General features: G+C 48.0%; 1 protein-coding gene across 4 annotated transcripts; it reads left to right on the forward strand.

The window, feature by feature from the left end:
- Positions 1–19,050: 19,050 nt before the first annotated feature.
- LOC119407138 (uncharacterized) lies at positions 19,051–45,399 on the forward strand. Of its 4 annotated transcripts, none has more exons than XR_005186636.2 (4): positions 19,051–19,211; positions 33,270–33,367; positions 42,916–43,036; positions 45,115–45,399. XR_005186636.2 is itself a non-coding variant. In XM_037673999.2 (4 exons), exons 1-2 carry the CDS (start codon positions 19,906–19,908, stop codon positions 33,318–33,320), a joined length of 1,122 nt encoding a protein of 373 aa, XP_037529927.1. In that variant the 5' UTR covers positions 19,731–19,905; the 3' UTR covers positions 33,321–33,367; positions 42,916–43,036; positions 45,115–45,399. The 4 variants fall into 4 exon arrangements, 1 of the variants encoding a protein (XP_037529927.1); XR_007417867.1 differs by having other exon boundaries at positions 33,229–33,367; positions 45,115–45,398; XR_005186637.2 differs by lacking the exon at positions 19,051–19,211 and adding an exon at positions 19,373–19,710 and having other exon boundaries at positions 33,229–33,367; positions 45,115–45,397.
- The last annotated feature ends 26,690 nt before the right edge of the window (positions 45,400–72,089 follow it).

Genomic DNA, 72,089 nt, shown 5'->3' on the forward strand with positions numbered 1-72,089 from the left:
GGAAAAATTTAATGCTTGCCTGCTACACCTTATTGTTATATCTTTCTTTCGCGGCAGTCTTGTGTTTCAGTCAACTACACCATCCTAAACAATCCTGATCAGGTTGGTGATCCACAAAATAGGATTGAGACAATATACTTTATGATCAAGTGGAGGAATTTACAATAGCTTGCAATCTCAAATAGAATTGAAGGACAGTTTGTAAATTGCGAAGTGTGTTCGGCGAAAGCCTGTGGCCATTCGACTCCGCCGACGGACGCCGCCGCTGGACGCCGCCGCCGCGTTGCGCATTGGAAGGAGCGACGCGCAACTGTTGCTATGCGCCGCCGTGCCATCACGTGATTGCTGAGAGAGTGTGAGGGGGAGAGGCCACAGCTGGCACCGTACCAGGGCACGGACGGACGGCGGCGGTCCGACACTCCGAGTATGAGACATTAAAGGGGTACTGACACCTTTTCTTGAAGGCGAGTTTACTCTGCCATACCAACCTCCTGCATGCAGAGACGGCTCTGAGCAAGTGTGAAGCTCAGCAAATGCTGATAAGATATTTTAATTTGATATTAAAATCAATTTTTCCATGGCGCACATACTGACATCGACACTAGCGTGACGTCAGGCTACAGTACTAATTCCGGTGACTTCATGCAGCAGTCTGGCTAGTTGTGGTGACGTCAGGTACCAAAACTTCCAAGATGGCCGCTTGTGCGTCATCAAAACTTCCAAAATGGCCGCTTGTACGTCACCAACGGAGCCACGGCGCGGAGTGGCCGTGGAAACGTCACTATATATTGTGCGAGCACGTGACGAGAAGCTCATATCGTGTTGTGACGTCAGGGTACAGTGGGAACCGAAACTAGCTTTTAAAAACATACTGTAATTACTTTTCCAGGGCGCAGTCGCGGTTAGCACTACCTTTTCTAGGCTCTTGGGGGCTTGACCTTTCATTTGACGCAAAAAAACAACTGAAAATATTCGTGTCAGTACCCCTTTAAAGGCTTTCGCCTTAAAAGTTTCATTCATTATACATCTTTGAGGCACATACAAAAACCTTTAAGCAAGAGGCTGCACGAACTGGTGCGGATTCTATGCAAACCTTCGTATCGCAAATAAAACCCTCTGCGATTACACATCTCTGAGGTGCACATTACACAGAACAAGCCTGAGACAGCAGGTTTTATGAAGCAGTGGCACCAAGCGCATTTTGCTCTATCATATATATTTCGCATTATATAACGCAACACTTAGGTACTTACATGTGATGTATTATACACTATAGAGACAAGAAAATTACTTGCACGAACTGTTATTCCAGGAATTTAAGTTATACATGGTTACATATCTCAGAGGCACATGTTAGAAATAACAGGCTACACTTCACGAAGCAAGATAACCACATAAAAGTAACTTGCACAATGAGTATTAACTTTAGCCACACAGCCTGCTCGACCTACCACGAGTGTAGACATTGCAGTTGTCGGCCAGGCGGGTGCGTAGCTTCGTGACGTTGTTAATGAACAACTCGCACCTTCCCAGTTCCATTCCTTTGGCAGCACAGAATTGAAAAGATGTCACTTCAGTGTCGTTGTTAGTCGAGGCCTTTTTCGCGCATTGCAGAAAGTCCGTGTTGTTCAGTACAAACGATGGTTTCGGCCTGTACACCTCGTGACCAGGAAGCATCGTGTACCCGGGAGGGGGATCTGTGGAGAAGACTGATAATTAAGCATACGATGATGATGATGGCTCGCTTATCAGCCTGACACGCCTCATGCGAACATGACCTTGAGCCAAATAATGTAGCTGAATGGGCTAGTTTGTTGTACACACCTAAGATAAATAGCGCAAGAAAGTGTGGCGATGGAACGAATACACACAGGACAAGCGCTGTTTACTTCCAAGTGAACTTTTTATTGACATTACAGCATCATATAAGTATTTGCGGTACCAGTAAGAAGAAAGAACAGGAAAAAAATGCAGTGGCAGGAAACCACAAAAAAAAACATTAACAATCACAGTGGCGCTTGTCACGGGTTTTCTTTCCATCGCCGTGCATTTTTTTAAAGGAGTACTGACACGATTTTGAAGTGCAGCAAAACGGACGTTTCTGGTTTCCTTGGCATGTAGTGTTAACGCTCTCCCCACACCGCATCCAGGAAACACGTATAAATATTTAAGTTTCATTTTAAAGTTTTCATCTCCCAGCATCTGCAAGGCAGCTTCGCCGCATGGAGATCCCTATGACGTTTCAAGTCAGCTCACTTGGTTTGCGAAATCTGGCTTCTGCATGCAGCCTAAATCACAGAAATCGCTGTCGGAGGCACTGGACGACAGTTCACTCATCATGAACCACGTTCAACTGACAGCAAAGGACAGCAGGTGCATATTTCGTGGGTTGCAGTCTGCCCGTGACGTCACGGGCAGACTTGACACGTCATTACGAAGCCGCCCTCTCGAAACCGAAACCGAAACTGCTGGTTGAAAGAAGCGATATTAAATATATATTCAATGCATCCCCAGTAGTGATGTAGAACTATCGGTAAATTGACTATCGATAGTATCGATAGTGTTTTTTTTAAACTATCGATACTATCGATGTTACTGCCACGCGTGTTTATGGCTTTGTTTTGGCGTATTCGGGTTTCACCCACAAAGACTGTTAGCAACGTTTGACGCAGACCGCGCCGCAATGTTTGAGAAGCTTCACAATTGTTTGAGATCATTCCGTTAAGATTACGTGCCCCACGCGAACAGGCAAGTTTATTCGAGAGTTTACGCGAGCACCAGCGATAACGCTAGAAGGTTTGATGACTGATTTATAAAGTACGACGCGTTCTACCGATGATCAGATTGCTCAACGGCTGACGACTGCTCCCGCCTCTATCAGTGCGCAGCATGTATCGCTTGTAGTTTGAGTTTTGATTTTCTGGGCACAAGTTCGCCCAAATAAAGAGCTCCGTATTTCCCAGTGTTGCTGCAGTATTGTTCACCGTCACAACTACGTGACAATGCTATCGATAGTGGTGTGAGTAATGATGCGGTTGCTGGCCGGCCATGTTGCCAAAATATTTACAATAGCCTACTACCAGCCGCGCTTAATATATGAGCAAGTTTTGGCAGATAAATTAATAAGAGATATTTCCGCAGTGAAAATGGTGGAATATATCCATCAATAAATTCGTACCCAAAAGCTACCAGTTACACCTTACAATTAATTTCTTGCTATTTTTTTATTTTGAAATCATAAAATGCAATATGAATTTGAAGCCGCGCAGTCCCACCACGTGTAAAGGCTTCCTTTCCGCTACAGCTGAACAGCTTGACTTTATGATCATGCGTAAGCAAAGCACTCTGGTGAAGAACACAATCATGTCAACTTTCTTGCCCTTCAGCATGCTCCTCCGTCTCCACTATGTACCACGCGCGCGGGGAACCAAGTTCATTGCACAGTGAGTCGGCGCTATTGATTTTATACTATCGATAATACCATCAAATTTTTTACTATCGATGGCGCTATCGATAGTATTTTTCACCATCGATAGTTCGATAGTGACTCAGCTATCGATAGTATCGATAGTACCATCGATAGTTCTGCATCACTAATCCCCAGGCACCACGACACTCTTTTTAGGGTTCTCGATACCCGTGCTTTCATTTAGAGCAACAACCCAAAAAATTTTAAAATTCATGTCAGTACTCCTTTAAGCTTGAGCCAAGAGCGCGGCGATGACACGAAACGGTCCGAAAAATATCACGTGACTGCACGAGCTGCGCGCTCACTTCGTGTTTCCGAACAACGTGGAGAGGCTAAAGAGTGTGTCATGAGAGCAGGCGCGGACGCATCTGAAGAGGTGTTCGCGAGACGCCCTCCTGTCGCAGCACACGTCGTGGCAACGCCGGCGCTGGTCCTGGAAAGCGTCCGTGGAGCGGCGCCAGCTGCTGGGAGAGTTTAAATGCATGCCAGCTCCACTTCGCGAGCACTGTCGAAACAGCGAAGCTGATGGCCCCTTTCGTCGGGCTACTGCATTTCTATGCTTTGCACACGCTTCTGGATTGGCCTCTCGACGAAGACATTGGGCCTCTCTTGCGCTAACATCGGGGTTAGCCGGACGACATCGCGCCCGCTGACGCTCACGTCATGCGGCTTCTTCCTCTGGAGAACGAGGAATCTTGGCCATTCTGGCAGAGCGAACCCCTGAACGCTGACACACTCATTTATACTCTACCGAGCCTCACGCTCACCCATCTTGGTGCGCCTCTCATCAGTTGACCCTTTCCGCCGAGCCTCGACACTCCCCTTCTTGGCGCACCTCTCATTGGTTCACTCTTTCCACCGAGCCACACCCTTGCCCACCTTTGCGTGCCTCTCGTTGGTTCGCACAGAGTCCCACTCCGGTGGGACTCTGTATGAAGGAGGAAGGTCACGTTTAGAGTGCCTCGATGTCCTCCTCGCCCGCCCCTCCGTAGAGAGTGGGGACATCCATTGACTGAGCTCCTGTCGCCAAAACTGGTTTTCGTAATGCTGTCCGCCATTTTCACGCCGAGCGTGCGTGTCGAGACGTGGCTACAACGTGGCGGTAGTCGGCAGGAATTTGATGCGGGTGTAACTACGGCGTTCTTTGTTGCGCTTTCACGCAAAATGCCTGGCTCCTTTGTGCAGTGGCGTAGCCAGGGGGGGGGGGGGCACACCAATCCCGTGCTCCCCCCCCCCCTCCTCCCGAAAAATTTTTTCCCATGGTATACAGCGCACAATAAGACACTCGATCCCACTTATCTGCCCAGACCCAATGTCGGATCAAAAAGGTACCCCCCCCCCCCCCGAAATAAATTTCTGCCTACGTCACTGGCTGTGTGCCACTGTGCTCAAACCACTCGAGCAATGGTTAGCTTTTGTTCAACTTTCCGAGGGACCCAAAAAGGAGAACTGTCTGGTAGCCTACAAACACCTCGTCCGTGTGAATTGTGAGTATTACGCAATTCCCTCAAAATATTTGTTTATTCTGCAATATTTTCATAGCACGAGGGTGGTGTCTGAAAGATTATCCCTTATACATCGCGTTCGGGAGAATGTTTCTTGGTGAGAAACAGCGCGGTTCGAAGTAATGCACAAGTTACGCCAACTCCTAGCTGTGAGTGTAAAGCATTCAGAAAACAAATCCAATTGTAAAGTTCTGCGCGTGTTTGTATCAGTTTTAGAAATAGAGTTTGGAATCCTAATTCGTACTCAGCGCACGAAAACTGCACGTGACGTGGAAGACTACCGAAGCTGTTTCTTTTCGTACGCTAAGAGGCTGGGATGGCATTCTGCATATTTTCTTCTCTAGTTATAGTAATGTGTTACCCAAGGGCGTAGCCAGAAACATTTTTCGGGGGGGGGGGGGGGGAACCATACTTTATGTATGTTCGTGAGTGCGTTTGTATGTGTGCGTTTGTATATATCCGCAACAAAATTGAAAATTTTCGGGGGGGTTGACCCCCCCCCCCCCTGGCTACAACCGAGAGCTTATTTTCGATGAAAATCACCCCCTGAGGTTGTGACTGCATACCTAAACAAGGTTCCGCGGCCGAAGTTGGCAGGATGCTGCCAGCAACACGCTGTGGATGAGCTGCTAATTTCAAACTACTCGAGGCTGAGGCTGAGCGTGCACCTGCGTGAAGTCGCGGCGAAGGGAGCTAATAGGCATGCAAGCAAGACATTTGCAGGAGTGAGCCGGCAGTTAACTTTGAAATCGTGTGTTGGTGTATTAGGCACAACTGAGACATTTTCGTTTCTCCTTGTGATGTATATTGTTTTTTTTTTCGCTTGTCAAGTAGAGCCGCAGAGGGATATTGCTATTTTACGTGTATATTGTTATTTTGCTAGCTTATTATCTTTTGCCTCAGGAGTTCTGCCAAATCCGTGTGACAATAAATGATAATAGATAACAAAAATATGCAATTGGGTCAAAATATGCTCACAGCAATCACGTATTCATTGGTCATTTGTTAATTGGCTACATTTACTGTCGACATTTCCTCAAGTAACTTAGTCATCTTTGCTGCATAATGACTGTTTTGAACCTGCGCAGCTTCGACGAGCAAATCTTCCTGAAGAGCGGAAATGCCAAGTAATATGGTGATTCGATCTTCAATTACCCATCGCTCTACAATAAAGCCTAAACAACGCGTTATTTTACACCCGCAGAGAAAGATCAACCGGATCAACCGGTGCCGTTTTCGTTTTAAAGTAAATTGCGTGAAGCGGCGAATTTCATGGTGCTGTTAGACTGTAAACTATCAAAAATAATATTTAATAAACCATGATAACACATTAATGCATTTCCGCAGTATTATAGTCTACGCAAAGCCTCCGTACCGCCAGCAAACAGCTCACACGCGCGCCGTCAATGCGCCCCTAGATCGGAGCCGGCGTGAAAATGGCGGACGCCGTAGCAGACGACGCGGTTGTCTCCACTCCCTACGGAGCGGTGGGCGAGGAGGACATCGAGGCACTCTAGTCACGTTACGTGCGCAACGCCGCCAACGGACGGGGACACCTCGACTAAGGACAACTTTGTTGTTAAAGAAGCGGCGTTCGCGTGAGTCGGCCTACACTGACGGCTATTGAGCGAAGCGGTAAGCGTTAAGTGCACGATATGGAAGACTCTAACCCCCGTATTCAGAAACGCTCCTCGACTTGAACTTGACTTGCCACCGCCTTCAACGCGTTTCGAACGCGCTGCCCGAGGCGATGGCAAGTCAAGTTCAAGTGAAGGAGCGTTTCTGAATACGGGGATAAGCGAGGGCTTAGTTGACTGTGTGGTAGTCCGAAGAGGTATGCAACGCCAGAGGAGGGAAATGGGGCACGAAACGGCTTGTCGGATTCTGACGTGTTCTTTCAGTCTTTTCGCCTTCGAGTCAGCTTAGCTATAGTGTTTGAAAGACCCTCGGGATTTGTTTGAAATATGCGATAAAATATTGTTCCAGCTACGCACTCGTGGTGCGAAGACTGAGGAAACAGCGGAGTTGGTGGCCTTCCCCTACTCACTCTTCCATCACTCCTCCTCCCCGTCACTTCCCTTTCCCACCCCTAGCTATACTCTACTATACGCGGCTATATGCTATGCTTTACTCTCTCCATTCCCTTTTCGACCTCCTCACCCGCGCATCACTTCTCACCCTCACACCCTTTCCCTCCCCCTTAGAATACTATGCTATGCTAGGAGCTTTCCTTCCTCCTCTCTCCTCCTGACCCTCACTTCCCTTTGCCACCACCTTGCTATACTATACTATATGCATGGCTATGCTATGCTAGGAGCTGCTTGGCACATACCCGCTCTCTTTGGCGCATACCGGCCGAGTTTTAAAGACGATAGTCTTTCTTCGGGAACTTAAACGCAGAAATTTTGGTCTGTCTTTCTGTCTTTCTGTTTGTCGGCACGTCCCTCGATTCAGCCACTCGGCCAAAGTTGAACCACTTGCCCAAGGGCCAGCCGTCTTGAATTGGTATGGCTGTTCATACTTGTGAACGTTGTCGATCAAAAAGTAAATATCATGCATATCTGAGGTGCAACATCACTAGGTAAGTATTAGGTGGCGTGTTCCTTTAATAGAAAATGCATACATACGTAATTTTAAGGACCCTAGTTTCTTAAGCTGCGCTGAAAATGCATAAGAATGGAAGCTTGAGCGAGTTGGTATGCGTTCATCTTTGTTGAAACAGCGCTCACTAGACGACGACGAAGTAAAAGAAGGCACAGGACAGGCGCTGCCTGTCGTGTGCCTTCTTTTACTTCGTCGTCGTCTAGTGAGCGCTGTTTCAACAAAGCTGAAAATGCGACTGCGCTGAAATTTGCCTTCCTCCGTGCCCTTCGCACGAGCTCATTGTTGTGTTTCGGTTTCGGTTCTGTATTGCACTGTACGAATGCCATGGGTTGGTGTTGAAAAACTTTAGTTTTGAGAAGGCCAAGAAGGTGAAAAAAAATATTTAAAAAATGAAAAAGCAGCGTTGTGGGCGGCCTTCAGGCTGCCAGTTGTGGGCGCCGCTCTGGCGTTCCTGTTTTACCCAGGCGACGTGTAAATAAAAGAGTGTGTGGAGAGTACTCGTTGAGTGCGGACGTTTCTCTGCTTCAGCGCTTCGCGCCAAACCGCGTTTTCGGGCTGGCTGGCGTCCCCGCCGGTCTTCGCCTGCTGCTGCGCCGGGACTACCAGCACGCAACACAGCACTCATGTTTCCCGACGAATTGCCAGATGGCGTCCATATCTCACACAGCGCCTCTTCTATCGTCTTTACACGACATTTGCAGCGAAGCACGCAGATACGCGGCCAATTTTTTGCGAACACTATGGTTTGGTAGATAGTCTAATAGTTGGGCCAGCTTAAACAGCTCCGCTGTTAAAGAAGAAGGAAAGAAAATTAATATTTACCTCGCAGTAACTGAACTGTCTATGTGTGCTGACACTTTGATGGCGATCAGCAATTTGGGGGGAGAAGCAAGGGGGAGGAGTAAAGAAACTAACGGGGAGAGGCGTCTGTCCCTACTATACCGTATATAACAGTATTGAATAACAAAAGCGGAAGAGTAAGCTCGGAGTTTAGTGACCAGTAGTTACCCGTCCTGTTCAAATACAGATATAGTCACCACTTGCAGCCTCCGCAACGGTCGCCGTGTGAACTGGAGCGTTGTAGTAAAGCAGGCAGACGCCATGGTGCGAAATCCTTCGCATCTTCTGGTTTATTCGATGCGAAGCAGCTTTTGCTCGGGGCTGTGTCCGCCGGTGGCGTCCGCGCTACACTGCGCATGCTCCTACTCTCTCTCCTCTACTCTCCTACGCTCCCCTCCTCTCGCGCGCCTCGTTCTCTCCTGTGCGACGAGTGCGACGCGGCGATGAGCGCCCTCCTACGCACCCCCCACCTCTCGCGCGCCTGTCGACCGCGTTCCCCGCTCGCCCTGTGAGAATTAACGGCCAGGCTAGAGGGAAGACACGACGCGCATAGCGTTCCTCTTTGCGTTCCGCGAGGCTTTGAATGGATGGATGCAGCTTACGGCGCGGAACTTCGCCCCAGCTTAAGAACCTTGCGAGCCAGCTCCTAAAAAAATTCCTCCATCTCCCGCTCAAGCGAACCATCTCCCCGCTGCTTCGCATCCACACATGGTTCCCTTTAGCGGGAGATGGTGTAATGTTTTGCGTAACACAGTTCACGTGAACACGCGCTGCAAGTTGAAACATATATGGCCTTCTATTAGATAGCGCTGTGTGCCTGAGACGGCCGTTTTGAAATCGCTGTAAGTTTTTGACAACAGGCCGGAAACAGAAGGAATTACTCATGTACATTCATAGACAAGAAAAGGGGCAGCAGCAAAGGGCGCTCTTATGTACCCGATAGAGGCTTCCTGTACTCCAAACCCAATTCGACGGGACCGTTTGCAATAAGCACATGTCATACTAGTATAACTGCACGTAAAAAAATAATGAAAACGAGCTACCAACCTTCCTTAGATGCATTATTGAAATGCATAATGCAGGCAATGATGGCTCCAGTGGCAACCAGCACAAGGAACACCAGCAGACTGAGCCCCAAGATACCGCACTGAAATACATTAAAAGCGGGGGAGGGGTGGAGGGTCCATGAAACTTGGCTCCACCTAATGGAAAACCCTGTATGACTGTATTGCAAGAGAATGACAGAAAAATCATCTCAAAGCACCAATACACGTATGCACACAAGAGCCGCCCTACCTGCTTTTCTTTGTCATTCTTTGTAAAGCAGTGAAGATGCTACCCAGATCACATAGTACGAGCAGTTGTGCCCTGATAAGTATAACATCGGAATCGCTTTCTCTTTGACAGTGACAAAGTGTTTACCAAACCACACTGCTGGAGACAAAGAAAGCTTCAGAAAAAAACATAAGAAAAAAATGCAATGCTGTTTCATTCAACGTGAAAGACGTAGGAAATGCGTAGTGATTCGCCTGCCCTTCGGCGACGCTGGCGTTCCAAACGAGCAGCCTGCTGCGCCTCTATGGCGGGAAAGAAAAGCTTCATTTTTGATGCAGTGGCACCCTCTACCTTCCCCCTTTCCCTCCTCCTCAACTTACTTCCCTTTCCCACTCCATTGCTATACTATACTGTACACGGCTATGCTGTGCTTTAACCTCCCCTCCTCATTTCCCTCCGCCTCACCCTCACTTCGCTTTTCCACACCTTGCAGTTCTATACTACACATGACTATGATATACCATACAAGGCTATGTCCTTGACCATCTTTCCTCGTCCTCACTTCTCTTTCCCGCCCCCTTGCTACACTATAGTACACACAGTTATGCTATACATGACTATGCTAGACATGGTTTTGCCGGCGTGACAAGCGACATGAGACATTTAGGCGCCAACATCCCGGGCCTCTAAAGTTCTCCACACGAAAAAAAAAGGAAGTTGCGAATACTGCAGGACAGCCATCACTAAAGTACCTTATTGCAGCGAAGCCACGAGGGTGTGTTTTCATCGGTGAGTGTCGTGGACTTGGGGGAACACGCTCCACGTTTTGGATTTTCGCCAGTGGTGGCCCTCCCTATATCCTGTGTTGTCCCATCGACAGGCTGCATGAACATACAAAAAAAGAAATAAAAAACACTGTAAATGGAAATGCATTCTTGCTTAAAGACGAAGACTATCTATCTATCTATCTATCTATCTATCTATCTATCTATCTATCTATCTATCTATCTATCTATCTATCTATCTATCTATCTATCTATCTATCTATCTATCTATCTATCTATCTATCTATCTATCTATCTATCTATCACCACGGCATGATGCCGACGTTCGTATCCTGCTGCTTTTCTGATTTTATTTTCTTATTTTTTTGTTATAGTGATGAAGCGCCTACTCAGCCAGACCGACGCTTGTAAGAGCACAGGATAGTGGGCAAAGAAAACCTCGCCCTAGATAAAGCAACAACAAAAAAAAATTCACCGACGATTACGATACTGCCTAATGCGAATTCTGAGCGCAGCTTCGTGTTGAGGCAAGGCCAACTGTGTTTGAAGTTTTCACTTTCCGCGAGGTATCAACTGCGCCATAAATCATAATTTTTGTGAAGTAGGGCAGCACCCTTTACGCCATTCGTGTTTTTGCGGATAAGAGAGGTACCCGTTACACATCTGCAAGGTATTATGTGCACTTTGTTGATGCTGCGTGTGGCTGATGAGGACGAAGAATTATGGCTGAGCACTTCGCAGTGGGTGGGAAGCATTAAACCACACATTCGTTGCCTAATTAGCATTGTGTGACGCCTGGTTGTTATTTTACTCTTCGGCCACGCTACATTACATAGGTTAACGCGATTCCTTGCCCGATATGACGCTGTATAGGTCTTTTTGCGAATCAGGTTCAAGCACCAGCGTGGCTCTGTGGTAGAATACTCGAATGCCACGCAGAGCTCCCGGATTCAAATCCCATTCGTTCCTGGGTATTTTTCTCTCACTTTATTTTTTCACGTCTATCGGTTATGCCACCGACGGCAACGGCGACGCCGCTCAACGCAGAAATGGGGGCCTAAGAGCTGCGCTCTAAAAGTAAGAGGTTTAGGTTAATCCTATCGCGCAGCTATTACTCGAGTAGCATATTTGAGCGAAACCACAAAACTGAGATACCATGTCAAGTTCCGTGACCTCGGGAGAATTTGCATCACGAGTTGGATCCTTGGCAGTGTTGGTCATTTCCATAATCTCCATTGTCCAATCGGCAGGCTGGAGGAAAATATACAGAGAAAACAATGCAAATGGAATCTTGCTTGCTGCAGAAGCACGCTATATTAATTGTTCCACTTAGCACTTCTTCTACGAAAGAATTCACTAAAAGAAATTTCCTTAGAATCTACGAACAAAATGTTCGTAAAATTTAAGGATGCCTGCCCTTTTATTCAAACACGGCAAAAACTTACCTAAATGCCAACAGACATGTGTCAGTTTTTTGAAATACGGAAAGAGTGTCCTTGTTTAATGTGCCGCATAAAAGTCGTAAAAGTTGGCTTCCATTCCTAATTAATGTTCTAATTAAGTTCTAATTAATGTTGTGGCTTCCTTTCAAGTTATTTTCCAACCAAAGAACCCTCGTCGTTACCAGGCTACTTTTTTAGGCAAAGTGCTTTGGCGGAAAGCACGGGGAACGTCGTTATATATATATATATATATATATATATATATATATATATATATATATATATATATATATATATATATATATTCACCCTGTGCATGGTTTCTCTTCGTTAATGGCATTTGGCGGAGCTCAAACTGTGTGCGGCGTGACCACCCTTACTGCGCATGTGCAAATCCTCTCCACAGACCTCCTCCCTACTCTCCCTTTCCCCCTCTCTCCTCCCTCTGCCCACTCCCCCTCTGAAACGCGGGCTCGACATGCCGAAACGCTGCTTCGCATCGCCTCATGGCCCCCTTTAGCGGGAGATGGTGTGCCCCTCTCCTGCGCAACGCCGTGATGAGCGCATGCCCGTCTCTTCCCCCTCTCCCTCCTCTTCTAAGCTCCCCCCCCCCCTCGCGCGCCTGACGACCGCGTTCCCCGCTCGCCCTGAGAGAATTAACGGCCAGACTAGAGGGAAGACACGACGCGCGTAGCGTTCCTCTTCGAGTTCCACGACGCGAGGTCGGTAGCATGCCCAACGAACGCCAACGGAACGCGATCGTGCAAGTGCTCCGGCTTCGCATCGCCCCATGGTCCCCTTTAGCGGGAAATGTAATTTTTAAAGTGCAGAGCGCTTTAGAGGCCAGGGCTGTCGTCATCGTATGCTGTCGTCGTCTCATGTCACTTGGCGTCACGTATAGGCGAAGCCATGTATAGCACAGCCATGTATATATAGCATAGCCATGTGTGGGTGAGAAAACGAAGTTGAGTGAGGTTTTCATGTTACCACCTGTCACTTAGGTTCGTCATACAGTCACATCATCATCATCAACAGTCACATCAGGCAATACCAATTTTGGTGTATGACAAGCTAGCGAAACGGCTGCGAATGCACCATGAGCGTGACATATAAATCATGACATACATGACATGCATATCATTGTTTTCATGTTACCACCTGTCATTCATGTTCGTCATACAGGCGCGTCGCGCAATACCAATTTTGGTGTATATCAATCTAGCGAAACGGACGATGCAGTGCGTCCTGAAGCGTCGCACAGGACAGGCCGACAAGGGTAGGGGCATGAAAGAGAGAGGTAAGGAGGTGAAGGGGAAAAAAAAGAGGAGGATGGTCGCACTCTGCTCGCGTGTCCCTCGGCAGCAGAAACCCGCGGCGCTGGCCGCCCCCAAGGAGAGTAGTCAAGCAGGTCGGCAGGGAAGAGAAGGATGCCAGCAGCATCACGTGACGGGCGCACTGGCGCGGGAGAAGTCAGCGCCGCAGGAAAATCCAGCAGAGCATAACACGCCTGCAATTGCAAGAAGTGCAGTGCGCGAGTCACACAGGACGTTTTGTGTGCATGTGCGAGTGTGTTCTTGGCGCGTTTCAAAGCCGCTAGACTAGGCTCGCGTCATGAAGGAAGCAGAGTAACGTAGCGAGGGCAGAGCGGCGATGATCGACACAGCCTGCGAGATGCAGCGCGTCCTGAAGCGTCGCACAGGGCAGGCGGACAAGGTCAACAAGGTGGTGGTGGTAGTGGTTTGAAGAGGAAAAGGCGCCTAATTTCTGCAGCCCGGTCGGGAGCACGGCGCAGCGCCTCAACAAGGTACCGAAAGAGTAGGATAAAGAAGGGGGGAAGAGTGAGAACAGAAAACGCAAGGAGTGTGCACTCCGTAACTCAGTTCAAATCACCCGCCTCGCTCGAGCCAATCACGTGAAGCCAAAGACGTGCGTGCGGGACCACACACACACACAAAAAAAAAACAATTTTCGACAAAAAAGATCCTGCCACAACAAAATTGCTCCGTGCTTGTATACTTATAATGTTTGTTGATATCACGCGGGGTCATAATTGCTGTCAGTTGATAATTAGAGATATAACGCAACTAAATTCAAATTCATTCAAATTAACGCAACTAAATTCACCTGCCGCGCGAGAGCCAATCCCTTCAGACCAAAACCACGCGTGCGGGACCACGTTCAGCGCGATAAAAAAAAAAAAAAAAAGTGTACCGGCGTGGGGAATCGAAGGTGGTGTCGTGATGAGTTCGTTCCGCGCTTGTATATTTGCGGTGTTTATTGATATTATGTGTGGCAATCATCGTTGTCAGTCGTCGACTGGAAGTGCATCGCGTGTGGGATGGAATGGGCGGCCAAAGGTGTGTCAAGATTTTGTGTTGGTGTTCTGTGGTGTGTCGTCGTAGCCTAACGGGCTCCTCGCTTTGTCTGCGCGCTCAGCGCTGCGTGATCGGCGTGCTTTCCACGTTTCTTGATTACGCACGGTTATTGCGTGGTTCAATCGAGTGCATCTACTCAGACAGTCCACAGCCCAGTGCCTTGTCTGACGACGACGGCGACTGTGAAGCACAAGCGTGCGCCTCAGCGGATGCCTAGGTGAGTTCAACACGCCAAATTGCGTAACTATGTGATCTTATTGTGTGACGACATTTATGCAGGTAAGGCAGCCCGGGTGGCGTGTTCACACAGCAGTGATGATGTACGAGAAAAGTTGTCTGATAGGCAAGTATGGATTCTGCTACAGGTAGTATCTGATTTTCTGTGATGTTTTGTTATACACTTCCAGTAGTTGCTCTATTTGTGTCATTTAAGCCTGGTGCTGTGCGATGTCAGTGCGCGTTAAAGAAAACCAGATCCCCAAAATTTCCGGAGCCCCTCCGCTACGGCGTGTCTCATAATCATATCGTGGTTTTGGCACGGGAGTGGATATTCGCCCGGCATCCGGCTGAATTGCGCGAGCGGAACTTGGCCGGCAGTGTCTCCTCATTGGCCGGCTGTAGTCACGTGGTTAATGCTGGAATCCTGGGGCTAAAAGCGCTTTGCCGGCACGGGTATTTGCCGAGTGTCATTTCGCGAGCGGCCGTCAAGCGAAGATGCCGGCATTTAGTGAGGGAACAATTATATGCCGGTAGTTTGACTTACCCACGCCGTCGCCACATCCGAAAACGCACGCCGTGACGGCAACAGTTGTCCGGTTCTGCTTTGGCCGGCAGTTTGCTTTTGCGGCCGGCCGTCAAGCGAAGAGCGCCGGCCCTTAGCGCACGGGTACTTGCGAGTTTCATTTCGCGAGCGGCTGTCAAGCGAAGAGTGCCAGCATTTAGACCCACGCCGTCGCCACGTCTGAAAACGCACGCCGTGACGGCAACAGAGTTGTCTGTTTGTGGTTTGACCGGCAGTTTGCTTTCGCGAGCGGCCGGCCGTCAAGCGACGAGCGCCGGCACTTAGCGCTGAGACAATTATTTGCCGGTAGTTTTACTTATCCATGGTATAGCCTCCCCTGAAAACAGGCAGCCGTGACTACTACGACGGCACAAGTAGTCCGGTTGTGGTTTGACCGGCATTTGCGCTGTTATCGTTTAACTCAGTCAGAACCTGACGGTATATCCTCCCTTAGAATGCCCTGCGAACTTCGCAAGTGTACCGTTGCCTTTCATAGTGCACATTGGAGTGAAAAAAAAAAGGGGGGGGGGGTCGTGTTTCAATTTTTTATTTCTATGTTGCCAAAATAAATGTCATACATTTAGAGGCTACGAAAAATTCTGAAATGCACAATACTCACACGAAAGTTTCATATTTTTGTTCTTTGGCTGCCTCTGATGACATATGGAAGGGCTATGTATGATATCAGCAAAGACGCTACTGAACATCTTGTGCGTTTCTATGAGATGAAAAAGTCCTTGGCCTGGGAATGTCGCTGGAGCCAACATTTCAACAAACAGGCCTGCTTTGTCAGGGCAGCCTTGATGATAACAAGTCCACCTGTCGAAATGTTGGCTCCAGCAACATGCCTTTTCAAGGATTTTTTAAATCTCTGCAAGCTTCCATCTTATCCTGAATTTGTCTTTGAATGTCGACAACGCACTCCTCACTTTGCTTTTTTTTTCTTGTTGCGCGGTACACAAAAAGTAATTTCAGGCATTATAAAAGGCAACACAAGTCTTAGTTTACACAATTTTAACATGGAAGATATGCACATAAATATTGTCAAAAGTCACCTGCAGTGGGAACATTGCACAGTTTCTTCTTTGACTACCTCAAATCAGATGGAGGGGTATGATAATGGCAATTAGTAGAGGTCAAACTCTACACAACAGGTAACGTCAGCTGATATAAAAAAAGTAGCACGTCTCAGTTTTAAACAATTTTAACATGGAAGATATGCACATAAATATTGTCAAAAGTCACCTGCAGTGGGAACATTGCACAGTTTCTTCTTTGACTGCCTCAAATCAGATGAAGGGGTATGATAATGGCAATTAGTAGAGGTCAAACTCTACACAAAAGGTGCACGTCTCAGTTTTAAACAATTTTAACATGGAAGATATGCACATAAATATTGTCAAAAGTCACCCGCAGTGGGAACATTGCACAGTTTCTTCTTTGGCTACCTCAAATCAGACGGAGGGGTGTGATACCAGCTACAGTGCCAGTCAAACCCTTCATTGACATTTCTCACTTTTTTGTTGTTGCATGGTACACAAAAGGTCATTTCAGAAGTTATAGATGGCTTGCACATGAAGCCATAGACGCAGCTTCTCAATGAACTGGCACTGCACGATGGTGGCTCTGATGACAAACAAGTTTCTTCTATGTGAAAAGAACATGGCAGGAACATCTCTGTGTGCAAATAACAAAAGTACATGCATGTGATGTTTTGATAACATTAATGTGGCATCGCAAACACCACGTCCCCACATGCTGGTGCTCCAACACGGTGCTTTCAATGACATCAATGCAAGCCATCAATAACAAGTAACAAAGTTGTTTGTACAATGTTGACGTTAAAGCCAATGCACAATGTTGACCTATATAATAGTCACACACTTGGAACATTGCCACAGTTTCTTTTTTGGCTGCCTCTTCAATGTGAAAGGTATATGGTACCAGCAGAGACACCAATCACAAAAAATAGAGTCAAACTTCTCAAGCTCTTCGTGACACTGTTCACATTCCCACTGGTGCATTGATATGTTTCACCTTCACTGTGCTCGTTATAGCGAGCCATGCATCACTGCTGAAAAAGGTCCTTACAAGGTTGATGTCCATGCACTCATCCAAAACACCACAGTTCAGCAAATCTGGCTTTGTTTCCACATCTTCAAGAATTTTATCACTGAGGGCACTGATAACACCTAAACAGTTGCGCTCAGAATATTAGCTGGTATCGTAACCGTCGGTGATTATTTTCCCCTTTATTTCACCATGTTTGTCACCGACGTGACGGGACTACGTCACACTATCTTGACATGTATCGGCAAATAATTGTCTCCGCGCTAGTCGCTTGACGGCTGGCCGCTCGCGAAAGCAAACTGCCGGTCAAACCACAACCAGAGGACTTGTGCCGTCGTAGTAGTCACAGCCTGTTTTCAGGGGAGGCTATACCATGGATAAGTAAAACTACCGGCAAATAATTGTCTCCGCGCTAAGTGCCGGCGCTCGTCGCTTGACGGCCGGCCGCTCGCGAAAGCAAACTGCCGGTCAGACCACAACCGGATGACTTGTGCCGTCGTAGTAGTCACAGCTGCCTGTTGATAAGTAAAACTCGCTCGTCGCTTGACGGCCGGCCGCTCGCGAAAGCAAACTGCCGGTCAGACCACAACCGGACGACTTGTGCCGTCGTAGTAGTCACAGCTGCCTGTTGATAACTAAAACTCGCTCGTCGCTTGACGGCCGGCCGCTCGCGAAAGCAAACTGCCGGTCAAACCACAACCAGACAACTCTGTTGCTGTCACGGTGTGCGTTTTCAGACGTGGCTACGGCGTTGGCAAGTCAAACTACCGGCATGTAATTGTTCCCGCACTAAATGCCGGCACTCTTCGCTTGACGGCCGCTCGCGAAATGAAACTCGCAAATACCTGTGCGTAAGTGCCGGCGCTCGTCGCTTGACGGCCGGCCGCAAAAGCAAACTGCCGGCCAAACCAGAACCGGACAACTGTTGCCGTCACGGCGTGCGTTTTCAGATGTGGCGACGGCGTGGGGAAGTCAAACTACCGGCATATATAATTGTTCTCTCACTAAATGCCGGCACTCTTCGCTTGACGGCCGCTCGCGAAATGACACTCGGCAAATACCCACGCCGTCAAAGCGCTTTTTGCCACAGGATGCCGGCATTAACCACGTGACTACAGCCGGCCAATGAGGAGACACTGCCGGCCAAGTTCCGCTCGCGCAATTCAGCCGGATGCCGGGCGAATATCCACTCCCTTTTGGCACGTAAAACCCCAAATGTTAATATCGCGAGGTCATCGCTTGAACCGATTGTTCAATCGCCTGCCGCCATAAAAGTTCGCCTGCCTTTAAATGCACTGGTCGCCTCGTACATTTTCTGTGAATAAAATGCAACGGTAATAATGAACTAACGTGCAAATCAACTACAATGCAGTAGACGGGGACGCAGATAGACACAAAACGCTTGTCAAGCTGCTCAGAAGCGTATGTATCGCTGGTTGCGTCACCATCTACTGTGCTGCGCTCGATTAATCCATGACATAATTCTTCTATGGTGAGGATTTCAACCTGGCTGCGCAAGGTTTTTTTTTTCATTTTTTTTTATTCATATACCCTAAAGGCCCATTTGGGCATTACATAGGGGGTTTTGAGACAGTTATACAAACAAACTTGCAAATAACACCATTGGTAATATACACTGAAAATAGTAAACAATATAAAACATACTACTATTAATACAGGTTGGGGCGCGTAGCACTTATTTCAGGGGTCTCGAACTCGCTTCAGCTGCAGGGCCGCAGTCGCGAAATTTTTTAGTCGCCCGCAAGGGCGGGGACAGTGAAAAACTGAGAGGGGAAAAGATGGGGAGGGGCATGAAAAAAATTGTCAACTAACGTTGCCATTTCAAAGACGGCCTTTCCCATAGACCATATTGTTGACGATGGAACGCGTTTATTTACAGAATGGCCCATGAACCCAACTTCCGAGCGGCACGCCTACTGGCCGAACATCGAAGTGACCCGCCTGTGCGTAGCTTGATCTGCCTACCACGCGTCGGCCTCGGTCATCATCTAACCGGCCTTGTCTTTCATCTCTACCAACTGGAAAGCCAGCGTGGCCGACAGAGGTGAAGTCGCTGGACGTACGGCTTTTCACAAAAGTTTACCCTGCACCTGCACCACAATTGTGACGATTGAACGCGTTTATTTACAGAATGGAAAATGAATGCAGATGTACAGCTCGGAGCGAAAAGCAGTTCACCGAGCCGCTCGTGAGCAAGTGCAGCCTCGTTCTCGTTTTCTTCATCTACTCTCTGATAGCGTGTTTAACTATATTTGTCATTTCTAAAGGAGATTTGATGTCAGGTTTTGAGAAACATATCGACACTGATACATAGACGGTTTTACATAAGACACATGGGCACGGCCACAAATGCTGTTAAATCAGTTTTTTTTTTTTTTTTTATAGTGAGGAGGTGGCGCTGCGATCGCCGAGTGTGCGGACGTGTTCACATCGGCTGCGACTTCCACAAATGATTTCGCAGCGAATTCTCGCGACTAACCACCTGAATCTTATATCACCCGCACCGTGAAGGAATCAGGATCCCGAGGACACCTAATTTTCAGGTGGGACACTTCTTCTCGCCGAAATATAAGTGATTTTGTGCCTCGACCATGCCGTCACCACGCTAAGCCTAAGCGCGGACACTAAGAGCAGGGCCTACCAGGTGTCAGGTGCGCCGGCTACGGCGTGCCGGTGTGCGGCGCGCCTTCGCGCGTGTTCCTCATCGACGGACCAGTTGCCCGCTCACCCTACGGAGGATGGAAGTTGAAGTAGAGGGCGAAGAAATTACCCAAGAAGAGTTGACTGCTGAGAGGGGCTGGCATACCGCCCGTTCCCGCCGCCGCGACGGGCGGGGTGGCAAGAACTCATCTCCGAGCGCCTCACCCCAAACACAAGAATCCTGCTCCCGTACTATACCCAAGAAGAACGTCAAAGCTCAAGTTCTCAAGGCCGGACGAATGCCTCCACTACCTAAAAACGAGATAAAGATCATACTTCGACCCAAAGGCGGACTTCATATCTCCAAAGTCGGCAGCCCCACGGTGACTGCAGCCATTTTTCACGCAACGAAGATGTCCCTTGAGGAGAGCCAGGAAGACACCATCTGTCCGAATGTCCAGCAAAATATAATCATAATCAGCACCCCCCACCCGCACACCGCCGACAGATACGTGCGCCTGAAATCTATTCACGTCAACGGGACCACTCACGAAGTCAACGCCTACGAGGCAGCCCCTGACAACACCACGAAAGGGGTTATACGGGGCATACCTCTCACAGACTCTGCTCAGGAAATTGACGCAAACATCGTGAACACCCGCAACCCGTTAGCCCTGGCCGCTAAGCGCATCGGCACGACCACCACCGTCGTCATCGCCTTCGACGGACCCAGCGCGCCGCGCCTGGTCTGTTACGGCGCAACGCTAATCCCATGTTCGCTATACCGCAAGAAAATCGACATATGTTACCACTGTGGCCGTCTAGGGCACCGCATGGACGTTTGCCCATTTCCTAACAACAAGATTTGCAGGGGCTGCGGTTCCTGCAATCCCGACCATCAGTGCACCCCAAAGTGCACGCTGTGCGATGGAGCCCATCCCACGGCGGACAAAGAGTGCGCGGCCAAGTACAAGACACCGTACGTCATTCGCAAACGCCTCTGGGAACAGAGAATGACACAACAGTCCACTCCTCAAGCCAGTGATCTCCCTCCCACGAACCTCAAGCACGGATCCCGACCGCGATCCCGCACCGGAGCAGGCCGTTCCGGATCCAAATCCCGGTCGAGATCCCGGTCAACCCCAGAAGGACAAGCAACCTCAGAAAAGGTGAGCTTCGCAGAGGCATTGCAAGGCGTCCCGCGAGAGGGTCCAACTACACTCCATCCTACACCGAAAACAAACACAGACGATGCCGCCATTGACCAACTTAAGAAAGAAAACACGGGTATGCGCGAGCTAATACAGAAACTCACACAGGAGGTCGAAAACCTCAAACAACTCAAAACACAACCCATACCCCAAGTTTCCGAACCCCTAAGCGTCACGTCTCCAGAAGCAGCCCCAACCCCAGCCCCAAAGAAGAGGGCCCTCCAGGGAGGAGCTACAGGGCAGGTGCGCTCCGAAGTTAAGGACCTTCTAGTGTCACTACAGAGCACTGTTGAAACTCTTCACAATGCACTACTCGAGGTCGCGCAACGAGTCACCGCTATGGAAAATAACCTCCATACCCTTTTTCCCCCTTCCGCCCCCGCGGCCATAACCATGGACACTACCGACGTCGCACGCGGCGTCCCTGCTCTGCCACCGGCGGCCTCCTCAATCCCCCATCATGGCCCACACTAACACCGATACAGTGATTTGGCAATGGAACTGTCGCGGCAGTGCCTCCTCTATAACTTTCAGTGCCTGGTAGAACAGCCTCCCGCGGCCGTCGGCGCTTGCATTTCCCCCGCTCGCCGCGACTGCGTGGTGGCGCTGTGCAAACAGGGTCGGGCGCTGAGCCGGTAGTGCTGGTGCGGGCGCGGCCTAGAGCGCTTGTTTGCTTTGCTCTGCCTTGACACGTGCGGTTGGGTTTAGCGATTTGAATGCGATGGAAGATTTTTTGATCCTTTGTCGTGACCATGTAGCTTGCATGAATTGCGATGTCGTACTGCTGCGTGCCGCTGTGCAAGTCGGACGAAAAAAAGAAAGTGCCTGGATGTATCCATCTGACCAGCTCCTTTTTGTCCTTGATACTTTGCGAGCTTTTGCAGACGGTGCGCTCAAAGGCAACCCAACTTTGGCAAAGCCATTCAGTACCTTGACAAAGTACACAGTTCCAGCCCTCTGTGCATCAAGGCTCCTTAAATGCCAGAGTGATGGCAGCTATGACCACAGGGTGCGACACGTGAACCTCATATGTATTTACTTCCTCAAGCCACTCCTCTCGAACTATGCGTTTAAAGGGACACTAAAGAGAAACAATGAATCGATTTAGATCGATAAATTGTGCTCCGAGAACTAATGTCGTTGACTTCGCCATCACTATAGGTTTATTAATAGAGGAGAAAATCGAGTTCAAAGTTTTATTAGGGTGATTCCACGTAAGATCGAACAATCGATGGCTGGTCGACCTCTCAAATTTATTTCAAAATTTTATATATTATTGCCTGATGAGTGGAAAAAAGAGATCCGCAATTTGTTTTGCCGCCAAAATTTTTTTCGAAGCACAGGAAATCAATAATGACGAAGAGGTGGAGTAGAGCGCTCATTCGCTCTGCTGTTTTGGCCAACTTTCGTTATGAATTGCACAAAATATATTAAAGTTAGGTAGCTGAAATTTCTTTAACTAAATATATGCATGTTTCTGCTTCTGCTCAGGTATTTTTAGTTTTGATGTGTAGTGTAGATCTCTTTATAAAAAACCTCAAAATAGTCCCAGGAGACGTTATTTTCTTTACTTTGAAGGTCTTTATCTCGAAAAATCCTTGTAGCAGAGCAACGAAAATTGCGCATTACGTTCTTCGCATCCTTATCTACCACACTGCCGAATCTTATATTTATATAACTTTTCAGTAAAGAGACATGATCGGGCTAAGTTAAAGAAAACACCGGACAATGAAAACTTCCGACGACAATAAAAAAAAACAAACCATTTTTCATATTTCTTAAACTTTGTCCACTTATTGTCCTCCACATCAGCTTTCATAATCATTGAAAACATGTAGCATAATGTCGTTGCACTAATAGTTACGACCCCTCCAATGAGACCCTTGGGCAAGGATTGGCAATTCCGACTTCTTGCCCAGCAAGTGTATAAAATGCAGGCAGGATTGAATTGCTTTTTTATTAAAAGGCCAGCAGGTACCGAAAAAGGTGTCGCCGGCACTGAAGACGTTAATTTTGAAATTATTTGGTCACTGCAGCAGCCACGAGCGCGGGGCTACCGAGCAGGCGCGCGCGCACCCGAGATGCTCGTTGTAAGAGACGGCGCAGTGAGAGCTCGTTTCCGCGTCCTCAGACCGATTGAGCACGCACGTGCACTGGAGCTTCGCTATTCTATCCGCCCTCTGTTCACATCGCAGCTAGGCGCTGATAACAAGGCAGAGATGGAAGCAAGATGAGAACTCTATAAGGGAGCTATGAGCGCTCGCTTCACGCACGCTGCTGCCAGAGAAACTGCGCTGCGCCAGTTGCGATCAGTGGAAAGCATTAACGTGGTGCTCCAGTGGCAAAGCAAAATATGGAATGTCAAAGGAAAGAAAAGCAAAACTATCGGTAACCGGACGCGCTTGCCTATTTTAGATGTCGGCAGCAGACGCGGCCTGAACTAGCCGCGCGTTCAGAGCGCTGTTCACACTTCATTCGGCGCGGATAGTTCTTGTGCTTTGCTCTTACTCTACTCCTCCTGTGCGTCTCATGGCGAGAAAGTATAGCTCGGAATGAGTGTATTGTGGAGACTACCTTTCGAAGCACAAGAAGCTTAAAGGAGTACTGACACGAAATTCGTCATCTGCTCGTGGTGCACATACACAACGATGAGTTAATTGTCGTCCTGTGACCCTGGCAGTGATTTCTGCGATTTAGGCTGCATGCAGGACGCAGAACTCGCATACTCGGGGGAACTGTCTTGACTCGTCGGGATAATGTCCTTGCAGTGGAGCTGGCTTGCAGATGCTCAGCGACGAAAACTTCAAAGTAAAATTAAAATATTTTATACGTGTTCTCCGACTCCAGTGTGTGGACAGCGTTGACACTGCAAACCAACGAAACAAAAAAATGTCCCTTTTTCGATGTCTCAAAATCGTGTCAGTACTACTTTAATTATTGCAAAGAAGCCAAAATTTCGTAGAGTTACCGGCCTAGGCATATACGCTTTGAAGAAACGTTTAACGCCCGAAAGGTCAGTGACTGCCAGTGAAACGGACTACTTGTGCTACGCGTGCTTTTGCTACCACTGCAATGAAAGATCTTCACGGAACGCACAGTTTAACGATGACATTCTTATGCCCCGTGAAAAAGAAATCGACGTACGTCATTAACCAGATCACTGCGACTACCGGTGTACGTGCGTTCCAGTCACCCGAGAGGTGTTGCTGTTTCGAACTCAATCGGTCTCAAGAGCTCAAGAGCTTAGCGGTCGAGTAGGCCTTGCTTCTACCGATCATTGTCAGCATCTCAAGATATCCTGAAGTCGAGAAAATCGGGAAACGAAACTAGCAGCCGCACCTGCGCAAGTGATGCGCGGGCAGCGAGCGAAAGACCGCGAAACCCTGTTTGGGTGGCGGCGCCTGGCGGTGACCGGTTGTACTCGCGCCGACGGTCGCGCCTTTTGTTCTCCTCCCCATCCACCAGGCACTGAAAGTTATAGAGGAGGCACTGGTCGCGGTTACCTCCACAAACAGCCAGTTCTTCGCCAACATTTGCGTACGCACTCGCGCCCACCGGACATGATCATACTCCAAGAGACACAGCACACTGCAGTCACCCTGCCCGGATATCAGCCTTTCATTGCCACCAATGCCCCACACGGAGTCTCTACACTCGTTCGTAACAGAATCGCCACTATCGAACATGACCTCCAGGACCGCCGTTCGGAACACCTTTTCATTGAAGTTCTTCCGCACAAGAAGCGCACAAATAGCATCTTCATCCTCAATATCTACAACGCCCCGACCCTTCGCCACAGCCGTTTTCTCGCACTCTTCAAAAAGGCCCTAAACACCGCAGGCAGCAGCCCCCTCATTATAGGCGGAGATTTCAACTTCCCGCACACGTCCTGGGGCTATAAACATTGCTCCGCTGCGGGCCGTAACCTGTGGCAGGACACCCACGATCTTGGCCTCATGCTTATTACAGACCCGACTTTCCCCACGCGCCTCGGCACGTCCACTGCGCGAGACACAACGCCCGACCTCACGTTCATCAAAAATGTAGGTGACGTTCAATGGCGCAATACTCAATACGACCTCGGCAGTGATCATTCGATCCTCGAAATCATTCTTCCACACCTCACAGCACTAATTACAAGAACAAGGGCGTTCACAATGGTGGACTGGGACGCCTTCCGCAAACGTCGCACAGCAGAAGCGACAGACACCCCAATTTCCGATATTGAATTATGGACTCACGACCTCCAATCAGACACCAAACTAGCCACACGCACTATCCAAACCGATGCTCCAACCGAACGCATGGACAGCCGGCTCGCTCACCTCATTGAAGCCAAGTCGTCCATCTTGACTCGCTGGAAGGGCCAACGACTTAACAAAAGACTCCGGAAAACGGTGGCAGAACTCAATAAACAAATCGAGGAACACTGTCGCGTCCTCAACCAACAACAGTGGGCGGAGCTTTGTAACTCCCTCGACGGGAAACTCCACCACTCCCGCTCGTGGAAAATCCTCAAGCATCTCCTGGACAACACCAATACCCGTTCACAACAAGAGGACAAGCTCACCAAACTCCTATTCACAGAAACCAAGGCACACGGCCAGGACCACGTAACAAGAACCTTATGCCAAAAGTACATCCCTTCTGGCCCCGCAAGGACTCACGGTCCGTATGCGGGGTCCACGAACGCGACCCTCGATGAGGACTTCAGCGTGGCCGAGATACACGCTGCTCTGCACAAGCTGAACAGCCGTTCAGCCCCCGGTTTGGACGGCGTCACCAACAAAACCCTAAGAAACCTAGACGACCCTTCGGTGGAACAGCTGACTGCGTACATCAATGACTGCTGGCACCAAGGATCCATTCCCCAATCATGGAAAACGGCCAAGGTAATCCTCATTCCAAAACCCAGCAAGCCATCCAGCCTGGCTAATCTCCGTCCCATTTCGTTAACATCGGGAGTAGGCAAAGTTATGGAGCACGCCCTCCTTAACCGTATAAACTCCTATCTTGAAGACACTACCGCCTACCCCCACTCGATCATCGGCTTCAGGGCGCACCTCTCAACCCAAGATGCTATGCTTCTACTCAAACACCAAATCCTCGATGGCAAATCCCGACACACGAAGGCGATCTTGGGACTCGACCTCGAGCGCGCCTTCGATAACGTCGCGCACTCCACCATCCTCGAACGCATATCACTACTCAGCCTTGGCGAGCACACCTATAACTACGTTCGAGACTTTCTATCCAACAGAAGGGCGTTCCTCTCGGCAGGGGACATTCAGTCGGAAGAACTCGCTCTTGGTGCCGCGGGCACCCCGCAAGGTTCCGTCATCTCCCCAATGTTGTTTAATCTCGTCATGATCGGTTTAGCACAGGAACTCCAGAAGATCGACGGTATTGAACACACCATTTATGCCGACGACATTACGATTTGGGCCGCGAAGGACAGCGACGGCGAAATCGAAACCGCTCTGCAAAACGCGATCGATACCGTCGAAACTTATCTCCGAGGCACGGGACTCCGATGCTCGCCCAGCAAATCGGAGCTTCTCTTATATCACCCAACGCTCCGCGGATGCCCACCGCTACGCTTTACGCACAAACGCTACTACGAAGAAATCCAGCTTCACACAGGGAACGGTGGCACCATACCCGTGGTTTCCACCATCCGGGTCCTTGGCATGACCATCGAAGCCAACGGTGCGAACTCAACGGCTATCTCCAAGATCCTTCGACAGACGGCCAACACGTCGCGGCTGTTAAAGCGGGTGACAAACCGAAGGCAGGGCATGAAGGAAGAAAGCCTCATCCGCCTCGTTCACTCGTTCGTTATCTGCCACATCACGTACGTCGCCGCCTTCCTGGTACAAAGCAGAAAAAACTAAGCTGGACATCATCATTCGCGGAGCCTACAAGCTTGCCCTCGGACTACCAAACAACACCAGCACAGAACTTCTTCTCCAATTAGGACTCCATAACACCCTCGACGAATTAATTGAAGCGCAGCGTCAGGCTCATCTGGAGCGCCTCACCCTCACAGAAACGGGTCGGCACATTCTGACTAAACTCGGCATCACCTACCACCGCCAGCACGGAAACAAACACCCAATCCCAGGATGTATCCGGGCTTGGCTACATGCTGACCCCATCCCCAAAAACATGCACCCTGAATACAACAAGGAACGGCGGAAGGCACGGGCCGCCTCCCTTATCAAAGCTTACGGCGACACCACAGGCGTCACCTTTGTCGATGCAGCTGAATATCAAGACGGGCACCGCTTCGCAGTGGCTACCACCCAAAGCGGCTCGCTCAGACACGCTGCCAGCATCGTAACCCAGAACGCTGAGACTGCCGAAGAGGTGGCCATCGCCCTGGCCGCCCTCGACCCAGACTGCGACACCATCGTGAGCGACTCCCGCACGGCAATCAACAATTATATAAAAGGCCGCATCTCACAGCAAGCATTACGCATCCTACACCACGCCCCTCACTCAGCAGATAACCAAATCACGCTCGTCTGGATTCCAGCACATGCCGGCGACGTTCATCCGCACCTCACCAACCTTAACGAGGTCGCACACTCCGTAGCACGAGGCCTGGTCAACCGTGCCGGAGACAGCGCAGGTGCACCCGCGGAACGCGATCGCCTCACCAGCTACAACGATATCACCAAAGCATTTTACCTTGAAAGAAGAACCTTCCCCACCCCTCATCACAAGCTCAACAGAGCGCAGGCAACCACCCTCTGCCTGTTACAGACAAACACGTACCCGTCACTACATCGATACCACAAGATATACCCAGACATTTATCCTAACCACACCTGTAAGGTATGCAAGACCCAGGTCGCTTCGCTCCCGCATATGCTGTGGGAGTGTAAACACCAGTACCCGTCCGTTAACACCGGGACCCTCTCGTCGAGATGGCATGCCGCCCTGCGCAGCTCCCACTTCGACGACCAGCTTTGGGCGACCCAGCAGGCCCGCGAGGCGGTGGAGAGGCAAGACCTCGACGTCCCCACGTGGGAGGCCTAGGCCCAGCCAAACAAATTGCTGGTCTCAATAAAAGTTTATTCCCCCTCCTCCTCCTTATATAGTGACGTGAATTAACAAGGTCACATAACGTCGAATGCACCAACCCAACCGTTTTCATGCGCACGCGTTGTACTGTAGCACTGTTTGTTTAGTTCAAGATACAAAATGGCAAAGTTAACAGCCCAATACGTGGGCACCAAAAACCATCAGTAAAATAGTCTATAGAAGGACTGAAATCGATACGTCGATAGTGAAGTATCGAGTTTTCATTTCACCGTTATGTTTAAGTGTATGGTAACCACATGGGGTGCCTTACGAAAAAATGCTTAGATCAGTCTCGCCCGAGTTGCTCACGAGCGTATTTATTAAATAAATGAAAGGAAATATCGGACAAGGACAGCCATATGCAGGCTGGGCCGCTGGCTAGAGATATACGGGCCATATGTTTGAGAACATTGATTTAGTTCTGCAGAAAACTTACAAGAAGGCAATGCATTTGACTGAATCATATTACGTGCTGGTAGTAACAGTAAGTGTGCATATAACTGCAAGCTTAATTGGAAGTAGTACAGCATGTCTATATAAATTGTAATTGACAGACGTGTGTGTCAGTTCAACTAAGCTTACTAAGGTAGCGTATGCTCTGCTTGTTGCTGTGTTTGCCTGGGAAGAAACGTGTCGATTATTAGTCCTGCCGTTACATATATTTGTTTCATGTTAAGGCAGGTAGCGCAAAGAGACACGGACACAAGCGAAGAATAAGTGCACAGGACAAGCGCCAACTTCAAACTTGAAGTTGAAGTTGGCGCTTGTCCTGTGCACTTATTCTTCGCTTGTGTCCGTGTCTCTTTGCGCTACCTGCCTTAACATGAGTTCCCACAAACTAGCCCAGTTATCCGTTCTCGTAAATATATTTGTTTGATGAACCAAACATGTTCTCTCTAATACCAATTCTTTTAATAGTGGAGTAGCACCATTGCAAAAACTTCTTATCACAAGTGGCTTGGGATGTGATGGTGTATCAAGAACATTACTTGATCTTGTGGTACCGTAGTTTTCGCTTTCCTTTGTACTTTGCTAAAAAAGCATGAAGCCAGAAGTGGGGTCTTATTTGCAGTATAAAAAACCAAGATGTATCAATCAGGGAAAGGGATGACAGTGCTGCTTTAGTTTATGCAGTTATAAATTGAAGAATGTCATTTCTGATAAGTTTACACGTTTTCTGATCACAGAATTCTGGACAGTGTGGTTATACTGATTTTGTGGCGTGCCAAGCACTACGAAATTGAACAGATGAAACAAGGAGACTGGATCAAGGGCTACTTTTTCTTGTTAGACACAACCTACTAATGCAAACAGACAATGAAGCCAAGGAAGGCATAGGGGAGATTATTTTAGTTTTTAACTGTAGTGTGGTAATTTTTACATAAATTGAAAGGAATTAAAGTCAACAAAAGAGGCACTTGCTCCTGCCAGGGACCGAATCTGTAACCTTTGGATAGTGCGTCTGATGCTCCAATGGAGCTGCAACAGTGGTCATTGTCCCATCCATCCCATTGAGCACCTCAGTGTGTAATCCCAACAGTACATGCTAGTGCTACTTTTGGCCATCCTAGCGTCTTGTAGAACTCTTTACGAGCTGGCAGCTGGCCAATGAACCCTTGCATGCTACCTGAAGCCATCAAGTCTACCGGGACGAGACCCTATACCTATGAAAGGACAAAAGAAACATGTAGTGAATTAAGGGCTCATTGAATTGAACAGACACTTGTAGGGCACAGCACGAGCCCTGCATATGAATTGACTTTTGTGCAACAAGGTTTTTTTTTTGAAGAGTTCAAAACTGGGCTTGTTGGCAAAACACACCCAAGATTTAAAACCATGCAAGAGCAGCAGAGAAGACAGAAAAGCCAACACAGTGCTCAATCTTTGCTGTAACCTCTGGTGTTCTTACACTTCTACTAAGTCTTTAGCTATCTTGAAATCTTCACATTCATGATGTCGTACAATAAGGGTGGCTTGTTACCATACATTGTGTACATAGAGCATACACTGATCTATTTAATATTGTGATGATAGTGCTGATGGAGTTTTCTGTGCAAGTTGCTTATTCAGCAAACTGTATTCTTCATACTATTTTAGTACGCCGGTGTGGGAAAGCTTGACATGTAACGCATAATTAAAATTGTCTGCAAAAATCTATTACAGTGGAACCCCGGTCATACGTTTTTCAGCGGACCGGGGAAAAAAAACGTAACAGCCGGGAAAACGCAAGAGTGAGGAAAGCTCCGAAAATGAATGAAAACAGGGCCGCTTTGACTTCAAACAATTTATTTCAGCAAGGTGAGCCTAAGACTTAAAAACATCGAGTATGGTAGACTGCCGATTCTTTCGCTCGCTGGCAAGCACCACGCGTCTTTCAATAACCTGAAAGGCTGCATTGCTGTCGGCGTCGCTTTCACGTGCGACGTACCTGCGAAGGAGGTCCAGGGCCGTGACGGCTTCTCCAAAACTTGGATCGGCTAACTCCGCTGCCAACTCCCCAGGATCTTGTGGCTCGTGCTCGTCGTCGTCATCGCAGTCACCGTCTTCACTTGCGACCGAGTTTGCAACGATCTCTGCGATGCTCTGGCACTCCGATGTCACGACGGCCGCATCCACGGCGACGAGGTTGTCGTATGTCACTCCCGTGGCACCCAGCGCATTCATAGCGTCTATAAGCTCTCGCTCACAAGAGGCTGCTTCCGGTTCTTCAGCTTCGATAGAAGACTCCACTTCGCCGTCCACACGGAAGCCACACCTCGCGAAGCAGTGCTGTGCAGTTGACGCATTCACTGCAGTCCACGCTGAAGCGACGTAGTGCATGGCGTCGAGCACAGAAATTGTCGTAGGCTGCTGTCCGCGATCAATGCGCGCGAGACAGCGCATCACGATGCTTTTCCTGTACGAATGCTTCAGGTTTTTGATCACGCCGGCATCCAACGGCTGCAAGTGGCTTGTAGTGTTTGGCGGGAAAAATACAAGCTTGACGTTCCGTAGAAACGACAAATCTTTCGGGTGGGCAGCACAATTGTCCAGGAAAAGGAGAACACTCCTGCACTGCGCACCCATCTTGTTGTCGAAGTATCGGAGAAACTCTTCAAACAAAGCACAGGTCATCCATGCACGACGGTTGCTCCTGTAGTGGCATGGCAGCAGACGTGTGTTCTTGAAGCACCGTGGGTTCCGATACTTGCCGATCACCCACGGCTTCAGTTTGTCCGAGCCATCCATGTTGCAGCAAAGGAGCACCGTCAGACGGTCTTTGCTGCATTTGCCTCCGTGGCACGCTTCGCCCTTCAGGCTTAACGACTTCGATGGCTGGACCCAAAAGAAGAGGCCCGTTTCGTCGGCGTTATAAATGTTACGAGGCTCGTACCCCTCAATTATAGTAGACAGTGTGGACTTCCAATCGTCGACCGTTTCCACGTTCACACTTGCCGCTTCTCCGCTTACAGTCCTGTAGGCGATGCCGTGCCTCTTCCTGAAACGGTCGATCCAGCCATTTGAAACCCCAAAGTCGGCGATGCCTAGTCTGTCGGCTATCACCATCGCCTTCTCGCGTAAAATGCTGCCGTCGAAGTTAATACCGGCAGCGCGAGCTTGTTTGAACCAGGTGAGAAGAGCCTCGTCGAGGTTCCCGTACTTGGCGCCACGAGCCCGCTTGGCTTTTGGGCCGAAGAGCGCGGCATTCCCTTCGATCTCTGCACGCTTCGAGACGATGCTGTTAAGCGTTGACGGTGGTAGTCCAAGGTCTTTTGCAATGTCGACCCTTTTCCGCGCTGGCTGCGTGTCGACTGCGTTGAGTACGTCCAGCTTTTCCTTGAGGGAAAGCGCCTTGCGCTTGCGCGACGCCATCAAGGCACGACGATGATCGCGGTGACAAGTTCAACGGTGGTATTCGAGAGGCTTAATACACAACGGCGATTGAAGACGAGTCACGAGACCGTTCCAAACGTGCGGCGGTACTTTTATATGAAGGCTGACTGTTACGCACTTCCGGTATTCCATAGTGAAACTTCCGTTGTAAGCACAGTGATGATGGTGATAGCACTTTTTGCGGATTGCCATCTAGTGGCGGCTTTTCCAACTCTCGCTTGCGCTCCTTGCAGCCAGTTCGGTAGCCAAGCCAGGCCAAGACTGTCAAAAAGTCAAATCAAAATGGCGGTGCCCGGGCGGGTTCGGCCACAGAGTTTCTTACAGTTACCTAGAGGGAAAACTAGCGCTTTGAGCTGTTTTATGCATGGAAATGCTGGGATATGTGAGACTCGGCTCGCTTTCGCACCGTTCGCGGAAAGCCCGGGCACCTCGAAGACGCGTCTGGCTTCAGCGCCTTCCTTGCGTCAAAATAGTCGATTTCGTAGTAGTAGTAGTACTGAAGAAACACGTAGTAAGCCATTTCTTTTTTTATCACTGCACAAAAACGAGTTTTATTTAAGTTTGAGAACTACTGCATCGATGCACTATGTTATGAAGCGAAACACGTAACGAACGGCCGCTAATCTTGGAAGGCAGACAATGCCAGCGTTCACTCTGCGACTGTTTGTCGTCTGTTTTGTTTTTTCGCTGTTTAGTCATGCCGTACAGGTCAGTGGACTTTTATTCTAAAATATAACACGCGTGAATAAGATCCGTTTATAGAAGTTCTGTTTTAAAGAAGCTTTATTTGCGCAGTCGTATCCGCATTTTAGCCGAAGCCTTGCTCAACACCAGCCAACACAAGCACCGCGATTCCCATCGCGGCAACGGCGCCCCTTAAATTCGCATAGACGGTGGCGCCAGGTTTCCCTCTAGGTATTATTGTGAGAAATCATATGGGTTCGGCGTCCCAGGTTGCGACGCATCATGCGGGAACGGGCCCACAGTTGCGACGTAACAGCGGGGTTCGCAATACACGGGATCCTATGGGAGCTATGCCGGGACCGATGAAAAACAACGTAACAGCCGGGAAAACGCAGCAGTGAGGAACGTAACAGCGGGGTTCCACTGTACTCCACTAATATTTGCTCTTAATGCATCCTAAGCTCGTCATTCATGGACAGTTTTGGTGTATCAACAGATACCTGTGTTAAGCCATCATGTTTTATATGTACTACTTGTGTACTGTAAGGCCTCTATTGTGTGCAGGTTATGGAATGTTTTGTGGCATCTGTAATTCATGAACCCAGCATAGACGACCGACTGTTCAAGGAACTGAAGCAGTGGACAGCTTGCTGTGAAAGATGGGAGCATTCTTCCTCTGGTCTGGACAAGCCCATATTAAGTGGTAGGCATTGGTTTCCTTCTCTACAAATTGGCAGTTCGGGAAGAGTAGCTTGGGCTTGTTGGTACATAATGCGAGTAAAATAGCGCACACTTAGACAGAGTAAGCAGCATGACACAAGCGCTATCAACAGATGAATATTTGAAATAGCAGAGAAAGGCTTGTGTACAGAAATGTGTGAGGTGAGTGCGCATGTTACACAGGCATGACTGCAAACGATCTGAAATCGGCACAAAGGATCGGTAGTTCCTTTACAGCAAAAGGCATGCTAACACACCGTGTGCCCAACCTCTCAATCATTTTGGCTTCTATTATCTGACGGACTGCATTTTCTTTACTGTTCACAATCACGTCAACTTCATCAAATTCAGGCTGACATTCACACGTGCTACAGTTGCATAGCTAGGTGACCGTTTTTGTGCTTTTGTACATTGCAACGGTGTTCTCTCAAACCATCGTTAAGGCATCTAGCGGACTGGCTAATGTAGAACTTTCCATAATGCAGTGGGATCCGATACGCAGCATGATCAATGCATCTAACAAACGTACATCTATGTTTCTTTGAGCATGTCGCTAGTAGCTCCTTCCTAGGAACACTACTATTGCAAAGGCTGAAAGGTTTTTGAGGGGCACTAAACACAACAGATACATCAACGCAACCAGCAATCTTCTTGAGATTATGCACAATATCATGCATGTAAAGCGCCACACAACAATGCACTCGATGGTGCGGGCAGATAATTCGTGAAGTAAAATTTCGACCACTGCTACCTGTTGATTCTCGGATAACCAGCTTCCAGTAGGCAACCTGTTCTTTAGCGCAAAAACACAAAAGTGAATGCATGCCCTCTGCGTGTTATTATATCTGAGAAAGCAGCATGGCAAAAATCTATTTCTAGCTCCTTGCTAGAAAAACTAAGTCTGCTGCAGTGTAATGATCCTTTTCAAGTGAGATATTCTACCTTAATGATAATTTCAGAGAGCACCGTGACAAGCTATGCAGTGCGACATGTGGATGTCAGCAGGAATTCGATAAAGTTGATGTGATTGTCAAAAGTAAAAAGTTAGTCCGTGAGATGATTGAAGCCGAAATGACTCAGTGGTTAGGCACACGATGTGTTAGAACGCCTTATATAGTTACGTATGGCAGGATTTTGTCCCACGTCTTATGCTCAATGTCAACATACATCGATAGCATGTCAGCAATGGTTCGGTTTAGGCGTTCCGTCAACCCGTTCGTTTGTGGGTGGTATGCAGTGCTTTTTCTATGACTGGTATTAGTCATCGTCATCAAGGACTGCATCAACGCAGATGTGAAGGCTGCTCCTCGATCGGTAATCACGACCATTGGGGCACCATGTCGAAGAACTATGTTTTGAACGAAAAACTTGGCAACTTCAGTTGCCGTTCCTCGCTCAAGGCAGCCGGTTTCAGCGTACCGGGTCAAATAGTCCGTCGCGACGACGATCCACCTTTTCCCTGATGACGACATTGGAAACGGTCCGAGAAGGTCCATTCCCACTTGTTGAAATGGAGTCTTGGGAGGGTCTATGGGCTGGAGAAGGCCGGCCATCTTGAGGGGTGGTGCTTTGCGCCTTTGGCATTCGCGACATGTCTTCACGTAATGCCGTACAGACGCAAACAACTTGGGCCAGTAATATTTTTGGTGAATTCTGGCGAACGTTCGACTGACGCCCAAGTGGCCCGCCGACGGTTCATCGTGACAAGCTTCTAAGATTTCAGGCCTCATGGCTGACGGTACGAGTAGGAACTTCTCCTTATTGTGCTCAAAGTTCCTCTTGTAGAGTGCATTAGCTCGGAGGCAGAATGAGGATAATCCTCTCTTAAATGCGCGTGGAACTTGGACGTCAAACCCTTCAAGATGCTTTATCAATTGGAGCAGTTCTGTGTCAGCCCGTTGATGCTCGGCAATTTCTGAGGTTTCCATGACACAAAAGAATGGGAAGTCCTCTTCTTCTGAAGGAGTAGAGTCGAGTGGCGAGCGTGACAAGCAATCAGCATCGTTGTGTTTTCTGCCAGACCTATATACAACGGTAATGTCGTATTCTTGGAGCCTGAGGCTCCATCTCGCAAGTCGTCCCGACGGGTCTTTTAAGCTTGCCAGCCAACAAAGTGAGTGGTGGTCGCTGACGGCACGGAACGGCCTGCCGTAGAGGTATGGCCTGAATTTGCTGATAGCCCATATGACGGCCAAGCACTCTTTTTCTGTCGCGGAGTAATTTCTCTCAGGTTTTGAAAGGGTGCGGCTCGCATACGCTATCACTTTCTCTGCTCCATTTTGCCACTGAACGAGGACTGCGCCGAGGCCAAGATTGCTTGCATCTGTATGGACGTCCGTGTCGGCGGTCTCGTCGAAGTGGGCGAGGATAGGCGGGGCTTGCAAACGTTGCTTCAATTCACTAAAAGCCATCTCTTGCTCAGCATGCCGAACGAATGGTACCTCCTCTTTCGTGAGTCTTGTTAGAGGTTCGGCAATTTTTGAGAAATTTTCCACAAATCGCCTATAGTAAGCGCATAAACCCAAAAATCGACGCACCTCTTTCTTGTCTCTTGGCTTTGGAAATCGTGCGACGGCCGCAGTCTTGTCGGGGTCCGGGCCAACACCTTCAGCGCTGATCACATGACCCAGGAATCGAAGCTTCTCAAATCCAAACTGGCACTTTTCCGGTTTAATCGTCAAGCCAGCGGACTCAATAGCCTGAAGTACTAAACGTAGTCTCTCTATGTGCTGGTCAAACGTCGCCGAAAAGACCACTACGTCGTCCAGGTAGACTAAACAAGACTGCCATTTGAGGCCCGAGAGGACACTGTCCATCATGCGCTGGAATGTCGCTGGCGCACAAGAGAGGCCGAATGGGAGTGCTTTAAACTCATACAGGCCGTCCGGGGTTACGAAAGCAGTCTTTTCACGGTCTCTTTCATCCACTTCAATTTGCCAATACCCGCTTTTTAAATCCAATGAAGAAAAATATCTTGCGTTCCGGAGCCGATCCAATGTATCATCGATTCGAGGCAAGGGGTATACATCCCGCTTGGTCACGCTATTCAGTTTGCGGTAGTCGACACAGAATCTCAACGTATTGTCCTTCTTCCTCACAAGAACTACCGGCGATGCCCATGAACTTTTGGATGGCTGAGTGACATCGTCCTGCAACATCTCTTGCACTTGACCCTTTATGATCTCTCGTTCTTTCGGCGATACTCGATACGGGTGTTAGTATACTGGCCTTGTTGTTTCGTCTGTTATTATTCTATGCTTAACAATCTGGGTGCGCCGAACTTTTGACGAGGTGGAGAAACATCCTGAAAAATCTCTTAGCAGGTCTTGTATGATTTTCTTCTCAGCTGGCGACAGATTTTGGCTGATTGCAACTGTTCCTCCAACATCATGCACAGTTTCTGAGGCAGGTGGTCCTGACGCCAGGCAACTTAAATCTGTCACAGCTGCAAAGCTGTGTAGAAAGGCAATGGCAGTGTTTCTTGCAACATGCTGAATTTCATTTCCGAAATTCGTGAGCAATACATTGGCACACCCACCACGTAACTGAATAATGCCCCGAGCTATGCAAATGCCTTTCTTCAGCAGCAACTCGACGTTGGCATCCGCTATGCCTTCAAAGTCGACGAATGCGTCATTCCTTACGCCAACCAGCACGCTGCATCGTGGTGGCACCGTTACGTCATCGTCGATAACACGCAATGCAGGACACTCCGGCTCCTTCGGGTCTATGGCCAGCTTCGTCGAGAAAGAAACGCTAGAATTCTGCAGGTTGATTATAGCACCGTTCGCCAACAGAAAATCCATTCCGAGTATTACGTCCCTCGAGCATTCTGGAAGTACGACGAAATCAGCGACGTAAATAGAACCTTGAATTCCGATTCTTGCGGTACATCTTCCCAGAGGTGTAATGAGATGGCCCCCAGCCGTACGTATTTGTGGTCCACTCCAAGGCGTCAAAACTTTCTTTAAGTCCTTTGCGATAGCATGGCTTACGACTGAATAATCGGCACCTGTGTCGACTAAAACGTTCAATTCACACCCGTCTACGGTAACGTGCAAGTCCGAAGAAATTTTTTCTTTACTTATCTTAGTCCTCGTATTCTGCTCGTCGCTGCTGCCGCTGGGGCCTTGACGGAGGATCTTCGCTTTGTCGGACATCAGCGGCCTTGCCTCCCCAGGTCGCTGGCTTCAGTTTTCCTGACGGGGACTCATTGAACGGCGCCTTGTTGAGCTTGAAGTTGGTGAATTTGAACGCCGAGGGCTTGGCAATCGATAACGAGCAGGCGCTGGTGACCTTGGCTCGTGCTGGAAACTAGCAGCTGGAAATTGATGCCTTGACAAGTAGTCCTCGATTTCGACGGGTCTTTCGCCATTTCGGGGGCATGGCGCATTTACAGAAAACCCGCGGAGACCGACTCTACGATATGGGCACATTCTGTAAAGGTGTCCAGCTTCTCCGCAATGAAAACAAAGCGGCGTCCTGTCGGGTGTGCGCCACACGTCGCTTTTTCGTGGCCTCAGATCTCCTTGAAAAGGTGAGCCGCTCGAAGCCGATGGACGGCCACCGGGGGCTGCAAACGAAGCACTGTGCACAACGGGTTGGCGCAAAGCGTCGGCGTACGTTGGTACTCGACGTTCCTGCAATGGCTGTTCGAGTCGAACAGGTTGCGCCTCGGGTTCCGCTTGCAGAATGGCGTGACGAACTTCATCCCGAATAACAGTGGCAAGAGGTGAAACTGTCGGCGTAACTTGTGGGTGCAGAAGCTTTCGAAGCTCTTCCTTTACAATGGATCGTACGATTTCCCTCAGCGCTTCGCTGTTGCTGCCCATGCTTGTCGAAAGGACATCTGCAGGTACACTACTGGCATCACGGTTGTAGTGACGGGAGCGCTGCTGCAATGCGCGCTCTATGGTCGTGGCTTCGCTGCGGAACTCAGCAACGGTGCGTGGTGGGTTGCGAACCAACCCTGCGAATAAGTCCTCTTTGACTCCTCGCATCAGGTGACGCAGTTTTTTCTCTTTGGTCATGTTTGGATCGGCGCGTCTGAAAAGGCGGGACATATCCTCGATATACATGCCAACGCTCTCGTTCGTGCGCTGGTTCCTGGACTGGAGAGCATTCTCTGCCTTCTCTCGACGATCGGTGCTGGCATACGTAGCGACCAGATGTCGTCGAAACTCTTGCCAGGTCGGTATCACCGCTTCGTGGTTTTCATACCATGTCCTCGCTGCAACCTCCAACGCGAAGTACACGCGGCTCAGTTTTCTTGCCTCGTCCCAGCCGTTGATGTTCGCCACCCGCTCGAAGTGTTCCAACCAGTCTTCCACATCTTCGTACGTATCATCGTGGAAGGGCTCAGGCATGCACGATGGGGACACGATGAGTTCGGATGTCACCGGGCTGGCCATCGATGTATGTTGACATTGAGCATAAGACGTGGGACGAAATCCTGCCATACGTAACTTTCGCCTACAATACGGCCCTACAGGAGACTACCCGCGTCCCCCCATTTCAGCTGGTCTACGGCCGCACTGTCACTACGACACTCGACGCGATGTTACCAGTAGACAACGACAATTACGAGCCATCTGAAGTTGACGACTTTCTACAAAGAGCTGAAGAAGCGCGCCAGTTGGCACGACACCGAATAATTCAACAACAACGCAAGGACGCAAGCCACTACAACCTGCGCCGCCGAGAAGTTCAGTACCATCCAGGCGATAAAGTGTGGATATGGACACCAATAAGACGCCGCGGGCTCTCAGAAAAGCTCCTCCGTCGGTACTTTGGTCCATATAAGGTTCTCCGACGACTTAGTGACCTAAACTACCAAGTCATCCCCGATGGACACGAGCGCTCAAAACGGCAAAACACTGCGGAGGTCGTACACGTGGTGAGCATGACACCCTATTACGAGAGACGGTGAAAACGCTCCCTTCTTGTCTACTTCCCCCCATCGCGCATCGGGACGATGCGTATTTCGGAGCGGGCTAATGCCGCAGAGACTGCCGACAATACGTTTTCTCTACCAAGAAGCCAGCGGGCCGCTGGGTTAGCGTCCGCAACGTCTCGCGCCTGCTCGTGCTTCATGTGGCCGCGCAACGCATGCCTCTCGCGCACGGTCACGAGACTGGGTTGACCTGCGGGCCAGAAGAAGAAGTGCGTTCATCGAACGGACACTTTTTATGTGTGGCACGCTATAGCGGACTCCTTGATTTTGCATCTAGTTATCTGGGCACAAGTTCGCCTACAATAAACGAGTGTTTGTGTTTCCCCTCTTCAATACGCTACAATATAATTTTGCCCGAAAAGGAACTTGTGTTCCTTTGTACCGATTTCAGATGGCTTGCAGTCATGCCTGCGTGACACGCACACTCACTTCACCTGTTTCTTTACATAAGACTTCCTCTGCTATTTCAAATGAACAATTGTTGTTAGCGCTTGTGTCATGTTGCTTACTCTGTCCCTGTCTAAGTGTGCGCTATTTTACTCATCCAACTGAGAAACTTATGGCACTATATGTGAGGAACACCAAGACAGGAAAGAGTATGTAATAGCAAGTGCTTGTGATATTGTTCAAACACACAATGTTGCAACTTGCCTGTAGCATAGTTTGCACCTTCACAGCTCTTTGTGAACAGTCGTGCAGTTGGGCACACTTCACCCTGCTGTTCTGGGTCACAGAGAATGTGGCCGGTTGGATCAGCGTGATCTGACATGTACCCAAAAGAAATCTCATCTGAAGGACACTCACCATTTATACCTTGGGCTCAAATAAAGAGCCAAGGCTTTTATGCTTCGTTACAGCCTCTACAGTGGAAATCTTAGACTTCCAGTCACATGCTTTGTGCTGCTTACAAGTTGCTCCTGTGATCACTTGAACCATTCCTGTCGCTCTCTTGTCATCTTTGAATGACACCAGCTTCTCTTCTGATGAGCTCGTGAACACCGCAACGTTGCTGATAGTGCATTTCAATTTTTTCTAAGGATATATGATATCAATAGCTGCATTAGTAAAGAGAAATGGGAAAAAGCATACCTGAAGCTATGTCTTGCTAATGGCTGCAGCCGACCTCACTTTCATGAGGAACAGGCACTCAAAGATGGGCAAAAAATGTCTCAATAGAATCTGATTTCTTGTGTCACTGTCTGTCATTGAGATGCCTTTTTCGCTTGCTTTTTTTATCATATTTTTCACACCTTCCTTGGTGAAGTAGGATGCTCAGAACGAATGAAACAAGTTAAAATGTTTTTTCCCATCAAGCCGTCCAACTAACTTCTTTTCAGCGTGCAGTTCTATTCTTTATAAAGCACTTCAAAAACTTTTCTACTGAACTATACATAATGCAAGCTTCCTCCTTCTGTGAAGCACAGTGTTTAAAGCAAAAGGGCATGTGAACTTCTGTGGATTTTTGTTCTTGGTAGTGCATAATTGCAAGCTTCAGTAGTTGCCAAGTCTTAAATATGTGCTGTTCATAACATTTTGACTGCAAATAACTTTTGTTCATTAGCCAACTTTATCACTGCATTGGTTCTATTCGTATTGTTGTGTTGTACAGAAACAGCGTGAAATATTTCCATGTTCTCTAAACCTTTCAGACGCCACCAATGAAAAACTCTCTGTAAATGCGTCAAATTGATACATCATTTCAAGGCACCCGATATTCTATTGCAACAAAAATAATGTCATAATGCATTACTTTGTGTGTTATAGTAATTATAATTCAATTGTAATAAATATCTATTTATTGTAAAGTCATTCATGCTACGTTCTTACATTAATAGAATGAAATCTTACGCCAAAAATATAGTGCAAATTTGTTTTTGTGTATGTTCATTTGGAGTGAAGAAAAATTATACTTTTGGCATGGCTCGCAGGAAGGAGCACTTCGAACGAGTCGTTGAACAGTGTAGTGCCTTCAGCAAACTGATAATATACACCAGTACACTGCAAAATGAAGTTAAATGAACACAAATTTATTATGCAGCAGGTTCATTTGATCCAAAGCTCAACGTATCTTGTTCAACGTATCTTGATCAGCGCTTCTTGTAATTCCTCCCTGTGTGCGTTGTCTTGCTTTTCGCGCTGCTTACTTCCAAGGCATCTTGCTCTCTAGTAGCCCTAGTCGTTACCAATGGCAAAAATAAGTGGTGCACACAATTGTGTACATAGCGTGTCAAAGGGTTAAAGGTTAATTTTCTGGAGAGTCCTTTGCTTTGTAGGTGGCCAAGTAAAGCCTCACTTTAGTTGTAATTATGAACTACATTAATTGAAAAGCTAACTTTAGTGATAAGATTCAGTGAAAAAAAAATACTCCGTATCATCAGATCTTATTGCCAAGGGCCTCTATGCACTGTGTGATCTTTTGTGCATATGCAGGACGAAGGAGTGTTGGCTTGGTGACAAATGAGTGTCAAGGGTGAATGCAAGAGAGATCTTCAGTTTTCTCTGCTCTGAGGTATCAATTTTATTTTGAAGGGCCTCACATAAGTAGTGCTTCAGATTTGACAAATGATTTTGTGTGCTTTTTTTAAGATGTCAGGGAAACCAGGGCTTGCATTCATTAAGCACCATTGTCTTCATTAGCATACTGCAAAAACATTATTCCTAGAAGTTACTGCGTAATTACAGCATTTAGGCCTTCATTTTATATTCCATAGCTAGGGTTAGCATGGCACTACATTTCTCGTTTTAGTTGGACATTTGTTCTGTGCTTTCCTTTTTGTTTTTCAGTCACATTTTAATGAGTCATTTGGTTTCAGAAGTACTTCAAAGGTACCACAGAATGTAAAGTGCATTCTGACTTATGCCCGCATGGCAGTTAGATGTTTGTACATATGTGAACATCGTATATGTCTGCGCACAGGCATGAATGAACAGATTATGTTGCACATTAATGTAACATGTAATTGTTTAGAGCAAGGCAAGGGACATAGAAATATTATGTTCATGTAAGACAAAGGCATGACATGGATAGATTCAATGCCTGGAAATGAACAGTGTTCAGTACTGTTATGTCAAGGGCAATTCATTGAATAGTATTAAAATTGTGAGATTACTGAGAAAGAGAAAAATATCTTTCGTGACTGCATTTAGTAATCCTGATGTGAAATCAACTTTGTGCTAACTTTGAATTTTCATGTTTATATGTTACCACACTGTGCATGCTGATGGCAGTGACGACAACTGCAAAGGGTAAATGTTGGAAAAGCTACAGACATGAGAGCTAGGTAAAAGGTACACACAAGTGAACTGTTGTATTTTAAAATTGCATGGGGAATTCCTTGACGTAATATTCATATTGTTTACTTTTACTTTATTCAAGAATTCTTGTGGGTCAACCAAAAAACATTGAAGCCACATGGCAATTGGCTCTGTATTAATCGCAGCTTAAGAGGATTGAAAAGTTCCTTATAAATAAAACATCCTTGTGATCTTTCGAAAGCAGGAACAAATGTGATAATGACTTCATAACTGTATTATGGAACAAACAGAATATCCAGACGACACATTTTTGTGCCTTCCAGGGAGATGTTCAATATCAACCCAATGAGAGGCAGCAAATGTGGAAATGGACGCAAGTCAAGGACAGTTGCAGACAGCAAAATATTTAAACTGATACAATGATTGTGCTGAATCACCGAAGATGTAAGTTAACTTTTTTGCTGGTGTTACTTGCTGATGAGCTTGTAATCCCTGCTATATTTTGGTTGCGTGTGTAGGGCCTGATATTCAATAAGGTTGTGCTGAATATGTAGGTTAACAAGCATGAATGGTCAGTCTGAGGAGATCCATCATAAACATTTTTATTGAAGGAATGTTGAAGCACTTGTTTTTACACAGAACAAGACAACCTTTATGATAAGTGAAAGCAATTTTCAGATATACTAACAATATTTGCAGAATTGCGTTGTCGAATTTACATTCCTTATTCTTAATTCTTTTTCGCTTGCATGCTTCCTCGTATCTCTTTGTCTAAACAAGGGGCACCAGTGCCACCCCGTCTATTGCTCATAATATGAGGGGATGCTTTGCTTTGTGAAAAGGAACATAAGAGCCCTATGTTAGCTAGAGGCTCTTCTACCAGCTATAGGCAGTGGTCTGGCATGCGTTCGCCTCTTGGCCATGCCTGGTTATTTTGACCCCCAGTAGCCGACAGCTTGAGCGGACGTGCTTTCTCATGCAGCAAACTGTGCATTCTAGTCAGCTGTCACTGTGCGTCGGCCACACTCTCGCATACCCTCTTTCATGAATGACTCTGTGTATGTCAGCAAACTGCAGGTTGTCATATTGACATCAGCAGGATAGCACATACATGGTGCTATTTGCTGTGGCTATGTAACCAGACAATATACAGGAGGGCAGACAGTATTAGCAAAGAAAACTGCTTAAGTTGACCAAATCGCTCTTCACTAATTTCTCTCATTATTGCAACAGCATACTTTCCGCAATGTAAGAGGCTGCCTCATTCTTGGTTAATTGCTAGGTGCTTTTCCACGTTTGCTGCATTACCAAGCATCCGAGCTCGGGGTCGCCAGGAACAGAAATAAGTCGAGAGCGAGAACAAGCAGGAGGTATAGTTTATTTTGTTAGCGGTCGTTTTGATCGAGTGCTCAGTTTGATACAAGTTACTGTGAACGAGACAAACTGTTGCTTGGAAGCAGGACAGAATGTCAACGTCAGTGCCACAGAATGCAAAATGCTCCTGAGAGGTTGTGTAGCTAGCTTTGCTGCATACTGCAACAATGCAAGGAATAAGCAAGTGGAGAGCAAAGCTATGTCCCCATTACGATAAACAGGAGCATCTGCGACCTTGATTCCACTGTCAGGTGTTGAGTTTCTGGATCCCGACGAGCAGGGACGTGCGTTACTTATGAACTCCAATTGGAAAGTGTTTAATAATGTGTAACACATTAAGCTGTGAGAGAAAGTTGGGCAGCTTCGATGTGCCTGCCTTTGAGCGAATGCCTTGGGCTGTTGATGCCTCCTGTGACACTCACTCATTTTACATTTCGAGTTAACTTGTGAAAACAGCACAGGCAAGGACGATTTGCAGCACTGTCCACCTGAAACTACTTGGCGTGATGTGGGAGCGGTAACTGAAACTTTGTTTCACAAGTGCACCTTTGGAGTGGCTCATTGCGTACATTTTGATTTACTTATTTCATGTTGCATGTGCCTCGTTTTATGCAGAAAGGCTAAATGTCACAGAACGTGTTTTTATCTCCTCTTTAGCTCTTTTAATTTGGCATTTTTGACAAAAACCGACACTCCTTCTCAGCCGGCCTCAGTTCGAATCTGTTCACAGCCATTGCACGTGTCCGACAGCTGGTGCGCAAAATCTGATTTTCACTTTTGCTTTGTTTTCTTGCTTTCAAGATCCCCCTTTGCTTGAACAGTTACACATGTCTAATCTCACCATGGTAATCTAGCATTTCAACTGAACTTAACGTCTCCCCTCATGTCTTTAATGTCGTCTGCACAGAAGTCATTTGGATTTTTTACTGTGAACACTACATTTATTCAATCATGCAGGGGTTTAGGATACACATGCCCTTTTCTTTTTTTATGAGATTGGGCTGGCTGTGGATGCATCAAAATTCAAAACCTGCTACTGTGTGGCTGGTTTGTTTTTGCAAGGTAGATGCAAAATTCAGTTTCGGCACAGATTGCCTTCTTTCATTTGGTTCAAGTGTCCTCATATATTTTGTTTCTTCTCTTTTCAGATGAGCCAGAGTGAGAACAGTATACTCGTACAGTTTGGCAGAATAAACCCCATCTTTATGCGTTCAGAGCAGCTGGATGTTCACTGTTTACTTGGCAAGAAGTAGTATGTATGCATGCTTCCTGCCACAGCTATGTGCTGTTCCACACTTTGTGGGAAACACTGAATTCTGCATTTGCTGAGAAATATATGTGCCAAATAGTGCATTTTGTTGCTTTGCAGTCACCAATGCACACAAGTTGACCCCACACTGTACTTAAAAAGTTGTAATAATGGGTGTTCTGTGGTGAAGAAGGTTGTGGTGCTTTACATGCAGCCACCGCAGTGATTATTGACTGATGCCAGTGGCAGCTTCTACTTTGCAGCGAAGAAGTTGTTAGAGAGAGCATACACAGGTTAAGCAGTAATAATGACAAAAAATTCCACTGGATGTTAAATGCAAGTCATGAGAAAAGACATGCATGTACATGTTGCCCCTGTTGAAACATATATCAGGTTACAAGTGCCATTATATTTGCTCTGCCAAATTTCTTGTTCAAGTTGAACAGCAATATCTGTTCTTGAGATTGCCAGACTTTTTGTGACTGGCGTCCAGCAATGTTTTCACCAAAGTTTCATCCCGACCAGGCGAGATGTTGTCAGACCCTAGACTTCAAAAAGCCAAACTATGTACGACTAATTTGTATGTGGTGCCAGAACACTTCAATTTTCACTGAAGTAGCAGACACTTGTAGCCTGGCATTTGTTTCAACAGGGGCAATATGTACATGCATTTCTTTGTGACTGTTGTGTTAAACATCCAGTGGAAGTTTTCTTCGCCATCACTGCATAATGCGTTTTTCCTCTCTCTAACAACTTCTTCGCAGCAGAGTAGCAGCTGCCACTTGCATCAGTTGATAACCATTGCGGTAGGTGCATGTAAAGCACCGAAACTTTCTTCACCACACAGCGCCCATTATTACAACTTTTTAAGTACAGTGTGGTATCAAGTTGTGCACTTTAGTCCCATTAAAGCCACAAAGTGTGCTATTTGGCACATTTCATATTCCTCATTAGTGCGAAATTTCCAAGTCATTACATGCAACATTTCAAGGAGACATTACGTACATTTCCAGGACACATTACGTATGGCAATCCTAAGGTGACATCACGTACAACGTTTCTTCTAGACATAACGTGCGACATTTCTAAGAAGACATTACGTATAATGTTTCTAGGAGACAATACGTACAACATTCCTAAGAAGACATTACGTACAATGTTTGTAGGAGACAATGACATACGTACAACATTCCTAAGAAGAGACTACGTACAATGTTTGTAGGAGACAATGACAATACATACAACATTCCTAAGAAGGCATTACGTACAATATTTCTAGGAGACAATATGTAAAACATTTCTAGGGAGACTCCGTTTACAGAAATCGCCCTATTTCAGAATCGGAAAAGTGATCGGCAACTTTTTACCTTCAGCTTTTTACGTAAACAAGGGGCAAAATTTTTAACAGTGAACGCAAATGAATGCAACAAGAGTTTAAACCTCAGTGGGCCCAGGCTTAGCTGTTTCCTGTAAAACGACTCCCGTATCAGCTAAGCTGCGTATCAAACAAGCGTATCAGCTAAGGTGCGCAATTTTGTTTTACCTATTGCGAAGCCTATACCAGCGCAACGTCGGCGACGCCGTTGAAGGAACATTGTTTTAGCCTCTGTATCAGTTAACTCCAAAGTGTCACCTGTGTACTTAGATTTAGGTGCACGTTAAAGAACCCCAGGCGGTCTAAATTTCCGGAGCCCTCATCTACGGCGTTCTTTTTAATCATATCGTCGTTTTGGGACGTTAAACCCCGAAAATTATTATATTATTATTCCCAAAGTGTCAGCTAACTAGGACTGCACACAATGTGTTTTGTGCGTCATCTTGTCCGATGAAGGAGCATTTTTGTATCTGCTGTATCAGTTAAAATCACTCCCAAGGTAGCAGCTCATTAAGACGGCACACAATGCGCTTTGTGCATCGTCTCGTCCTTTTACCGCCGTTCACCACGAAGATCGCAAAACAATAAGGCCGAGTTTCCACCATCTTGAAGATCACTGTCGACTTTCGTTAGTATCCCTGTGTTATCAGGGACAATGAAGAACTAGTTGGTCATAAAATCTTCCATATGAGCAGCGATCATAGGAATTTCCCATTAGGGGGGGGGGGGGCGAAGTCTCACGGCAGCGACCCCCCTTCCCCCCACATTGGTCGAGTTCGAAAAAAAAAAAGCCAAGCTTCGCAGCGGATGCACAAAATGCAAATGAAGCGATGACGTGCTTCCCACAGCAGCCTGTCTTTGACACCCTCAGATGGTTAGGGGGAGGGCCCCCCCTCCCCTGGCTTCCGCGTACTATGCGTGCGATCTAACGACGCCACCTGTCCAACGATATTGTACCGCCCAGCAGCCGCAAACTACTCCAAAATTTGAAAAAAAAAAAAAAAAAAGGTGTCTGTCCCAACTCACGTGTTTCTTGCTCTAAAGGTAAAATAACAGACTACTTGTAGAAGTTATGAGATAAAATGGTAAACTGTGGTGCAGCTAGGGTTGCCACTTCCCCTCCCCCCTCCAAAAAAAAGAAGAAAAGTAATAGAAACCATCGTAAAGATGCGGGGAGGGGGGTATACTTATAAAGGAGGGTGAATGTATGTTGAACAATAGACGCCATGTTAAGTCTTTGACATGCAGTGTCATTTGTTCTAACATTGCTGTCCTGGAGCCAAGTCAGAATAGTGTGCACATCTACATAAGAACACGCCACTGAGCTAACCAACTATATATAGTCTACCGGTTGGCATAAAAATAAGTTTGAAGTTTGTACTAAAAGTGACTAAGGTTTTTGTTATTGCTCTGAAAGTGTTGCACTGAAAAGAAACCGCACACATTTCGTCCATAAAAAGCTATTTCAGTACGTCTGAATCCACCATGCCAGAAACCAGGCCCGTAGCCAGGAATTTTTTTCGGGGGGGGCGGGGGGGGCACTTGCTGAAAACCTTGACTATTTGAGAAAAACGCCTATTTTCATTAATATTTTGGTAAAAATGCCTACTTCAAAAAAATTTCGGGGAAGGGGGCGGGGCCCCAAGCCCCCCCCCCCCCCCTGGCTACGGGCCTGCCAGAAACATCGTATACACAAACGCACGTAAAGTACACAATGCATAAGCCACAATGTACGGCATATTCATATACACATGCATAATATGCTGTATATGCGCAATAATGTATTCTATTAAAATAAGGCAAATACAGCGCGCACTTTACGAGGACGGACAGAAGGAACACAGGGCGGCACAGGCGCTAACAACTGGAGTTATATTATTCATACGCCGCGGTATGTATGCAGCACGTATTAACAACAACAAACAGTGCGCGCTGTTTTTGCCTTGTTATGATTAACCAACTAGTTCGAGATGAGTTCCATTACAACGATCGGTATACTTGAAGGGATCTTGCTTCGAGGTTTTATGGGCACAATTAAGATAGAAAGTGGTTGAAAAATAGCGAAAAAAATTTGGTGATTGGTGACAAATATTTGCGTCGTAGTTAAAGGGACGCTTTAAAAAACTCCAAAAGTGCGATACGATGGCCCAAAAAACCGGCCAGTGACGGCCGGTCATAGGTGCGGACCGGCAACCGGCCTACTGTCCAAAAAACCGGCCGGGCCGGCAGCTTCTACGCACTACGTAGTTGCTCCTCCATTCGCCGGACCAAGAGCGAATGAACACGAGGGGCGCAAATCGAGAAATCTTTTCCCGCCGAGATCTTTTAAGCCTACTTGAAACGCGGGAAAGCGCGCGCACCGTCTCCCGCGCGCGCGAGGCCGTACGCCGTCGATGCTTCTGACATTTTTTTTTTTTCTGTAGCCTTCTTTCAGTAGCCCTTTCAAGGAAGCCTGCACAGTAACTCTCTTGTTGCTCTGCTCAAATAGCCAAGCGACAAAGGCAAGAAACACCTCGCTACCTGTTATTCCCGTAAACTGCTTGTAAACTGCGTGTCAATTTACAAGCAGTTTACAAGCAGAACTGCGTGTCAGTGCGCGTGCTTTAGAATAAAAGCATGTAAGTCTAAGTACTCGGGCGTTATTTTCTCTGCGTTTCGCCGAAGAACCACTTCGCGCAACGATATTGTGCTTATGACTGGGTGATCGTGGAGGATTATGGCGAATTTGACATTCGTAGACGGAAAAACTAGCGAAAAAAAAAAAGATAACAGGGAACGAGATGAAGACAAATAAAGCGCTTGTCCCGTGTTCATCTCGCCGTGTGCTCGTTTATTATTATTTATACTTTTTTCGCGTAATTGTTTCTGCAGAACGATGAACTGCCAACACGTCCAAGCTGCCTCCCTTCGCAAAAAATTTACTCGAACGGCCCGATAACGCGGAAAGGCTGCACGTCGCCAAAATAGCGCGAAAAATAAAGCACGGCCCTCGTATGGTCGTATAAAAACATCTCTTTTGACAGCGTAAAGATATCGGAAAAGACTCACTTTGCTACTGGCAGATGCACTTCTCCAAGAAAGCACTACAAATGACGTGAACGTACGCAGCGTACCACTGATATGCGGAGGTCAGCGAGCGTACCTTTTATTACGCTGTGGCGACGCTAGCGCCGTCTATAGCAGGATCCGCTAGCGACACTGCGTTACGCTGAGCCCTAGGCCGCTGCTCGCCAGCTCTAAGGATTTCTCCCTAGATCTTATAAGGGTTTTTGGAACCAGCCTCAGTGTTTCGCCTATTTCATGTCGCCATTGCCGGGGTGGTTCAGGAACCCGGGTCTCTTTCGACACTGTGGTTCTGCGAACAAGCGCGACTTCGTCCATCCAGCTTTTGTAAGTACCGCATCATTGAGCTTTGCGAGAAAGGCCCCGATCTCGATGATCAGCTGCTGCTGCTGCTGCTGCTGCTGCTGCTGCTGTGGCTGGTCGCGCGGACACAGCCCGAGCCCCAGGCACTGTGGAAAAAAATACATCGGAAACCATCTACCGATGATTGCTACTCAAAGCGTAGATATAGTTGTGCTTGATGAAGTATAATTCTTAAAGTACTTCTTTTCACGCAATCGAATGAGCGGCGTGTCGGCGACATTGCGTCAGCGTTGTGACAACAGGCCAGACTTATCTCAATGCGCTGGTTTGAACGAAGGAAATTCGCGAGGAAACAATCGGCGCATTGGAAAACGACCGTGTCTCCATGCGTATAGTGATTAGAGCGTAGGACTGTACTACAGAGCTCAAATCTCGCCGTCGGAACATTTTAAACATTACATTCGTGTGTGTGTGTGTGTGTGTGGGGGGGGGGGGGGGGGGGGGGCGTGCATTCGCGCGCGCTTGGTCGGTGCAAATGGCGGGCATCGAGGTAGCTAACGAAATGCTACACGCATGTAATACGGACGCCTTTTCGAGGTTTCTTTTAGAAAATGTCGTTCTCTATCACGAGAAGAGTTGACAGCTAAGTTTCCCGGCGACAGATTCGCGCGCAGCCATGAAGTTTGGGGGGGGGGGGGGGGCGTGCTGTGTTTCAAACCCCCCCCCCCCCCCGATATTTTCAATTTTCCCGGTTGTATGTACCCGCACACATACAAACGTACGCACGAACAAATATTAAGTATGGCTGAAACCCCTTCCGAAAGAAAAATTTCTGCCGATCCTGCCGCATTTCAATTCTCCCTTTCCTTCCCCCTATAGTTGGCTGGCGGGAACGTCGTCGTTAGCGCCGCGCCATCGACCGTTTGGCTCGAAGTATACAAATATGTTAATACACGAAGAATAGACCGATACAATACCCTGCCTCTGTAATTAAATGCGTATAAGGTATCAATACTATAGCTGCAAGAGGTAGCTTCAGCATCTTGCCTAGCACTGTCGTTCACAATAATCTACAAATCCACATTCTGCACCGTCTAATCAACAAACACTGATTTTGAGTAAGAATACCTCTTCTGAATTTTCTCAATATTATGAACAGCGCGGTTTCATCCTTTCGTATTGCATCAAGTGTTTCGTGGAGCTGAAGTCAGTGCAAAAATGTGTGGTGTTATAGCGGCAGCTCTTACACGAAATGAGAATTAATCGATATGTAACCAGTGTAACCGCTGCCTCCTTGTATCACTACCATTTTGATGGTGCGTATGTGTCGTTGCCCCTTTATCAAAATCAACGTGCATGAGATGCCCTGTACAGGAGATCCGAGAATGCTTCACGAAAGTTCAGTGCATTAAGTAATTCATCTTAGCACACATGTAGTCGTGGTATGGGTGGATATCTTTTCAATGCGATCGCCGGGGCCTGTCTAAAACGTTTGGCAAGCAAGCGCACTCGAGCACACACACCGCGGATCAAACTGGGGAATTTTCCGCTTATATTAGGGAACATAGAGGAGCAATATCAGGGATATCATGGCGTACAGTGATCTAGAATACACTAGAACATTCTAGGCCAGTATACACAGGAGGTCGCCATCGCCGGTGTTTGTGAAAGTAAGCAGTTGAGAAACTACGCGGCTCTCTAAAGCAGCGACGATGGTCTCCTAAGTGGAGGCGCTGTGATCGACATGCGAGTAGTTTGTCACTGACACATCTCGAATGCAGCGCCGCTGCGCTTACATACGTTGCCATGACGTCGAGACACCCTAGATACGAGTGCGATAGGCGGGCGATGAAAGTCCAACTGGGGCGAAATCTTGCACACGTTCTGTGATAGAACGTCCTAACGCGTTGCACGGGAGGCTCGCCTGGCGGTCAGACGTCAGAACAGCAACCGGAAGAGGCAGTGCCGTCAATCATTTTGTCGTCTGATAGCTGTCACTGTCGGCTGCACGCTGGCAAAGCAACAACTGAGGCGACATTTTCTTTCAACACAGCAATCGCGTAACTACATAATGAAATTAGTCCTCCATCCTGTTCCCATGTGAAGGGTAGCAAACCGGTTTTCCTAAACTGATTAACCTCTCTGCCTTTCCTTCTCTACTATTTCTTCTCTTTCTTTTCGTCCTACGCTTCTGCTGTGAAGATTGTCCTCCGCGTCTCATGACCACGCACTGTAGGCTCTCTGCGGTGCAAGACGCTTGTTCGACACTTTCGCACCTTGCGCTCCAACATTGCAGAGCAGGTACCGCTGACCAGGGGACCTATAACGTTAGATCAGTCTGTCATGCTTTTATTCTGCTCTGTCTGGCCTGGAATTTGAGTCGACGACGCTAATATGGGTGGAAACCAGTGAACGTTTTATGGAGCGATCAAACCTCTTCCCGTTTCAGGGAATTCATTTTCTTTCAGTGAAAAGGAATAGCATCACCGCTGTTCTATGTTCAAGTAGCTGTGAGTCGATGAGTAGGCAGAAGTGTTGAGTGATATAGTTTGGCTGAAGTGGAAGCGATAAGAAAGGTTTCCGTTTTAGTCTCGGATCAACCTGCTTCGCCTTGCTTATCATATGGCAGCTTGCAGCGATCGCGGCGGCTTGAAACAAGGCGACGAATATGGCAGTGGACTCGAGCACATTGGGAGCTTTCAAGCTTGCCCGGCAACTTGATCTACCGCACCCGGGAGATGGTCAATGTTCACGGTTTCTGGACTAAGGAGACTGAATCAACAGCCGCGCTAGTTGGTCTTGATTCATCTTGAATTGACTTTTACAGCGCAAAATAAAACACGGACGGCAAATAAGCACGCTCATCGCCGCCTATTTCTCTCCATACCTCTTTTTCAGCAAGGATGAGTTCAAAGAGTTGCATACGGGCACAAAACAGCTCAACATCGTTTTGCTATAACCATGGTCCTTACTACAACTGAAAACATTTATCATAAAACATATGAATCCATCTCGCCAGCTGCTATAAGTGCCCGCTGCCAATGCGATCGGCGGGTAGGCTTCCTGAATTTCGTTCAGGAGACACTGCCCGGATATTCCACAAAATCTTTAGTAATTGTTCAGCATATGAATGCGCTGTTTAGTTTGCACACGTCATTTCACCATGAGATTTCACTTATTAGTGACGTCGCGCAACAAACAGGTGATTTTATGGCACACCAAACATTTTTGACGAATGCCGAAGAACTAATGACCAACAATATGCCTTATAGAAAATAGTCTGTTCTACTTTTTTTTTTACATAGTCACGCATAAGTGGTCATTACGCAATGGATCATTTTCGCGCCATTTGTTGCATCGCGTTATAAGCAGGGGCTGTGTACATAACCCAGAGAACATCGACCGATCGTAAAGGGCTAAGGACCAATGCGAAAGGAAACAATGCGAGATATAGCTTTAGTTTAATCTATGATTACACTGTTTGCATTGGTGTATTCACTTGGAGGTGCTGGAGGGCCCTCCACTCCAGACCGGATGTCGCCAGTGACGTACGCGTGCTTGCGCGTCACGTTTCTTTAATGCTAGAAGCGCGACACCCGCGAAAGGAAATTGGGCTTATCCGCATATCTTTCGAATGTTTTCGCTCCGTGCAGGCATTTTTCTTTTTGCAGGCATGGTCGGTACCGGGTGGTCGACGCGCCGAGGCTGTTTTGTTTGAAATGGGCAAACCTGGTGACCGATAAATAAGCAACAGAATAATTTTGCAGATTTCCCGCGCTTTGGGAATCACTGTAGGCGTAGATTTAAACCGGCAAGGCACGGTGATGCGCAACAAGAGACGCGTTATTTATTTTAGTGAATAACGCACCTTTATCTCACCGTGTTCCTCCACGCAGAGCAAAAGTGCAAGCTTTGTTCAAAGTGAAAACGTGTTTGATCTTTCTGTGCAAAAAGAGGAAAAAGCAAACGAAGGGGGTGTAAGAAATACCTTGAGACTATCGACGTGCCATTTGACATTTTGAATGCAGCATTCCGTGCTCTAGCCCACTGTAATAGAAGTACTCTTATGATATGTAGTTTGTATCTACGTATATACTTCGCGGCCTCAAAATGATCCTGGGTCTCAGCGGTTTGTGAGGAAGCTGAAGTTGTTATATCTGCGCGAGAACATTGCAGAAAGTGCATGCGCAGCTTGAAGAAATGTTTAGAGCCAGCATAGGCGTGTGCATATGGGAAGGAGGGCATCGGAGGAGTGGTGGCACTCCCCCCCCCCCCTCCTCCTCCTCACCCCCCATTCGTTTAGGTGGGGCGCGAAGTGTTCCCCGCGCCTTTAATTTGTTGGACCTGGGCCGTCATTGTTTAATGTGGAGGGTTATTGTAAATATTGAAACGTTAAGTTTTTATGAAGACCTTATGAAGACCTTACACCTTATGAAGAATCCTGCTCATGCCTATGACTACCCTTTGACTTGATGCCCGGGGTCCCACGTACGTGTGCGTGTCTAGCTTGGGTTTGCATCAGGAACTGCCTTCACAATAACTCAAGGGACACCGCGGTTGCCGTCTAGTCGAGTTCTTATCTTCGAGCATTGCATTGTACAACCGCCCAAATCTTTAACTATAGCGTGCGCAGCGGTGACGTCACATGGTGGAACGAAGTTGGAAAAAATTGTTTGTGGGCACTGGGCATGCACTTGCCCTCACCCTTTTTGGAACTTAATTCAGCCATATGACGAAGACTTACAAACAAAAAAAAAATTGCCGCTCACGCACGCTAGTTAGATTTGGGCGACTGTACATGACGGCGAAAGAGTCCGAATGACGGGATAAGTGAAACGACGAACCGGACGTAGCGTTTCCTCCTGTTTTAACGCCGTTTCGCCACAAATAGAGCGGCCACGACACATTCACCGAAACATTCGCCGTTTTCAGCGAAAAATAGAAGCAGGGGGTCTATTGTTCCTATACATATATGAAAAATAGACTCTAAAAGAATATTTCAGTACAAAGTGAGCCCCAGACGTCGCCGGCTATAAACACCACCCACCGCCGGCGACCGCCATTTTGCCATGGCGTGTGTGACGTCACTGCTGCATGGAGAGGTGCCGTCGTCTAAGTTTCAGCCGCTGCAAATTGACCAATTTCTATGCCAAGCTGAAGAAGGCTAAGATAGCTTGATTGCCCGTGCAGCTGACCACGGAACAAAATCGTTCGCCGGAATGCAGGCGCTCGCACAGCAAGCAGCTTGTTACCTCAGCCTCGCGAGTTCGAAAGTGTTGCCGACTTCAAGGCCACTCGCGTAAAGCTGAATTAAAAATGGAGTGCTCGACCAAGTGCGCTAAAATTTGGCCAGCTTGTTTGTGGAGGCGCAGAGATTAACCCACATAACACAGGTTATACGATCGATATTGGGTGACATGGACCCTTTAACTTATTGCCTTGCAGATTGTGTAGCACTTTCGCTCCCACTGTAATCTGCATCGCGCGAGCGCTGGTCGTAGAGCCACACTCGAGAAAAGGAAAGAATAAAACGGGTGGGGGTGGACCTTGCTCCCAGAGACGAATTTTTCAGCAACTTAGTTTTCTTTCTGAGAAATCCGCTTGGATTTTCTCGTGGCTTCTTAACACCTTTCTTAACACCTTCCGGCTCCTTGCGGGATTCCGTACAACTCATTTACAATACTATTTGTTCATGTGCTTCGAGTTGTCGATGAATTCTCCCTCGTGCTGCCAATTGCTAGCTTCCTGATTAGCTCAATTGGTAGAGCTACCGCCCCGGAATTGCGTTGGTCCCGGGTTCGAACCCCGGACCAGGACGAATTTTTCGGCGACTTAGAAGTTTTCTTTCTGAGAAATTCGTATGGATTTCCGTGTGGCTTCGTGCTACAAACGGGTGGTTGTCTATTTTCCCTGTGTCAAAGAAAAAAAAAAGGCTTCTTCGTTTTCTCTGTGCCCGGGTCTTTCTTATCGGAGCGATGATTCACAAACGCCGACGAGTGAAGCCCCCCAGCTTCGAGAATATTCCGGTTGTAGCGTGAACCCGTACCGGGAGCCCGCAAGGTAACACAAAATGTTCGCTGCTGTCTGTGCGCGAGCTGTCTTCGGGGCCAGTGCACTATCGCTTCGCTAAGTATGCCGCCCTACGACGCAAGAGACGTGTGGGCCCATTGTTATCTTATCAGTGAAAAAAGAAAAGAAAACAGTATGTCTGTGCGAGCACAGTTTCGTGTGTGTGTGTGGGAGGGGGGGATGTCTGTGCGCGAGCTGTCTTCGCGGCCAGTGCACTATCGCTTCGCTAAGCATGCCGCCCTACGACGCAAGAGACGTGTGGGCCCATTGTTATCTTATCAGTGAAAAAAGAAAAGAAAGCAGTATGTCTGTGCTCGGCTACAATGGGATGAAATATGTTCAGCAGTCGATGGATGCATGCGTACAGGGGGAAAATGGAATCTCCTTAAACACATGCTAGATGACACGCAGACCAAAGGCAATCAAAGACAGGCAATGTGCCGCCTGATTCACAAGCACAGCCAAGAGGGAGGAACGGAAGAAACGCTTTTAGACGAGGTAGCCCATAGATATCTCCCGCTCGGCGCAGGACGCTCAGAAGAGTATCCTGAAATAGAATTAGGGCCGTCCTTCACAACTTGAATAGCAGGTCAGCCTCAGGACCGGACGGCATCTCAAACAGACTGTTAAGAAACCTGGATGATAGATCAATTGAGATGCTAACGAAAGAGGTCAACAAGACTTGGGAGAGTGGAAGCGTCCCGGTAGAGTGGAAAGCGGCCTCGATTGTGCTTATTCCAAAACCGGGTAAGCCTTTAAATCTTGACAACCTAAGGCCGATATCGCTAACCTCTTGTGTAGGCAAGGTAGCGGAGCATGCTATTTTCAATAGGATCTCGAACTACATAGAACGCAAGGAACTATTCCCGCACAACATGATCGGTTTCAGGCCCGGCCTTTCCACACAAGATGTAATGCTACTTCTTAAGAAGCACATTTTCGATAACACCACTCGGGATGTTAGGAGGATATTAGCCCTTGACCTCACCAAGGCCTTTGACACCGTATCTCATCGCTTTGTCTTGCAGGCCACGGCCAACCTAGGTCTGGGAGCGAAGTTTCAGGCCTTTGTTAGATCATTCCTGATGAATAGAACGGCTACCATAAGGATCGCTCAACACAAGTCAGATGAATTCGCCTTATAGGAGCCACAGGCACTCCCCAAGGCGCGGTCATCTCCCCCTTGTTATTCAATATAGTCATGAAGGGCTTATCGGAGAGGCTCAGATCCCTGCCCAATATAGGCCACTCGCTTTACGCGGACGATATCACGATCTGGTGCCCGGGAGGATCACTCGCAGAAGTCGAAAACGCGCTGCAATCAGCCCTAGACGAAACGGAGTCCTACCTAGAAGGCACAGGCCTCCAACTCTCTCCAAAGAAATCAGAACTGTTACTGTACAGGCCGGCCAGGCAAGGCGTTAGGAGACTTCCACACCTGGATCAAATTCCCATCGCCCTTTTTGCAAGAAATGGACAGCGCATTCCACGAGTAGATTCAATTAGAATCCTGGGACTACTGATTGACGCGAGAGGATGTAACGCCAAAACCCTCACGCACATCACGGCCAAAACCGAAAACATGCTGAGACTTGTTGCTAGAGTATCAGGACGCAGAAAGAGACTAGGTGAAGCCAATCTACTTCGGATCCATCATGCCTTCCTAATGAGCCACATTAATTATGTAGCATCGGCCCTTAACTGGACTAGAACGGAAAAAAATAAGCTAAACACTCTCATCCGTAAGAGCATCAAAAAGGTACTGGGGTTACCAGTAACCACATGCTCTGAGAAATTAAGACAACTCGGCATGCACAACGACATTGATGAAGTGATCGAAGCGCAGGTCACCGCCCAGGTGGTCAGGCTGTCGTCAACCAGGGCAGGGAAACGCATCCTAGACGAGGCTGGCATGGCTCCCAGAATGCTTGCTGAACGGGAAATCACCTTATCCAGGGAGGTCCGGGAAACCTTTGTGGTCAGCCCGTTCCCTCGGAATATGCACCCGCAATACAATGTAGGAAGGCGAAAAGCCCGAGCACGGGCGATATTACAGAACGCTGCCGAGAATCGAGAATCGACTGTCTTTGTCGATGCGGCTCAGTACGGCAAGTCTAGCACATTCGCGCTGGCAGTCATTGACGGTAACGGGGAATCACGCTCCTCAGCCTCGGTCAGGTTAGCTACGAGCGCAGTTGCAGAACAGGTCGCCGTAGCCCTGGCCATGACCGACCGCTCGCGCACCAACGTGTTCACAGACTCACGAGCGGCCATCAAAGCTTTTGAGTCGGGTAACCTAGCGCGAGAGGCTGCCTCCATCCTAGAAAAAAGAACAGACCCTGGCACTCACATCATCTCTTGGTTTCCCGCCCATATGGGTGCGGACGTTCATCAGCACGTACCTAACCTCAACGAGCTTGCCCATGACCGTGCGCGAGATCTAACGCGCCGCGGCGGCATGGATGCTTTATGGGGTCAGGATGAAATCCAGCATAACGATCCGCTTCTTACGTTTCATGAAATCACCTCTCACTATCGGCTTAGTAGAAGGGCCTATCCTCTTCCTCACCCGAAATTAGATAGGTCTCAGTCAATTACACTTAGAATGCTCCAGACGGGCTCGTTCCCCTCGCGCGGCTTTCTCAGTCGTATCTCCACAGACGTTGACTCAAGCTGTCCGGACTGTAATGAGAGTTATTGTTCCTTAGCGCACATGCATTGGCGATGCCCCGCGTTACCTAACGGCCCTCTATCCAGCGAAGCCGACTGGGAAGAGGCACTCCGGAGCCCATCGCTCCAGGCACAAATCCAGGCAATCCAGAGGGCCCAAGAAAGGGCGGAACATCACGGTGTCCCAGCCCCGACTTGGACGCGGCCAGCGGCCTCCGCGGGTCCCCGATAGGGGTTCCCGCGAAAGCTCCTCAGGATCAAATAAAGTTCATTGTCTGTCTGTCTGTCTGTGCGAGCACAGTTTTGGGGGGGGGGGGGGGAAGAAAACAGTATGTCTGTGCGAGCACAGTTTCGTGTGTGTGGGGGGGGGGGGATGTCTGTGCGCGAGCTGTCTTCGCGGCCAGTGCACTATCGCTTCGCTAAGCATGCCGCCCTACGACGCAAGAGACGTGTGGGCCCATTGTTATCTTATCAGTGAAAAAAGAAAAGAAAACAGTATGTCTGTGCGAGCAATGTTTTGTGGGGGGGGGGGGGGGAGAAGAAAACAGTATGTCTGTGCGAGCACAGTTTCGTGTGTGTGTGGGGGGGATGTCTGTGCGCGAGCTGTCTTCGCGGCCAGTGCACTATCGCTTCGCTAAGCATGCCGCCCTACGACGCAAGAGACGTGTGGGCCCATTGTTATCTTATCAGTGAAAAAAGAAAACAGTATGTCTGTGCGAGCACAGTTTGAAATGCACGCGTGAAATGCAGGCGCCGAACTTCTGACAATGTGCCGAGTTCAGTTGAATTCAACCAACCTTCAACGCTAACGGTATAACGCGAATGTGAACGTTCAACAACGACGGGTAGGTCTCACGAGCACGGGGAATCAAAACACAAAGTTGCTTCACCTACAACCGTAACTGGACTTTAACAATGCGAGAAGACAGCGAGTAATCATTACTGTAGTCGCTGCGTGCATGCGCCGCGTGACTTACCTATTCAGGTAGTCGGAACGAACGAAAGCGATGAACTCAGACAGCCAAAATAGAAGGCGAGACAGCGCTGTCAGCTATCCACGCTTGCCGCCTTTATTTCTCGTGCGACACGCCCGGGAACCGATACAGTTTAACACGTGAATCGTGTGCCTTGGTGTTGTCTGCACTGTTGTGGCTGGCCACTAAACCGCAATACTTCGGACCACGCTTGCGCTTCCGCGGGGTCGCTTCTGCCATCGCGGAAATGCGCAGCTTCGCACAGCAAGCCTCTCGGTTCAACGTACCCAGCTGACGGCCCCCCACTTACCCGCACCGAGACAAGAACGCGTGCGCACGTGCGCTACCGCTACCGTGAAAGGGGCTGAGTCGGTCGCGCCTAAGGTAGTTCAGAGCTTTCCGACAGAGCCGCAGCGCGGCTGGCGCGGCGCTGTCGTCGCGCCGCAAACTTGAGCTTGGGTTCCCTTTACACGCATGTCGTGTAGGGCATGATTTACATGCCACGCTCATTGTCCGTTCGCGGCTGTTTAGCTTGCTTGGTGTACACCAAATTGGTATTGCGTGACGTTACTGTATGACGAACGTAAATGACAGGTCCTAACACGCAAGACATAACACGCATGTCATGTGCGCCATGATTCACATGACACTGTCTTGGTGCACTTACGGTTGTATTGTTAAGTGGATATACTAAAATTGGTATGGCATGACATGAGTGCTTGACGAACATAAATGACAGGTCATGCATTGTATATACCAGAATATACGTTTCATTTTATAAAGGATTGTACATGCATGCATGCATGCATGCATGACAAACATGTGATATATAGTGACCTATAGATGTCATGACATGAATGACTTCATTTTTTTTTTCAATGAGAAACAAGGCGATGGATGGAACTATTTGCTGGCTGCTTCGCATTACATCGATTCGCACAACGCGTGGGGTCTGCCGTGTTCCCTCCCCCCCCCCCTTTCTCTATACCTATAGCCAGGCACGTAGCCAGGATTTTTTTTCGGGGGGGGGGGGGCCCAAGGCCTAATTTTTCGAAAGTCTTTTCATGGCAAAAAGAAAAAAAATTGCCCGGGAACATAAAAGGCTGGACGAACTTCGGGGGGGGGGGGACCCCCCCCCTTGCCTACGTGCCTGCCTATAGCTTCATACCGCCGCCATGATAAACAGACCCAGCCAGCTGCGGCTGCGTGTCTAGCGTGGTATCCTCATGGCGCAACATGCCCGATAGCTTCGAAGCTATTCTGCGGTTGTAGCGGTCGGATTCGCCCCCAGTAAGATACGCAATTAAGAGTGGCCCCCGGCACTACAACTTATTTTCAGTGTGCGCCTCAGTTATCGCATTTGACACGGTCATGCCGACACTGACCGCTATAACCTGCGTCGCGCGAGCCATGGCCGATAGCGACACTCTCAAGAAGAAAAGATAAGATAAGATGTGGCGACCGTGCTTACAGAGGAAGGGAAAAACCTTTCCTTCTCTTTGTGCCCCGTTTTTCTCATCAGAGCGTCCGGCGATGATTCACAATCACGCCTAGCGACACCGACGAATGCTGCTACGACGCAGCAGATTTGTGGGCCTATTGTTATCTTATCCGTAAAAAACTGTGCTTACTTTTGTCTTCTACGGAGCAGTCTTGTCGCGGCAAGTATTGTCGCGGCAAGTATAGATAGATAGATACGCTTAAAGTCGTAGAAGTTCGCTAAGAAATGCTTCGCATTTAAAAACCTGCGTCGGCAGCGTTGACCCGACGAATGGAAAGAATATCAATTTGGATCCCAGCAGGAATCGAACCCAACCATTCTGCGTGGCAGTCATGTATTCTACCACAGAGCAACGCCAAGTCTATGAACTTGTTTGGAAAAAAAGCTTATGCAGGCGTAATGTCGGTACAACGTCAGTTGTGGTTGTGGTGGTGGCTATCTAATTTACAAGAAATCAATAAACTCTACATATATACTCCTACGATAGAGGCGTCATATCAGATTGGCGTCTGTGGTTCCAGTGTTGGCTCTGCTTTTATAGCACTCTAAGAAATATTAATTTGTATTCCTATGATTTAGCAAGCTATATTGGAGCATTGCTCGACCCCGGAACAATACATTAACGAAAGTTGTGTATGCTATTCACATGATTGCACCATATAGCGCACTTAGTTTTGATAGTACTGACGTATGTACTCTAACGTACGTGACGGCTGACGTTACGTCGCACCATAAGTTACCCTTTAAACGCCAGTGTTGTCGACGTGACTGGTAAGCCCACGATATGCTCACAGCTGCTACACTTACAAAAACACGTAGATCCACCTCGTAACGCTTGGCTCAATGCCAGAAAATACAGCATAGAAGTACTCGCTGACTGCTTCGCATGAAACCAATTCCCACAACGCGTGGGATCTGCCGAATTTTTTTATGTACACCAGTTTTCTTCTGTCGCGTCTTGTCCTTTGCTTAGAGAATCTCTCGAATTTCGAGATCGGCAGGTATAGCAGGTACGCTCTTCATTCGAGCGCCAGCGCTCCAGCATATAGTGCATGGCATTCGGTAAGAGAACATTGCGTGTGTACGACCAGCTGGTACAACACAAGTTCTGCATTTTCGTAATTTTAAAGTGGATGCTGAAGTGCAGGGCATAATGTAGACGTGAAATTGCTAAAAAACTTTTCTTTTTGCGTGTGCAGAGGTTGGTTCAGAACATGAAGCGGAGTTTGCACCGGAACAGCACAGTGAAAAACCAGGGTTTAAGAAACAACTAGGAACGTTCCTTGGAGGTTCCTTGCTGGCAGCAATACTGCAAGCAGATAATGTTCGAGTGAGGCTGAATGGCGCCTTTGTGCCCCAGGAAAGGCCGCGACGTCGAGTTTTTGAGGGGTGAGCAAAGTGGTGAGCAAACGAAAAATTCATTAAGTGGTGAGAAAAAGAAAGACCCCGGACTGGGGCGTGTGCACATCCAAACCAAGGAAGAAGTTGTGAGACGTAACGTGAGGCACTGCGCCGTGTCGCCTATAGGCAGACAGAAATTAGGTGCCTTTTTCCTTTCCTTAATAACCACAGAAGAAGACGTAACGTCACTGTGCGGGAAAAGGGCTCTGAGACAAACCCAGAGAGCGATCCTTGCGGAGAAGAGGCTGTTTCCAGCAGCGATAAAGATCCTGGGTCTCAGCGGTTTGTGAGGAAGCTGAAGTTGTTATATCTGCGCGAGAACATTGCAGAAAGTGCATGTGCAGCTTGAAGAAATGTTTAGAGCCAGCATAGGCGTGCGCATATGGGAAGGAGGGCATTGAAGGAGTGGTGGCCCCCCCCCCCTCCTCTCACCCCAGTCGTCTAAGTGGGGCGCGAAGTGTTCCCCGCGCCTTATTTAGTTGGACCTGGGCCGTCATCGTTTAATGTGGAGGGTTATTGTAAATATTGAAATATTAAGTTTTTATGAAGACCTTACACCTTATGAAGAATCCTGCTCATGCCTATGACTACCCTTTGACTTGATGCCCGGACACTTGTTGCACAACGAATTGGGTGGCCTCCGCTTGGCGATGGGAGTTCCTCAGGCGGGCTTCAAACGAGAAGGTCACCAATCAAGCAGAGTCTCTTCCGCTCCGCCTTTTGGCGTCCCAGGCCTTATTGACGCAGCTGTCAAGATTGGCAGAGTCCTTCGCAGGCACGGCGCTTCTCCGGCGGCTCAGAGCAAGAACTGGCTCACATTTCAACGCGGCGCTGAACACAGTTCGATATTTAAGCTTGCAATTGCCTAAACGGCGCCCTATGGACCCGCCATGGTCTTTTGTGGATGTTGCCTGTAACTTCAGCGTACCCAAGCTACCAGCGAAACGCACCATTCCAGCCGCGGAAGCACTTGTGCTGGACCACATGAGTACCATGTACCACGGCCACCTACAAGTGTACACCGACGGATCAGTGTGCACACAAACGGATAGCTGCGCAGCGGCTTTCTGCATACCCTGCCTTGGCGTGTCATGGTCGGGCCGCCTGGATCGTGTGGTTTCGTCCACAACGGTAGAAAGCGCTGCAATCACCGCGGCTTTGCGAAAATTGCGATCCTTTTCTGCACGAGATGTTGTAGTGCTGACGGACTCCAAGTCGGCGCTACAAAGACTGCATCGTGGCCTACCTCAAGACGAATTCACCAGGCAATCTCTGGCGCTCATTAAACACCTTATTGGCAAGAGCTTTAATATAAAGTTTCAATGGATACCATCCCACGTTGGCGTTGAAGGCAATGAAAAGGCTGATGCCCTTGCATGCGAAGCGCGGACATCTGTTCCAAAAGTAAGAACTCCTAAAACTTACCAGCACAACAAAGATGCGATACGCAATCATTTCAAGGCGATCTACAAGTTTCCACACCAAGCATGTGTAATCACCGGACTTTCTCGTGAACAAGCGACGCTGTTGTACCGCATAAGAACCGGCTCCGCATACACCCCGGCTTGGTCATTCAAGACTGGGCGATACGCTTCCCCGTTTTGTGCCTTCTGCGGTGACATTGGGGACATTGAACATTTTATTTGGCTTTGCCCGCAGTTTGATGTGGAAAGAGCAGAGATGGTCCGCACCTTGCAAAAAGGTTGTCATAGGCACCGGACATTTGAAGACGTCATTTTTCCTGAAGGGCCCGCGGCTACGAGGAGGAGCGTGCAACGAATGTTGTTGGTTTTCCTGCGAGACACTGGGCTGTTCGGCACTTGGTGACATACCCCTACAACTCAGGAGATGCTAAGGCGGAACAATTGCCGGCCATGCAGGCCAGGCTAACCCCGTCTGCTGCAACATCATCACCACCACCACCACCACCTTGATGCCCGGGGGCCCACGTACGTGTGCGTGTCGAGCTTGGGTTTGCATCGGGAACTGCCTTCACAATAACTCAAGGGACACCGCGGTTGCCGTCTAGTCGAGTTCTCATCCGAGAGCATTGCATTGTACAACCGCCCTAATCTTTAACTATAGCGTGCGCAGCGGTGACGTCATATGATGGAACGAAGTTGGAAAAAATTGTTTGTGGGCACTGGGCATGCACTTGCCCTCACCCTTTTTGGAACTTAATTCAGCCATATGGCGAAGACACACACACTAAAAAAATTGCCGCTCACGCACGTTAGTTAAAGATCTGGGCGACTGTACATACATGATGGCGAAACAGTCCGAATGACGGGATAGGTGAAACGATGAACCGGACGTAGCGTTTCGTCCTGTTTTAACGCCGTTTCGCCAAAAATAAAGCGGCCACGACACAGTCACCGAAACATTCGCTGTTTTTAGCGAAAAATAGAAGCAGGGGGTCTATTGTTCCTATACATATATGAAAAATAGACTCTAAAAGAATATTTCAGTACAAAATGAGCCCCAGACGTCGCCGGCTATAAACACCACCCACCGCCGGCGACCGCCATTTTGCTATGGCGTGTTTGACGTCACTGCTGCATGGAGAGGTGCCGTCGTCTAAGTTTCAGCCGCTGCAAATTGTCCAATTTCTATGCCAAGCTGAAGAAGGCTAAGATAGCTTGATTGCCCGTGCAGCTGACCACGGAACAAAATCGTTCGCCGGAATGGAGACGCTCGCACAGCAAGCAGCTTGTTACCTCAGCCTCGCGAGTTCGAAAGTGTTGCCGACTTCAAGGCCACTCGCCTGTTTATAAAACTGAATTATAAATGAAGTGCTCGACCGAATGCGCTAAAATTTGGCCAGCTTGTTTGTGGAGGCGCAGAGATTAACCCACATAACACAGGTTATACGATCGAAGATAGGGTGACATGGACCCTTTAACTTATTGCCTTGCAGATTGTGTAGCACTTTCGCTCCCACTGTAATCTGCATCGCGCGAGCCCTGGTCGTAGAGCCACACTCGAGAAAAGGAAAGAATAAAACGGGTGGGGGTGGACCTTGCTCCCAGAGACGAATTTTTCAGCAACTTAGTTTTCTTTCTGAGAAATCCGCTTGGATTTTCTCGTGGCTTCTTAACACCTTTCTTAACACCTTCCGGCTCCTTGCGGGATTCCGTACAACTCATTTACAATACTATTTGTTCATGTGCTTCGAGTTGTCGATGAATTCTCCCTCGCGCTGCCAATTGCTAGCTTCCTGATTAGCTCAATTGGTAGAGCTACCGCCCCGGAATTGCGTTGGTCCCGGGTTCGAACCCCGGACCAGGACGAATTTTTCGGCGACTTAGATGTTTTCTTTCTGAGAAATTCGTATGGATTTCCGTGTGGCTTCGTGCTACAAGCGGGTGGTTGTCTATTTTCCCTGTCTTAAAGAAAAATAAAGGCTTCTTCATTTTCTCTGTGCCCGAGTCTTTCTTATCGGAGCGATGATTCACAAACGCCGACGAGTGAACAGTGGCGTAACTAGGGTGGGGCAGGGGGGTAAAAGTGCCCCGGGCGCCACTTGGGAGGGGGCGCCGAGCCGAGTCCGCCTGACATGCGCTCGGGGACTTCCTGAGGACACAAACGGGGCGCTAACGCCCCGCGCATCGTGGAAAGGTCGCCCCTACAGGGGCGACCTTTCTCGCCGTCTCCCCTGGTACCACCCGTGAGGCTATAGACTCCTTTGACTAGTTAAATGGTGCTCCTTTCCTTCAACAAACGAAACGCAATCTTCTGGAAGCCTGTGGCTTCCGACATTCAATTTGTCGGCGCTTTGTCTGCGTAAGCAGAACTGCCTTTTTTCGGCTGGTCCAGCGTATCTTCTGTCTTGAAATTGTTCTCGAGGAGGTGGTCGCTTGCGCTATATTCTGCAGCCCTTGTATTAGCACGTCTCTGCGCCACGACTTCGGAATGCCTCTTGTTTTCTCTCCCCCCCCCTTTTTTTTTGCTCATATCCAAGCCCATGAAAAGCAATAAGATAAAAAGGTCGGTGGAAGCTCGTCTCCATATAAGCATGATTTTAACCATGAACCAGTGTTGTACACGTGCCTCTAAAACAGGAACGAAAGCTCGTTCCTTCGCAATCTTGGAACGAGTTCCCGTTACAAGTTCCTTTAATGCGAAAGGAACTCGTTCCAGTTACATTTCAAAAATTGGAACGTGTCGTTACATTAACGTTACATTTCAGTGTTTAATCAAAATATAGTGCCGGTCACCGCCGGATAGTTTTAAGGTAAAATAAAGTGAGCAATTTAAAGCTCACATCGAACTACATATATTTTACGAATGTGACATCGGCGGCAGCAGGTTTTCGGAGATAACAAGAATCAAAAGAAACGCTGCTAGAAAGGTTTTTTAGAGACCACCGGCCATACTGCAGACATGTCTAACTGCAACTTTCGTGCTTATCTATAGCAAGATATTGCACTTTCCACGTCAGTCTTCAAATGCGTAGTCAGAATGCTGCGCTTCAGATATTCAAATAGAAATGTCCACACGTGCATCAATATAAGTGCGTTTCTTGCACAGGATCCATTATGATTAAGCAATTTACCAACTTAGCAACTAGCCCAGTTGTCGATGTTGCACAGCAAACCGCAGCAAAAGGAACAATACGTAGGTGTTTAATGAGCGCTGATTCAATACTGCAGTGTAAGTAGAAAATAATGTACAGAATACACATTCGCAGCTTAGTAAAGTCCCTTGTTCGCACTCAGCAAGAGCTGCATCTCGATGTTGGTATCGGACAAACGAATGTTTTCTCGTGAGCACTTCGTTGCCAGTGCTGAAGAGTCGTTCCATCGAGTCGCTTGAGAGTACTGCCATGTTGTACACAAATAGGAACAAAGTCAACCGAGGTCGTCGGGGCGAGGACAGGTTCATCGGGTGCAACAAGAATGTAGCGCGTGATGTACTACGCGTATTGTTTACTGCATGACAGACGTTATCGGTGCGGCGGCTGTCGAACTGAGCTGTAACAAAAATTTTAGACTGATAGCCGCGGAGATAACTAGCACGTTGAAGGGATGCCTGCCCAAACGCTACCATCGAAGGCATCGGGCAGGCGCGACTGCGGCACCCACGTCCACTGCGTTTCGGTCCTCTTTCCCGCCTTTCACGCAACCGGGTGTCAAAACACAGATTTGTCGATAGCTGCTGGCGGCATGCACGAGATACTAAAGGGACGATTGAGCCAGCCGCAAAAGACCACGGGACGAGAAAAACATTCCCAGGAAACGGACCGAAGCTTCGCAGTTGGAGAACGCGTGAACATAAAACCAATAAAACGTCGGAATCGTACGATGCACGCGGCAAGGCGATCACTCCCAAGGCATGGAACCAAAGCTTAACTTGGGCCCCACCATGATGTTGGGGCCCAAGACCATTCATGTGCAGTGGAAGGCCACCGCACGGGATTTCGGTGGTTAGCAAGTCGCTGCTTCACTCATTCTCTGCGGCCTCTAGCGTTGCGATTCTCTGCTCTCTGTCCCATGAGCATCAAACACCAGGTTCGCGATGAGGAGTCGCGCCGTTCGAGGACTCCGCGGAACCATGCGCAGGCGCATCGACTACACACACACACACACACACACACACACACACACACACACACACACACACACACACACACACACACACACACACACACACACACACACACACACACACACACACACACACACACACACACACACACACACACACACACACACACACACACACACACACACACACACACACACACACACACACACACACACACACACACACACACACACACACACACACACACACACACACACACACACACACACACACACACACACACACACACACACACACACACACACACACACACACACACACACACACACACACACACACACACACACACACACACAAAGAAAAAGTTGCTTTTGAGTTGTCCGAACAAAAGTCACGGAGCTAAAAAAAATAGCGCTCCTTTCCCTGGCGCCGGCCTTACAATGGGGTTCTATGATTCCCGAATGACAAGTAGAAGTTCTCCAATGTGTGTCTACACTCCAGAACGGCCCTTGATAGCTGTCAGACTGGCTCAAGCAAAAAAAAAAAAAAGTCAGGTGTTCTTGCCGCACGCGGTCGGTCTCGTCATCGCGCGCTTCCCTGCGCCCCTGGTGGATGGCTAAAGTGAAAATCGGGATGCAGCATAGTCAAGTGACAGGTGAGTGGCAGATTCTTGTACCTATAACGCTGTCGCCCATCCGCCCTGTCATGCATGACGTGCTCCGTGCGTGCGCCTGTTCAATACCAAGGAACGTTTACAGAAGGAACGCCGTTCCCTCAGTCGTTCCTACGCAAACGTAACGAGTTACCGTTACAGTTCCACCGATCCTCAATGGAACGGTGGCGTTCCTCCGTTCCTCCAAAAAGGAACTAGTTCCTGGAACGTCGTTCCTTGGAACGCCGTTCCGTACAACACTGCCATGAACGTACCTATCCAGGGTCGTTGACAAAAACATTTTTCTGGAGTTCTGACTTCCCTTTATGTGTGATCTGGCCAGTTTTTGTATGTGTGTGCATGTATATACATATATAAAATGTAATATTATCGGGGTGGTGGAAGGTTGAACCTTCCAAACCTCCTTCGAGCTTCGCCACGGAACTTGTCGCTTTAAATGTTCATTTTCTTCTGGCCCGGCCCAAACCACCTTGGTTCTTCCACACACAATAACCGTACTGAAAACCGGAAAGGGAAAGCCCTGCCCACCGTCTTGTTGCTTAAGAGTTGCGATCGAGCAGCTCTTTACCAGCTCATCAGACATGTCAGTCTCCAAGCTTACGGTGAGCTTTCATGGGCAGACGTCGGGATGAAATAACGAAATGGAAAAAAAAAAGTATGGACTTTCCTGCAAGGTTTCTCTCTTGTCCTTTTCAAATCAAAAACTCGTTCACAGACTGCTTTCTGCCATTAAAGTGCGTCGCCCCTCCTCATTTTTATCTGTGTATCGGTGCCTTCCCCACGACATTTTCCCCGATCAGCGTGCGTAGGATGGGGTTGACTATGAAGAATAACGTCCCCGAAGTAATTTTTTACAAGTCTTCGAGGTGTGGGCGTCTTCACGTGAAGAGGGAGGCGTCACGTGTGAACTCACTGTCGCTCGCCAAATTAACATTTGCGTTCCTAGTCTGCGGACAAAGTCGCCTTCTCGGAAGTGCTTGCTGCAAACACGTGCGCAGGACTTCGGCTCATTGCCCCTCCTAAGCTAGCTTTATCAGCCATGCGTCGTGATGTTCGTTATTCTTGCAGTAAAACCGTAAATGTGAAATTACAACCTGCTCTTTTTGCATGCGCGGTGCACTAATTGTGTCACACAGCATCACCGAAAACATTGCTCACGCTTTCCAAGCTATTGTTGTTTCTAGGTGCCAGTACACATGAACTGGTTGTGAAACGAGGCTGAGTGAAGGGGGAAACTCAAAGAAAAAAATTCCGGCAGATCCCACGCACTGTGGGAATCGATGTAATGCGAAGCAGCCAGCAAAGAGCTGCATACATCGCTTTGTTTATTTTTGAGCCGAATGAAATGATTCATGCCATGGCATCTAGTTCTACATATATCGCATGATTGCCATGCACGCGTGCGTGCACAATGTGGTATATACCATGCCAATGAAACGTATATTCTGGTATATACACTGCATGACCGGTAATTTATCTTCATCACGCACTCCTGTCGTGCAATACCAGTTTTGGTATATATCCAGTTATCTAAACGGCCGGAAGCGCACCATAACAGCGTCATGTAAATCATACCGTACATGACATGCATAACATAATTCGCATGTTAGGACCTGTCATTTATGTTCGTCATAGTCACATCGCACAATACCAATGTTGGTGTATATCAAACGAGCGAAATGGCCGCGAGTCCGCCATGAGCGAGGCATGTAAATCATGCCATACATGACATGCATGTCATGGTTTTCATGATACCACCTGTCATTTACGTTCGGCATACATTCGCGTCACGCAATCCCAATTTTGGTGTATATCAATCTAGTGAAACGTCCGCGAATGCACCATGAGCGTGGCATGTAAATCATGACATGCATATCATGGTTTTCATGTTACCACCTGTTATTCATGTTCTTGATACAGTCACATCGCTCAATACCAATTTTGGTGCATCTCAATCTAGCGAAACGGCCGCGAGCGCACCATGAGCGTGCCATGTAAATCATGTCGTATATGGCACGCATGTCATGATTTTCATGTTACCACCTCTAATTTACGTTCGTCATACAGTCGCGTCGTGCAATACCAATTTTGGTGTATATCGAGACCGCGAAACGGCCGCGAATGCACCATGAGCGTGGCATGTAAATCATGACATACACGACACGCATGTCATGGTATTCATGTTACCACCAGTTATTCATGTTCGTCATACAGTCACACCGGCAATACCAATTTTGGTGTATCAACCTAGCTAAACGGCCGCGAGTGCGTCATGAGCGTGGCATGTAAATTATGTCGTGCGTGACACGCGTGTCACGATTTTCATGTTACCACCTCTAATTTACGTTCGTCATACAGTCGCGTCGCGCAATACCAATTTTGGTGTATATCAACCTAGCGAAACGGCCGCGAGCGCGTCATGAGCGTGGTATGTAAATCATGACATACATGACATGCATATCATGGTTTTCATGTTACCATCTGTTATTCATGTTCTTCATACAGTCACATCGCGCAATACCAATTTTGGTGTATATCAAGCCAGCGATACGGCCGGGAATGCACCATGAGCGTGGCATATAAATCATGACATACATGACATGCATGTCATGGTTTTCATGTTACCACCTGTTATTCATGTTCTTCATACAGTCACATCGCGCAATACCAACTTCGGTGTATATCAACCTAGCGAAACGACCGCGAGTGCGTCATGAGTGTGGCACGTAAATCATGACGTGCATGACACGCGCGTCATGATTTTCATGTTACCACGTGTCAGTTATGTTCACCATGTCGAAATGTCTCGTCATACCAGTTTTCGTATACATTCATCCATTTAAACGGCCGCGAGCGCCCCGAGACCATGGCATGTAAATCATGCCGCACATGACATGCGTGTCATGATTTGCACGTTAGGACCTGTCATTATGTTCGCCATGAACTCTTGTCACGTCATACCAGTTTTGGTATATATGAAATTAACGGAATGGCCGCAAGAGCCCCAAGGCCGTGGAATGTAAATCATGCTGTTCATGACATGCATGTCATGATTTTCATATTATGACCTGTCATTTATGTTCGTAATACGGTCATGTTATTCCATACCAATTTTGGTATACATCCGATTAAAAAACGGCCAGGAGAGCACAAAGTCGTAGGCGGCTAGATAGATAGATAGATAGATAGATAGATAGATAGATAGATAGATAGATAGATAGATAGATAGATAGATAGATAGATAGATAGATAGATAGATAGATAGATAGATAGATAGATAGATAGATAGATAGATACG

Source organism: Rhipicephalus sanguineus, chromosome 10 (genome assembly GCF_013339695.2).
Source record: "Rhipicephalus sanguineus isolate Rsan-2018 chromosome 10, BIME_Rsan_1.4, whole genome shotgun sequence".
In the NCBI taxonomy this organism is placed as follows: domain Eukaryota; kingdom Metazoa; phylum Arthropoda; class Arachnida; order Ixodida; family Ixodidae; genus Rhipicephalus; species Rhipicephalus sanguineus.

What these genes read in the sequence shown, in the direction of transcription:
- LOC119407138 (XM_037673999.2), top strand. Translation starts at nt 19,906, where the DNA reads ATGGAAGTTGAAGTAGAGGGCGAAGAAATTACCCAAGAAGAGTTGACT. An exon ending in GACAAGCAACCTCAGAAAAG is followed by an intron (nt 20,977 to 33,269) that starts GTGAGCTTCGCA and finishes TCATGAACCCAG; the next exon opens with CATAGACGACCGACTGTTCA.